General features: G+C 34.3%; 2 protein-coding genes across 3 annotated transcripts; both read right to left on the reverse strand.

Annotated features, from left to right (window-relative positions):
• Nucleotides 1-27760: 27760 nt before the first annotated feature.
• On the reverse strand, nt 27761-29709 carry LOC120083104 (uncharacterized). Its single transcript, XM_039038658.2, has 4 exons — nt 29446-29709; nt 29060-29271; nt 28714-28969; nt 27761-28051 (listed from the first exon to the last, which is right to left on the reverse strand). The coding sequence occupies exons 1-4, from the start codon at nt 29698-29700 to the stop codon at nt 27761-27763; spliced, it is 1014 nt and encodes a 337-aa protein (XP_038894586.1). The 5' UTR covers nt 29701-29709.
• A 12911-nt stretch (nt 29710-42620) lies between these two features.
• On the reverse strand, nt 42621-47193 carry LOC120083658 (uncharacterized). 2 transcript variants are annotated; one of them, XM_039039491.2, is made up of 5 exons: nt 46980-47193; nt 44570-44824; nt 43894-44105; nt 43543-43798; nt 42621-43118 (listed from the first exon to the last, which is right to left on the reverse strand). In XM_039039491.2, the coding sequence occupies exons 2-5, from the start codon at nt 44819-44821 to the stop codon at nt 42828-42830; spliced, it is 1011 nt and encodes a 336-aa protein (XP_038895419.1). In that variant the 5' UTR covers nt 44822-44824; nt 46980-47193; the 3' UTR covers nt 42621-42827. The 2 variants fall into 2 exon arrangements, with proteins under 2 accessions (XP_038895419.1, XP_090172677.1); XM_090316551.1 differs by lacking the exon at nt 46980-47193 and adding an exon at nt 45728-45827.
• Nucleotides 47194-72089: the final 24896 nt, after the last annotated feature.

Here is a 72089-nt window from a genome sequence, read left to right on the forward strand (position 1 = left end):
CCAATTTTAATTTTAGTAAAAGTAATAATGTACCTAAATTTCATTATTTATATGTAACGATACTTTAGTGAGTAAGAATAGATACTACCAAGGTGCAGTCAAATACTCTTTCACTGAAGTAAGACATTCTTGACTAAACACTAACTCCATAATAACTCTTATTCCTATAGTTATTTAGTTAATGTTTTTTTGTCAAGAACTTACTAACACTTAGTAAATCTTTGTAAGTGTAACCCTCCATTTTCAGACTTCAGAGGTCGGCCTCAGTGATGCTACCGAATTGAAGAGTCAAGGTTGGGAATGAACCTAAGAAATTCTATCCATTTCTAGAGTTTGAATTGTTCCAAATCTCATGTTACAACCCTCCAAGGGGATAGCCACCGTAAAATGACTAGCTTAGGTCGCATAAAAACAACAAGGAGGCACAACGTAGGAATCTCATGAACCAAACTAACGAAAGAGACCACAGGATATATTGACACACATCCTTCACCCACTTACTATGAACTACTTCCCCTATTCACCTTGCTATTGACCCATGCAAACACTTTCCGAATGAAGGTCACTCTCAGGGTGACACGAAGCCGAGCATGAACCTCACAGTGTGAGCTCTTAGGTATGGGAGAGCTAAGAACAATATATCGTATATATTATTAATCTCTCACTGAATTGTTCTATTTTATTTTTGGGTAAATATTTACTCAGGTTTATTCCCGCTAATAAAACCACCTAAGTCTAAGTGAACTTCCAAATATCACTTTTATATTTGGTTTTAACCTACAATGTCTAGGTTATAAATCAGCTTTAAAACCTCATATCGCTCACGCATGCTCATAAAATTGGGTGCTTATAAAACTAGGTTAACAACGCTCAATTATTTGGTTATAATCACCAGGTAGGAGGTATTCTATAAATTGTCAACTTAAATACCTCTAGCCTTAGACACGAGTGACCGGTTGAGTTTGTAACCAAAATTTTACAAGATAACGACCTATTTTAACTATTAACACAAGTTGTTTTTGTTAACCCTAGGTGAGTATGCATCTTATCTTTGTTATTGATTTTAAATGTCTAATCCGGTTTTTATAACAATCATAAAACAATAGACATGCTCATCCATAACATTCATCAAGCATTTCGAGATTTAGTATAACACTTTATGTTAAATACTTGTAAAGATTGAAGATTGAAGGTTTCTGATTTGACCAAGAAGAATTTGAGGCTCAAATTTTAAGGTCAGCAAGTTAAGACATTTACAAATATTTGTAGAAGGAAGTTTTGCAAAATAAAGTTGAAAAAAAGAGTTATTCGAGCTCAAAGTTGAATATGGAAATTTTGGTTGAATATGCAAGCAGTTGCATCAATTGAGTAAGCAGGTGGCTCGACCAGCCAGGTGGAAGCATTGGTGTCCGCATGCAAGGATGAGGTTGAGAGCCAGGAATTGTGCCAGGCGTGTGCGCAAGGGTTGCGCGAGGGTGTGAGTGCAAGGTGTGTGTGAGGAAGCACGCACAGTTGCATTAGGAAGGAAGCGTTGGCGCATAGGCAAGATGCACAGGGCATATGCTTGTGAGCGAGTTTTAGTGTAAAGGGTGAGCGCTTGCTGCCACATCACTTAGCCATTCGACCTAAGGTATTTCTTAAGTACGCCATGCATTGATAGCCATACGTTGAGGGAAAGATTAGCACTCACGGTTAAATGCTAAGCTCATTTTTATGTGTTAGGCTCATTGGGAAGCTATTAACATTGACCAAAAGTGTCTATCATTTTTACAGGACATATGCCAATAGGGAAAGCTTATCAATCATAAGGACGCCCAAGACAGACAAATCAAGTGTTTATCAACACATGTTTTATTTAATAGACTAATTTCATACTTGCTTTCATTTTTAAGTATGACTAAGATTATTTTCCAAGAAAACTAGCTTTAAAAAAGGTTCAACACATGCTTAGTTTAAAGGTGCTTATGAATACGTGATTTTAGTACTTCTATTCTTAATGTTCATGAGGCATGAATTAATAACATTTGTGTTATATGATGAATACGATTTAAGGAACATATGCTTTCAAAGTATGTTTATTTAAAAGAATGAGTTTTAAGATGATGATGATGAACCCGATACTGAAGGACTTTGAGAAGGTATCTGGACTTTAGTACCGAATACCACGTGCACGTAGGTAGAATTGATGTTGGTTGTGTTGAGATTACTCCACACCAACTGGATAGGAATAAACATGCATAAAACAAAAGCAAACAGAATCATTAAGCACTCTAATTACACTTAATTTGAGTTACAAGCATGCTTAAAACAGTTTTCATAAAAAAATGGAGGCTTTCATATGTTTATACCTTTGTAGAAACACTCTTGATTCTAGTTGAACTCCACAAAATTGATCTGCAAATTTCTAGTAGACCATCAAGAGGAACTTGTCTACTACTCTCAGCCTTGGATTAAATGGTGGAAACTCTAAAATTAAGAGGAATTAAGTTGGGTTTTTTAGAGCTAAAGAGTAAAAGATTTTTTTTAGAAATTTCATAAATTTCAAATTACATGAACTTCAAAATTATGAAAGATGAAGTATTTAACAAGTTGTAGCATGCAAGCACTCATACATTCAGCTAATTGACACCTTAATTAGCACTAAGTGGGTGGGTAAGGTGTCAAAATGTGGCATATAGATTTGTCCACTCAAAATTCCAATTTCTCCAATTGCTCAATTTTCAAATCGAAGGCGTAATGTTTTATGAGCTAGTTGAGGGATTTTATGGACCTACAGATCAAGAGCTCCAACGATTTGAGATTAATTGGCTAAACTCTTTAAACCAAATTAATCAATATTTATTGACCACCGATACATACTACTATAGCTCGATGGTTGCATTCTCCTCACTGTAGATATATTTCTGTCCACTTGATTTAATCATAATCACTAAGTCGATCCTTCATAGTTTGTTCGTATTTACAACTAGGTCAAAATTACCGTTTTGCCCCTGTAGATACATCTTTTTCTTAAGCTCCCACTTATCCTCTATTAAACAATTGGTTTATAGTCCAACTAATCAACCATGTCCCTCTCGGGCATGAGAGGGTGGGGTCCCTTTGTTTAAGACTAGGAATCAGTACTTAAGGGAACAACCTATCTGCTAACCTGAAAAACGGGTAGGAGTGAATTCCATCTGGCAGGACTATATCCTTAGCTATTTATCCGGTCTTATCCTTAAAATGGGAGGCTTATTGAGTAGTGCTGTTGAATTACTCTGATCTATGTAGATCAAAGGATAATCCTGAATAAACAGGAGTTCATAGTTAGCTCAGGATTAAGATCGAGTTACCCTAGGTCATCAAATTGAAATTTTAACAGTAAACGATCGTTATAAAGAAAAAGTGATTATTTTGTGGTCTGGTCTTATGTAAAACTCTTTTGCATAGGATGTCCCTACTCGCATGTCTCCATATGAACAATTTCGAGATCACGTTGTTTGTATCAGTATACAAAGTAGGTCGCATCCATAGTGTCCCCAGGATGAGATACCCAACCTCATTCATATACTTATAGACTTTTTTGGCATGTACTATGATTGGATCCTCTTTTATGTCTCCACATAAAGTTAATATATTCATACTATAGCCATGGATTCGTTTATTGGATTTTTATTATATAATGTAATTTCAATAACACTTTTGTTGAATAAATGTTTCAACAATAATTTTATTGATAAATAGATTATGTTTTCATGATTACAAACTGTGAGTTTTAGGACATTCCCAACACAACTAAGGTTTGATGTTGAGGGATTGAGCAAAAGGGTTCTCTCTCATCTAAGGATTATGTTAATTAATGCTTTCCAACAGTTCATGTTTAAAGGTTTTATGTATGAGTTTGCTTGGTAGTTTACAGTACATATGTTTTAATGGTCACTCACTAGGCTAGTACCTTATTCTTTCAAATATTTTTTTTCGCCCAGGTAGTGGTCATATCCCTAGAGATTAGCTACCGTGCTGCTCTGCCACTCAAAGACTCGAGTAAAAACTTAAAGACAGAAGTGAACTTTAAGTATTTATCTTAGTTTTGTCTATGCATATGTTTTGTTCATGTTAAAGACTTGTAAAGAGTTTATGGGATCTATTAGGTTTGGTATCTATAATTATGTTATGTGTATAGTGTGTATACCGAACCCTTGTCACTCAGGTTATTTTATTAAGTTATTTTCAGAGTTGTTCTGTGGTGTTATCTTGTATTTAGGGTTGTCAAAGGAAGTTAAGGAAGTCTAGATGGGTAGTAGCTTCCACAAAAGGATTGGTAACTGCTGCCATCACATTCTCTCCTTGTTTAAGAGGGTAATCTAGAAGGGGGTGTGACACCAAACATCCTCAATTCCTTGCCTGAAAATAGTGTAATCCAACTGGTAGTGTCCTCAAGTACTTGTTTTGCTATAATTGTGATCTCACGGTTCGAACTTTCTTGTTTGTGCGGAAAGTTGCTATTTGTGATTATTAGAGAGGAATTTCAAGAAGAATAATTCTTCAAGGGTAACTTTCTTCCTTTCCATTTTCCTCTCTAAAATTGCATGCTTATTGGTGAATATTTAACTTGTAGTTTCTTAGTTTAAGTTCTCCGTATTTTGTTATTTTCAAAATTGAAAATCAATTGCACAACATTCACACACTTCCGGGAGGAATTCGATTCCTTCTTGTAGATCTATTCATATCCCATGGGTTTTACCCCATCAAGAAAAACTAAAAATCCAAACTTGAGATGAAGTACATAGACTTTATCTCGAGTTCATGACTTTTTCCGAACAATCCTTGTCAACATCCCTCAACACAACTTTAAGGATAATAAGTGACAGTCACCTTTTTGGTGCCATTTAATTCTAAAAAAGGACTACTTACAAAAGAAAATTTGTAAATACCGAATTACTCCTATATCTACTAAAACATAGCAACAATGGTAAATCCGACTCGATCTGTAGGGAAGCGCGATTTGTTTCGTTAAAGCCAATTTTCTAACTAGAGTGATAAATGAGGGGTTTTGGTGTGGAAGAGAAAAACACGTGAAATTAAAATAAAAGGGTAAATGTAATCTATAATAGGGCCCTATCTAATTTCTAGAGTAAGATAGAGTATCCTATGCAATTTCTTTCATGGAAATCAATAGTTAAACGAATATTAAATTCTATGCATGCACGACTACTAAATCGATTCGAATTAATTAATCTCTACAAAAGGCCAACAATCAATTAAATCAAAATCAATCAAGCATCCTAAATATTAATTAAGGTTAGAAAGACCATACTCTAATTAAACTATATGCTCTTAATCCTACTGGTTTCTTAGCGATCATATATAATTAAAAACCATATGCATTAAGAATGAGGATTTAATCGTGTTGATTAAATGCCAGGAAAAGCCTTTTTCAATTAACCAATTCATTCTTCGAATCTAGATTAAACATGCAATACCAAAATTAAAGGTCAACCAATAAATCTAAGCATTCACATCTAATCTTTTACTATTGGAGTAAATTCAAGCATTGACAAACATAAGGAAACGTGTGAGCTCAAAATTAACTAGCGGAGACATGCAATTATGATAGGGTCGTCAGTCTAACACACAATTGCAAATCTAATTACACTAAGATTCAAAGAAAACATAGAATTGAAAAACATCAAATTTAATTATAGAATTCGCAAGGAGTTAGACATAGGGCTCTTACTCAAAGAAATTGGATAAAAATTATCTCTTAATTCATAGAAAAACATCCGATCCATTGATTACAACCCAAAATAAAAGGAAAAACTAACCTAAAGATACTAAAATTTGAAGAGAAAAGAAGAAGATTGAAGATTAACCTCGGCCTCCATCCAATTCGGCCCCAAAATTTAGCATTTTTTTGACCTAAAGACGAAGAGAGGTATTTGTAATATAAATCATAACGTTGCAATGCTAGGGATAGCGTTACAATGTTGGCTTGTGTTTGGGCCAAAGAAGACGCGCGTGCGGACAGTCATGGAAAGGTCTATTCCAATCAGAGCATTGCAACGTTATAGGCAGCATTGCAATACTAGCCTGCACACCAACGTCTTGTCTTCTAGTGTCAGGTGAGCGTTGGACTAAGGCATGGGTTGAGCATTGCGATGTTGAAGTAGGGGCATTTTGGTCTTTTTTCTTCTTTGAAGCTCGGATGCTCAAATCGACTCAAATTTACTTCAAATTAACCTCCTTCAGATCCAAATACTCGGTTTTACCTCTTGGTTTCTCGGTACCTGCAAAATAACACAATAAACACTTAAAATCCAATAACAAGCCCGAATTACGCTAGGAATAATAACTCTTTTTGAGAGCTATCAATAAGCCTTTAACTTGTCAACTAATATGATAACTTTGACTTTCATTAATTCATTGTAAAGGTTGAGTTATCTCATAACTCTGCTATTACGATAAAGGCTTATCCTATTTAATTAAAATTCATTTGACATTCAATTGTGATTAAATTGTTAATGACATTTATTAATTATTTAGTGGATTTACTTGGATCCAAAATGTCAACACTATTTAACCTTAGTAAAGGTTTGCAATCTTTTATTCATCATTCTTTATAAAATTAATATTTTTCATACAAATAAATTATTTTATTTAGGATTGCATAAAAGACCATTCCTTTCTCCTTGAGGACGACCTACATATAGGCATACCTTTGAACATATTTATTCCTTTTTTTTTTTCCAGGGTATGCATCTTAACATACCAAAATTCTAAAATGTTGTAAGCTAGTTTACTACACTTCAATAATGCAAAATTGTCTCCAAGATAGTTTTGGAGGTAATAATGTTCATATGTAATCTCTATTGCACGTCTTAATCAGAGTATGGCAAGAATGCATAACTTATAAATGATGTGACATGTATGTTGGGTACATACATCAAAATCAGGGAAAACTTAAGTCTAGGGTTGTGAAATGGATGTTTGTAGGGTTCATTAAAGGTGTAAAGGGCTTTATAATGTGGAATTATGTTGAGAAAAGGTTTGTGGTTAGTAGGGATGTCACTTTTAGAGGAAAGGAAATGTTCATGCAAAAGGAGAAGACTACAATTGAGATACCAAAGAGTCCTGCCACTAGAATTGAGGTGGAAGCACCTAAAGATAAGTTCACTAGTCATGATCCTCCTAATGATTCAGAAGAGGAAGAGGAAACTACAGGAGAGCTAATAGAACATACTAAAACTCAACTTGAATTGAGTCAATACTCATTAGCAAGGGACAGACAAAGAAGGGTGATTGTTCCTCTAGCTAGATATACTGAAACAAACTATATGAATCTAGTTTTAAATGCAACTATAGCTCCAAATGACCAAGAATCAGGTAACTTTTGAAGAGGCAGTAAGTTGCCCTGATGCTAGGAATTGGATTGAAGCTATGTGTGAAGAAATGCAATCACTAAGTGTTAATAACACTTGGACCCTAGCTCCTCTTCCTAATGGATGCAAGCCAATAGCATCTAAATAGATCTATAAACTAAAGGAAGACACTTCTAAAGAAGAAAAGCCTAGATATAAGGCAAGATCAGTGGCTAAGGGATTCACATAGAAGGAAGATATTGACTATTCTGAGATCTTTTTACCTGTAGTAAAGCAAACCTCAATCAGACTCTTGTTATCTATAGTTGTTTAATATAATCTTGAATTAGACCAACTAGATGTAAAGATAACCTACATGGCCACTTAGATGAGATTATTTACATGGCTCAGCCAAAGGGTTTTTAAAAAAAAGGGAAAGGAGGACCTCTACTGTCTTTTAAATAAGTCCATTTATGGACTTAAGCAATCTCCTAGATGCTGGTACAGAAGATTTAATGACTACATTGAGAGTATTGGGTTTCAGAAAAACACCTATGACATTTGTACCTATGAAACTCAACTACCTAAGAACAAGGTGTACTTACTCCTCTATGTAGATGATATGTTGCTAGCTGAGAGTTCTAAAGAAGATTTAAGTCTTGTAAAAAATATCCTAAAGAGAGAGTTTGACATGAAGGATATGAGTCAGTCTAAGAAGCTCTTTGGGATTGAAATTAATAGAGACAGGGGTTCCACTACACTTAGGATTAGTCAAACCAACTACTATGAAAAGATCATTAGAAGATTTAACATGACTAATCCTAAACCCGTAACTATACCTATTGCTCATTATTTTAAACTATCCTCAGCTAATTCACCTAAGGAAACTGACTTGGAACACTTAAATCAGATGCAACTAGTTCCCTATAGTCAGGTAGTAAACAACTTGATGTATCTTATGATCTCTACTAGGCCTGATCAATCATGTTGTGCAAGCCTAGTCAGTAGGTACATGTCAAATCCTAGAAGAAGACATTGGGAAGCTACCAAATGGATACTTAGGTATCTAATCTGGTCTAAATCGTCTAAGCTAATCTACCAAAGTGTTCAAGCGACAGAACTTGAGCTATATAGGTTTGTTGATTCAGACTTTGCAGGGGATCAAGACAAAAGAAGATCATTGACTGGTTATCTCTATCTATATGGACCTAATCTACTAAGCTGAAAGGCCAATTTACAATCAATTACAACGCTATCAACCACAGAAGCAGAGCACATGGCACTTTCAGAAGCTATAAAAGAAGCATTGTGGTTAAAAGGCTTGATGTAATACTTTGGCATCAAACAAACAGTAGTTGAGATCTACTGTGATAACCAAAGTTCTACCTATCTTTCCAAAAACTCACAATAACACTCAAGAACAAAACATATAGATTTAAAATTTCATTTTGTCAGAGACAAGATTGAACAAGGACAGATCAAAGTTCTAAAGGACCATACCTCGGAGAATGCAGCTGACATGCTTACCAAACCTATCTCAAAGCTCAAGCTCACTAAGTGTCTCGAACAGATCGGCTTCATGTTACCTAAAAAAAGGTAAGAATTAGTCAGATTTGAAAGGAAGAGGACTACTAAGTTGAGATTAATGTGGAGATTTGAAGATATAATCTCAATGGCTATTTTTTTTTCTCTTCATTCAGTCTGATTAACAAACTTGTAACAGAGTTGTAAACCTATATAAATGTGTTACATTTAAATTATTTTACATCTTTCACTTCATTTGTACAAGATCTATAAGAAGAAAAGAATACTTATCATTCTTGTAGTCTTCATTAAAGATTTAGCTCCCTTTCCGTCGATGTAGACACCTCTTTGCTGAACCACGTATATCACTATGTAGAGATCTTCTTCGTCTTTCTCTTTACTCCATTGCATGCTTGAATCTCTTCTTCATTATCTGCAAATCTTGCCAAGAACAGAGATGGGTTAGAAAGAGTTGAGAGGGTTTCTGAAACGTGAGTTAGAGAGAGAGAAAGATTTGTTTACCTGAAGAAATTTCCATCAGCTCATCACATTTCCATCATATCAGTGTTAGTGGTATTCACCACGTGTTGATCTCTAAGCTGAGGATTGTGGCTCTTTTTGACCTTTCCTTTCACCTAACAACGAATTGAATCAGCCTTCCTTCTCTACTTGGGCTTGAAAAACAATAAGTTAGCGCAACAACATGTCTTGATAGACTAGCCTAATTGATTTGAACTTTTGTCTAACTCCTTTGACCCCTTCAAAAAAAAAATACTTTAGCTGTACTAGATAAAGATACTCATACACTAAATATTCATTCAACATATAGATGACATATTTATGAGTTTGTTTGACTTTTATATTCACTAGACCCCTTGGGTCAAAACATGTAAGTCAAACACGTTTGGACTTTTGCCTTATCCAATAAGGTTCAATGACTATCTTGCATGAAAGACAAGATTTTTAAACAGGTAAAGTAATTTAATTTTAACTCTTAGGGAATTACCTTTACTAGTCATTGTATTAAAATAGATGATGATCAATTTTAATTGCCAAAGATAAGTATCTTTTAGGAGAAAATAATTTGTCTTTCTATTATGAATTCCATAATCTTGAATTTCCTGGTGAGTTTTATCTGTGTGTTAAATATTTTAACTCATATTAATTGTACTCATTTGAAGACTGAACATATTTTCAAACAACTTTTGAAAAATATATTTTATTACGTAAAAGTATTGATACTATATGCATTAATTAGTAATAAATACTTGAGAGATCGAATTTCTCTTATGGTGATAAAACTACCATGTTTAGCATAAGTAACAATTATTACATCTCATGTCTACCACTACACTAACTGAGATGGACTTCCTCGTGCCAACATGTAGAAACTATTATACATCATTAAGTATTCCAAGCTAATTGTAATGAAGAAAAATTTGATAGTGAATTCTCATTCAAGTATGTAGGTGTGAATCTTAATTCTCCACCAAGAATCCAGTAAATCATATTTACTTTTATTCTTATTTTTCATCCAATTTTGGTATTTCCAAAATTCATCGAAGAGTAACTCCTCAAACTAATTTATAAACAATTTCCTAATATAGATCTAGTCACAGGGTTTATTTTCTTGGGTTATAATAATTAATCGTGAGATCATTTAGACAATCATCTAAATTAAGCTTATATCGACTTCAACAACCCATATATTGTTGTCTTATCCTTCATCTTTCAAGTTAGACATTTAATATGTCAATAAGGAGATAAATATAAACTAGTTCTTCAACTGTGATTTATCGATCACATGGTTGATGAACATTTCATGAGTCGACAATAGGAATTTGAGAACATTTTTCAATTAAAGACAAATTTAAAAATTACAATGCCATTAAAATAGTGTCGATGGTACTTTTCCATATAATGTTTTTCTCAAATTTGGACCTATATCGGTAATTCAAAATTAAAATTATGAGAGAAGATGACATAACATTGAAATAGATAAAGTATATTAGTTAACAACATACAATGAAACATCCATTCCAATTTAGCATTAAATATCATAAACCCTATAAACCATGTCTAATGGAATGATACTCAAGTGATTTAGAAGAATTGCAGCCATAGGATAGGTCAAGTGCTCCTTCACTACATCAAGACATTCTCAACCAAATATTACACCAGAATAACTTTTATTTCTATAACGTTTAGTTACAATTTTTCTATTAGAACATAATTAACAACTTTAATCTATTCTCGTAAGTGTAACCCATCATTTTGGATTATGTAGTTTTTCCCCAACAAATGCACCATAGAGTAGGTAAAGTATAGGAAAAAAAACTACAATCCTATCATTTTCAAGAGTTATCCAAAATATTGATCCATGCAAACACCTTCCATAGGGGACGTTCCCAGGGCGGCACGAGGTCGAGCATTAATTTCACATTGTTAACCAATGATGGAGACTATAGGATATGTTGACACATGTCCTTCTCCAACTCACTATAATACTTTATCTAATTCACTTTGATGTTGACCCATGAAAATACCTCCCATAGGGGGACGCCCCTCGGGCGCAATGAGGCCAAGCATGAATCTCACAGTGTGTATTTTTTCAGAGAACGTAGGAGAGGCGACATATCATATACATCTATTCTCTTATTAAGTATTTTGAAATAGGGGTTTCATTAATTAGATAAACTTAGGCTAAATCATTTATCCAAGTTTTAATTCTGTTTGTCCAAACATAACTCTTATGTTTGAATAGTTGACATAATGTGAAAATATCCAAGTTTATCAAACTCTTTAATAAACTAATCGCATTATGTTATAATAAAAGTTTGACTAATTCAACTCCCATGTTAGTTCCCAGGTAGGGGTATTCCGTTATTGTCAACATAAATATCCAATCCTAAACAAAACCTTCCTTAGACAGAGTTCCTTGTAGGCGACCTTTTATTGTTGAAATCTTTTAATTTATCCATGTTAAACCATTTAAAACTAAAATTAAAAGATCTATATTTAATCTACTCTCATTAGATAAGCATGCAATTTACTTTTATTTTAATCTCATTAGAATTTTAATAAAGATCAATCAAAATTTTAAACTAAAAAATTTGAATATAATTTTATCTTTATCCAAGTAAGATCCTAACCTCATTAGGCAAACATGTAGTATTTCTAATGATATAAAGACAAACTAAAATTAATTTTATCTTTCACTAAGCAAGATCCTAATCCTATTAGGAAAACATGCAATATTTTCTAATTTCATAACAAAACTATAAAGATAAATTAAAATTAATTTTATCTTTATCTAAGAAAGATCCTAATCATATTAGGAAAGCATATAATCTTTTCTAATCTCATTAGAAAATCATAAAGATAATTTAAAATTTTAAACTATTTAAAATTAAACTAAAACTACCTTTATTTAGGCACACAATGTTACTTAATTCTTCATTTAATTATCTAATATAACAATTATATTTTAATTAAAGAAGAATCTCTGCATGAATGTTTATAACAATTTAAATATAACACTTATGTTTAAAGTTACAAAGAATCTCTACATGCATATAATTAAATATACCACTTATATTTAAATAAAAGAGAATCTCTACTTCTTGCAATTTCAAATTATAAATTATCCTAATAAATTAAATATATTACAGTTATATATAAACAAAATATATGATATGCTTAACCTATGCTGTTACTTTAAATGACATACTTTATGCAACATTCAAATTTAATTTAAATTATACATATCATGTATAATTAAATTAAAAAAAAGTTGATCGACTTTTGGCATCCCTAGAAAGTAAAAGAAAATCTAAAACCCTAGATTTTTTTAGAAAACCCAAAATCAATAAGGAAAAAAAAAACTAATGGCTTATGGAATCGCTGGAGCGTCGTGGCACCGCTGGGCAGCGCCGTGGCGCTATTCTTTGAGTTCTTCTGTTGTTTGTCTGGAATGCCACGATGCTTTAGGAAGCGTCGTAGTGCTGTGTGTCACGTCACGGTCATGCTTGTCCAGGGCCTGTTGCCCATGGCCGCATGCCCGATCCAACCCCCTTCTAGCATACTTTCATATCATGTATTGTATTAGCTTAGTTAGCTTGCTTTCTTTACATTTTCATTGTAAGTGACCACTCGCCCTTTTGCATATGCAAGGGTGCTAGTTGGCTTTTTGTTCAGAATGCACTATATGGGGATAAGACTAATCATCACTTCCCCATACCCGGAGTAGTACTCTATAAAGCTGTTGTTGTTGCTTATTGCTTTCTAGCCTACTACAATCTTTCTTTCTTTATTCACACTCACAAAAACTGCTTACGAAAACCTTTTCTCCAAACCCGTTTTCTAAAACCGTTTTCCCTAAAACGGGGGTGGAGGTTGCGAGAGGCACTCTATGTGCCATCGGCAGTCCGTATTCGAGTTGACTAACTTGTTCATGAGCGGGAACAAGTGCCGCACAATCGCTAAGAGATGCTTCCAAAAGAGCAATTGTGACACTGTGCAACCTGTTCGTCTCTGTGTGTAGGGAGTGTAGTGTGTTGTTCATAGAACTTGCATAAAGACCCTCTTCTGATTTTTTATCTTGCCTCTGATTTTGATCTTGCCTTTGATTTTCTAGGACTTCTTCACACTAACTCTTTGCCATGAACAGCATGGACTTACAGACTCGGTTTACAACCAAAAAAAAAAAAAATTACCTATAAAAGTTGAGTTTTACATTGATATCATCAATAAAACTGTAAATCTAAATGCCAAAAGCCTAAATGGCCAACCTGAAAGTCGCAATTAAAATTACATACATCTTATGCATTAAATTTAAAAGAAACACATCATTCTTAAATTTAATTCAAATCAAGAATCTAAGATTGACTTTGATAACAATTGAAGGGATTTAAATCTCAGCACAAGTGTATTATCACATTCTTTCCTTTCTTGAAGGAAATAAAATACGGATAATCAAGAAAAGGTTAAGCAACATACTTTGTCAATTCACAATTGCAACAAAATCTTCTTCTCGAACCGATAGTCTTCTCCTTGAAGTCTTCATTTTTCATAGATCTTCCATTGTTATTACTCTAGTAAGGATCCAACATATGGAACCGCTTCTGGGAAGAATAGAGGGAATATGGAAGAAGAATTGTCTTAGATATTTTCTAAGAAAATTAGGAGAACTTTTAGAGGGATAATTTTAGAATAATCATAGAGATTATTTCGTAGAGGGTGTATTTCTATGAGGGCTATCAAGGGCCCTATTTATAGAATTCTAAGGGTTACTCTTAATTCTATTGGGATAACCCTTCTACATAAATTTTAAATTAAATATTTAATAGTATCCAATATTAATAAATATCTATCCAAATTGTATCTCATATTAAATTATTACAAATATTTAAATCATTTTTAAGTATTCATTTTCTGCAGGATCTTTAATTTGAATCTCATCCAAATTAAATCGTTAATTATTTGAATCCATTTCCAATAAATTAATTCTCACATCATCTATTTAATTCGAATCCTATTCAAATTGAATAATTTACTTATTTATATGGTTCTCATTAAAATAAATAATCAATTATTTGAATCATATTTAAATAAATTAATTTTCCATATTATATAGTTATAATTTGAACTCATTCAAACAAACATTATAATAAATCATGTAATTAATTGATCCCAATACAATTAATATTTTCCCTCATAAAATCTGAACATTTCAAATTTTCAAGGGGCCTTATAGACCTACAGAATATTAGCGAAATTAATCTTCATTCATTAACTATAGGGTAAACCACTATAGACCATAGTTGAACAATGCATAGTTGAAATCTTATGTATTGTAGGACAAGTTGTGTCAATGGATATAATCAATATAAGCAAGCCGAGTCTTCACGAGTTATTCATCATTGCAGTTGGGTCTAATGTCCGTTTACCTCTGTAATTACATCTGTTCCTAGTACTACTGACTTCTCTAATGAACCGTTTGTTTATGGTCCAATCATAAATTAAGTCTCTCTCGGACCAATGAAAGGAGTGGGGTCCATTGTTCAAAACTCAAAATTAGCACTTGAAAGAACTACTCATCTACTTGCTCAAGTTAAATTCACAACTCCCCATTTAGTCAAATCCCCCAAGGTTAGGTTTATTGAGTCGGTAACTCGGGGTACTCTTACCCATGCAAATCAAAAGACTAACCTCACAGATAGGAGTTCATAAATTACTCAGAATTAAGATCGAGTCGCACACGATCATTGTATGAAATATTAATCTCATCTATTAACGGATTTATAAAGAGAGATTAAATATTTCACGGTCGGGTCTTAGAAAAACTCTTTGTATAGAATATCCCCACCCACATGTCTCCACGTGAATGGTTAGTGTGTCGTATAGTGTGATAGAACACTTAACCTTATCCATATAAATATGATTCACCCGTATATCAACTACATACATGTTCAAGACTTCATGTATTAGATTTTTTCGATTAACGGATAAATGAATATTGCATAATTAATAATTAAATTAATCCACCAATAAATTATAAGGATTCAAGGATCCCAACAAATAGCTGCATAATTCGTTTACCAAATTGAGCAGTCACAATAGATTCATACTCCTTGAAAGGTAATATCAGCAGGCTGATCTAGAACATTTCCACAACCCCTAAGATTCATTCTCTCTTTCCCTTCTTCCTAACTTCTTGTCCATTTGAATTCTCTCACTCCTCCTGATCCTCTTCTTCATCCTACTTTGGAACGGGTGTTTCTCTCTTCATAGCAGACTCTGTATCCTTACAAGATGAATTGGTTTAATTTTTTCAAAGACGCATATGAAGGCCCTTCCCGACGGAAGCGTGTGAACGCATTCCTTGATTTCTTTAAACGAATTAAAAATGTAAATAATCAAGAAAAGGTTAAACAATATACCTTTATCGATCTACAAATACAGCAAAAAAACATTTCCTCAAACCGATAGTCTTCTCTTTATAGTCTTTTTATTCCACAAAATCTTCCTTACTATGACTCTGGCAAGGATCCGACTTGTGGAAACCGCTTCTTGAAAGAATAGAGAGAATAGAAAAGAAGAATTTTCTTACAACTTTTCTAAGAAAAATTGGGAAAATTTCTAGAGGGAGAGTTTAAGAGTAGTCATGGAGATTAGAAGTCAATTTCATGAGGGCTTTCAAGGACCCTATTTATAGATCTTTGCAAGGTTACTCCTAATCCTATTAGCAAAATTCATGTGCAGATATTTTAAATTCATTATTCAATAATATCTAATAAAAAATAACTTTCCATTTAATATCTCATATTAAAAGTTTTAAAATATTTAAAATAATATTTAAATATTTATCTTCTAATTATTCTCTTTAATTTAAATCTCATTCAAATTAATTATCCCATTATCCATTTAATTTTAAATCTTATTCAAATTAATCATCTATTTATTTATATGGATCTCATCCAAATAAATAATTAATTATATGAATTATATTTAAATAAATTAATTCCCCACATAATAAAGTTATAATTTGAATCTCGTTCAAATAAGCTTTTTAATAAAGCATGTATTAGTTGTATCCAATACAATTAAAAATTTTCCTAAAAAATTTGAACACTTCATATTCATCTTTTAATCATATTTAATCATTGTTAGTCTGGGGTGAGCTAGTAAGATGACCTTATGAATGTACAAATTATAAGCTCTAATGATCCAAAATTAATTAATTAAACTCTTTAATTAAATTAACCTTTATTCATTAACTACAGGGTAAAATACTATACACCCATAATTGAACTCTTATGAACTATAAGATAAGTTGTATCCATGGATATAATCAGTATAAGTAAGTAGATCATTTGCGAGTTGTTTATAATTACAATTGGGTCAAAATGTCCACCCCTATAATTACATATTTTTCCTTATGTACCACTTATTTCTCTAATGAAGAATTTATTTATGATCAAACCATAAACTAAGTCCCTCTCGAGCCATTGAGATGGTGGGCCCCTTGTTCAAGACTCGAAATCAGCATTAAGGGAACTACTCATCTACTTACCCCATAAGGAAAAGAGTGAATTCCATCTTATGAAGTTATGTTCCTAGCTCCCCGTTTAGTCAAATCTGTAAGCTTATTGAGTCGGCGACTAGGGTCATTCTCGCTCGTGCAAATCAAAGGACTGACCTAACATATAGGTGTTTATAACTCATTCAAGATTAAGATTGAGTCACATATGATTATCCTATAAAATATTAGTCTCATCAATTAACAGATTTACAAAGAGAGATTAAATATTTCTCGGTTCGGTCTTATACAAACTCTCTGTATAGGATACATCCACTTACATGTCTCCACAAGAATGGTTTGGATCAAACTATTTGTAACTATTACAAAGTGGGTCGTATCCATAGTGTCACTAAGATAAAACACCCAACCTTATATATAAACTATAGACTTTTTAGGTTATGTCTTGAACATAATCCACCTTGTATGTGAACTATATATTGTTCAAGATTACATATAACAACTTTGAATTTTTCTAGTTAATGGATAAATTAATATTGCACAATTAATAATTAAATTAATCTACTAATAAATTACTTGGCATTCGTTCACCAATCCCGACACTTTTAATTAAAAAAAGACCATTGCCTTTTATCTGACGATTCAAAATATAGGAGCAATGTTTTAGGAAAAATATAATTTGTTCATATTCAGGAGATGAAAATATAATATATAGATATTGTTGAGGGCATTTTGGGATTTTCGAAAATCAGGAATGCCCACTTTGCTATAATTCTGAATAAATCTTGACTTTGCCAATTTTACAAATGGAAACTAAAATGTTGATGTACAGTCAAATTTCCAAAAAAAAGGAGGTCAGCTTTATAAACACACTGCCAGACTCTCCCTAGCATCACCTTCTTCTTCGTACACAACTAGCCGAAGCTCTCAACTGTTCATCCATTTTCTCTCGTTGTGTCTAGCTAGGCATTGCCACCGATTGTTCCGACCACCGATACCATTGACCTATATTCGATAAGAGAGTCATCATCACCTTTCTTTTCTTTTTTTTTTTTTGGGTTTTTCTCTCTGTCTGTCTGTCTCTACTATCGTTTAACTGTTCATACTTTCGACAACGGTTTAAAGCCACCATCTTATCTAAATTTTAGTGATGTTTAATACCCGACATCGTATGTAAGATTTTCGTAAAACTATGAAAACTTTCGTCAAACCCAATACAGTTTTTTCAAAATCGTCATTATAAGCCATCCATAGATTATTCACAAATTGCGAATTAACATCTAAAACCAAAATTGTTGTAGTACCCTTATCTTCTAGGTTTCTCATTCCTAGGATGGTATTTTAAGATAGACTTTATTAAAGAAGACAGATCAACAAGGCGTCCTCCTGTGTAGATGGAAAAAGCTATATTGGAAGGCCCCTGATCTTGATCAAATGTTGACACGGTCAATTAATTGATAAAATAATATTTATAATATCAATCAATACTTCTCAGTGGCCAGACGGGTTGATCCATGAAAAAGATTAGTTTCATAGAGCCCATGCTTAGTTAAAGTGGTAAAATTGGGGGGGCTATTTTGTTATGACCCTCATGGTCTGCGCGATAGCGCTGCGACACTACTTTACTATATCGTGTTGTTGTGCCCTGATTTTAATTTTTTCTTTTTTTAAAAAAATTAACATTGACCTAAGTTAATATAAATTAGCCCTAATCTAATCTAATAATAATGAACACTTTTTTCACATGGCTACCTCTAGGAAAGTAGAGGTATTTTGTTATGACCCTCACATGGTAGACTTGTTGATATAGCAAGTCTGCGCGATAGCGCCGCAACACTACTTTACAATATCGTGTTATTGTGCCCTGATTTTAATTTTTCTTTTTCTTAAAAATTAACATTGACCTAAGTTAATGTAAATTAGCCCTAATCTAATCTAATAATAATGAACACTTTTTTTCACATGGCTACTTCTAGGAAGGGCGAATTTTTCATATCGATTACTCAACATGATCCATCTAGTCAATGTACAAAGAAATTCTTGAATTTTTTAAGATCATTCTTACTTGAGTTCATAAAGCACTCCATGCTCACTAGGAACTCCGTCTTCTCAAGGAAGACAGATAGGTCGAATTTGAGTTTTTTCTTATACCTGAAAAATGGAAAAAAGAAAGAATCAAAAGACTCAAGGGGTTCAATCGAGTCCAAAAAATAAAAGATACAACAAAGCAGTGAGAATCAAAAGAAGAAAACTCAAAGATATACATAATACTAGAGGGTAAAACAAAGCGAGATTTTTGAACTTCTAACTCTATCATATGTGAATCGTCGGGTTTCAGCACACGTTCTTCTTTAATCTCAAAACAGATAAGCATGGCACGGGCTCCTCTTTGTCATCCTTAAAGTCGACATATATTACCTCATGACTTTGAGCCTCGAGCAAGTCTGAATAGTGGTGCGACAACAATGGCTCACCCTGCCTCCCTACTGATGCTCCAACCTAAGCAACTAAGTCACTCAAGCTTTAGAAATTAGTTATAGCCACTACTCTAGAACAAAGGCTGTTTTGCTGCAAGTGCAAGAATTTCCATTGCCTTCAAAGATTTTTATGCTCAAGCTCATATGTTCTGTTAGTAACTCCATAACAATCTCATTCATATAAATAATATTTGAATCTTATTCAAATATTTATCTCTCTCATATAATAAAGTATAATTTTGAATTTGATTCAAAATTCACTTTATACTACAATGTATCTACATACTTTATATTAATTGTATCTTATACAATTAATTCTCTTATTTAATTTGAACAATTCAAATTAATCCAAACAAGTTTATTCTTGTTTTACTCTTAGTGAGCTACACGTTTATATTAATTCTATTTATTCAATTTTTATTTTTATTTTTGTTTTGTTTGAGTCTTTTCTTGGTTGCTTCATCGTGGTGGTCGCACGATTAATAATGTCCTATTATAATATTGAGAGGCCTTATGAGTTTTACTAACCTAATTTAGGTGCAATACCACCACCACCATCAATGCTTTTCAATCCATATCCTTTTCCTGCCAGTTATCCTTCCCATGATCATAGGAATTTTTATGTTTATCTAACCCCAGTAGAGGAGAAACCTTCTCTAGAGGACCAGTTAAAAGAGTTTATATTAGAGTCCAAGCTTAGGATGTTTTGTGTGTCTGAGATTGAGAGGTTGGATAGAATAGAAGTTGTTGGGTTATTCAATCTTCTTTAGGCCCAATTACTCAAGATCAACAATGAGATGATGATGAAATGGTTGAGAAAGGTTCTGTCAAATTCTCGACGCTAGATACTCGATACTCGATAAGTTTCTACTCGATACTCGATGCGAGTCTCCTTCTATCCTTGATAAGTTTCTGTTTTTTGCTCGATGGAACTCGAGTAGTGCTGATCGATTCTCGACTCTACTCTATGAGTGTTGATCTTTACTCGAAGCAACTCAAAGACGAAAATGACTGACTCGATGGAGGAAATCGATGCGCGACCAACTCGATACTCCAAAATCGATACGTTTTGATAAAAAGATTATGTTTATGCGATTTGCAGAATGATTGATGTCAATCGAATGAAGAAGATAAAGGGAAGAAGAAGAAACATGCAGGATTATGTGGTTTAGCCAAGATGCCTACGTCCACAGGAAGATTCAAGTTCTTTTTTACTGGAAGATTGCGTACAACTTTGTTTTGTTTACAGAAAAGTAGAAAATTATGAACTACTCTACTATGTTTTCTGATCAATGATATTTATAACATATACCAACAGACCGTTACAAGATAAAGTTAGTTATAAACTAAACCAGCCGAGGTATTTGAGTCATGATTTCTTCCAATTCTCCACCTTGACTCTAATGCCTTGCAATCTTCTGAGCTTCTTGATTATGATCATTCTATCTACCCTATGTTTGGAAGTTCGAAACCAATCTGTTCTAGACGTTTGACCAATTTAAGCTTTGCAATTGGTTTTGTCAACATGTCAGCTGCATTCTCTGATGCGTGAACCTTTAAGATTTCTATTTCCCCTATCTCTACTCTTTCTCTGATGAAATGATACTTTATATCAATGTATTTAGTTCTAGTGTGGTATTGTGGATTTTGGAATAAATGGGTAGCACTTTGGTTGTCACAGTAGAGTTTACCACTATTTGATCTATTCCAAAGTCTTTCAGTGATCCCTTAAGCCACAATGCCTCTTAATTGCTTCTGTTAAAGCCATATAATCAACTTCTGTTGTAGATAAAGCTACTATAGGTTGTAGTGTTGCTTTTAAGCTGATAAGATTAGGACCATAAAGCAACAGGTAACCTGTTAGGGACCTCCTTTTGTCCAAATCACTAGCATAGTCAGCATCCACTTATCCAGATAGTTCTAAGTTTGGTTAAGGTGATTTTTGGTAGACTAGTCTTGAGTTTTTAGACCAAACTAAGTATCTTAGGATCTATTTAGTAGCTTCCCAGTGTCTCTTACCTGGGTTAGACATATATCTACTTATAAGGCTAGTTGAATAAGAGAGATCAGGTCTGGTAGAAATCATTAAATACATTAGGCTTCTGACCGCCTAACTGTAGGGTATGACTGATATCTATTTTGATGTTCTTGGTCAGAATCTTTAGGAGAGTTAGCTGAGGATAGCTTGAAGTGTTGAGCAATAGGTATGTTTATAGGTTTAGCATCACTCATATTGAACCTTTTTTAGGTTCTTCTCACAATAGTTAAACTAATTGATGCTTAAAACAGACTCCTCCCTGTTCCTTAGGATTTCAATTCCTAGGATCTTGCTTGCTTCCCCCAAGTCCTTCATATCAAACTCCCTTTTTAAGAGGTTTTTAACACGGGTTAAATCTTCCTTGAACCTACCTATCAGTAACATATCATCCACATGTATGAGTAGGTAAACCTTATCCTTATAAGAACCCGTATTTACATAAATACATATGTTAAATGAACTTTTATTGAATCCAATGCTAGATATATAGTTATTAAACCTTTTATACCAGCACCCTGGTGATTGTTTTAACCCATAGATTGACTTGTTGAGTAAGCAATAGAGATTTTTTTCTTTAACTTCAAATCCCTTAGGTTGCGTCATATAGATTGTCTCTTCTAGATATCCATGAAGGAAGGCAGTTTTCACGTCTAGTTGATGTAAGTCTAAGTTATTTTGAGCAACCAAGCATAAGAAAAGTCTTATGGAGATTTGTTTGACAACTAGAGAGAAGATCCCTGAGTAGTCTATTACTTCTCTTTGTGTAAATCCCTTTGCAACCAACCTTGCCTTATACCTAGGTTTCTAATCACAGGATGCACCTTCCTTCAGTTTGAAAAATCATTTAGAGGAAACTGGTTTATAACCTTTAGGCAGAGGAACTAAAGACCAAGTATCATTCACATTTAGTGAATGCATTTCCTGATTCATAGCCTCTATCAAATCCCTTGCATTAGACAACTTGTTGCTTCTTAAAAGGTTATTGGTTCTTGGTTAGTAGGAGCCACAACAACATTTAGAACCAAATTCATATAGTTCATTTCAGTATATCTAGCTGGAGGGGTAATGGTTCTCCTCTGTCTATCCCTAGCTAAGATATACTGACTCAAATCAAGTTGCTCATTAAGAGTCTCATCTTGTTCCCCTGCATCTTCCTTAACTTCTCTTATGTCACTAGGTAGGTTAGATTCAGTTGGTTGCTCATTAGATAACTCGATCTCAAATCCTGTGATAGATGACTTATCTTCATCCTCAAGTCTTTTTTTCTTTTGCATAAACATGTCCTTTAAAGGTGAAGTCTCTACTAATTAAGAACTTTCTCTCTACTGGATGCCACACTTTATATCCTTTGACATCCTCTATAAAGCCTACAAACATGCACTTAACTGCTATAGCTTTCAACTTTCCCTTATTTTGGTGAACAAACCCTACACATCCAAAAACCTTAAGGTTCTCTAGATTAGAAGGATGATTAGTCCATTTCTACGTAGAGGTAAGCAACTCTAGAGATGTGTGAGGGTACCTATTCAAGGTATATAGTGTGTAAACTATAACTTCTGCCTAAAAGTTTTCACTTAGGATAGCATCAGAAAGCAAAATCTAACCTTTTCCATTATAGTTCTGTTTTACCTTTCAACAACCCCATTCTATTGAGGTGTACACCTCACAGTTCTATGCCTAGTTATACCATTCTCACTATAGTATTTGTCAAAGTATTCATTGCAAAACTCAAACCCATTGCCAGTTCTAAAGTATTTTAACCTTTTAGATGTTTGGGTTTCTATTATAGCTTTCCATTCGTTAAACTTTCCAAAAACTTGGTCCTTAGTTTTAAGAAAGTATATCCAGCTCTTCCTAGAAAAGTCATCTATAAAGGTTAGAAAATACCTTGAGCCACTAATGCATGGTGTAGAAGATGGTCCCCATAAGTCAGAATGAACATAGTCCAAAGTTCCTTTGGTGGTATGCTGAGATTTTGTGAAACTTTGTCTGGTTGTTTTCCCTAGAATATAGTGTTCATAGAAGGAAAGGTGCTCACTGATCCCTTTAGGCAGTATATCTTGTTTAGACAATGCTTGCATCCTTTTTACACTGATATGGGATAGTCTTTTGTGCCACAAGTCTGCCTTGGTCAAGCTTGCTATTAAAACAGTGTAGGCACTAGTCATCATCTCTACTTCTCTTACAATATAGAGGTCATTGACCTTTTTATCAACCAACACTATCTTAAAATCCTTAATCACCTCTAGGATTCCATCTTTTCCTCTACTCTCACACCCAATGGAGTAAAGAACACTCAGAGATATAAAATTTCTCTTGAGTAAAGGTACATGTCTCACATTTCTGAGAAGCTTGATTGATCTATCCTTTAGCTTTGAGGATACTAAACTAACCCCTTTGATTTTGCAGGCTTCATTGTTCCCTATGTACACAGATTCTCCATCCACATCCTTATAGGTATTGAACCAAGGTCGGAAGGATGTCATATGATAGGTACAGCTAGAGTCAAATACCCAGTCATGCTTCCCAAGAGGAATTATTTGGTTGGTTTTGTTTCTAGTTGAGGCTAAGGCATTAGAATAGAAGTAGGACCCTTCAACCATTGAAGCTTCTGACTGTTTTCCTTTCTGATCCTTCTTCTTTTCCTGATTTTTCCATTTTAAGTTGTAGCTATCCCTAATCAAGTGTCCTTTCTTCTTATAGTAGTTACATCTCAGTTTTGTTTTGGGTTTATGCACTTCACCAGACTGATTTCTAGTCCATTTAGACTAATTCTGCTTGTTCTTACCCTTGACAACTTCTGACCAGGCTGTTTCTTTTTGATTGACTGAAGCTCCAACTCTCTAGTTCTTAATGCTGAAATAATGGCATTAGTGGTAACTGACTCTCTGCTATATTTCAAGGCATTCTTTACCTCACTATAGGCCTCAAGTAGAGAGTTCAACAAGACAAAGGCTTCATTCTCATTGCCAATCTTTTTGCCAAGGCTCTGTAACTCAGAAACTATCATTTTAAACTCATCCAGTTTGTCTAATAGTGGTTTAGCAGAATCCATCTTAAAAGTGAAGAACTTTTCCCTTAGGTACATCTTGTTAGGGAGATCCTTGGTTGCAAAGAGACCTTCCAGCTTGACCCACATCTTGTAGGCCATGACTTGATTGATCACTTGTCTCAAAATGCTATCACTAAGATTAAGAACTAAAGTCCCATAGGCTATAAGTTTCATGTCTTCCCTTTCTTGAGCTGTTAATGTAGGTGGCAGAGTCGACGGGCTAAAAGGACTTTATGAGCTCTCTATTGTCCAAGAATAGCTTTAAGAATAGCTTTGGTTTTGGCCTTCCACAGACAAAAATCACAATTTCCATCGAACTTCTCTATTTCAAATCTAGCAACAACCATCACTGACCTGAACGGGTATTGAGAATGGTTTTGTTGAGATCTTGATGCTCCAAGAATGCTGACCTTAATGATCTTCAAATGCTCTGATAACACAAATTGTTGGGTTATTCAATCTTCTCTATGCCCAATTACTCAAGATCAACACTGAGATGATGAAGAAATAGTTGAGAAAGGTTCTGTCAAATCCTCGAAGCTAAATACTCGATACTCGATAAGCTTCTACTCGATACTCGATGTGAATATCCTTCTATCCTCGACGAGTTTCTATTTTTTGCCCGATGGAACTCGAGTAGTGCAAATCGATACTCGACTCTACTTGATGAGTCATGATCTTTACTCGAAGCAACTCGAAGACGAAAATGACTAACTCGATGCTATTCGATGGAGGAAATCGATGCGCGATTCAACTCGATACTCTAAAATCGATACGTTTTGATAACAAGATTGTGTTTATGCGATTTGTAGAATGATTGATGTCGATCGAACAAAGAAGATAAAGGGAAGAAGAAGAAACACACAGGATTATGTGGTTCGGCCAAGATGCCTACGTCCACTGGAAGATTCGAGTTTTTTTTTTTTTAATTGAAAGATTGTGTACAACTTTGTTTTGTTTACAGAAAAATAGAAAATTATGAACTACTCTGTTTTGTTTTCTGATCAGTGGTATTTATAACATATACCAATAGACTGTTACAAGATAAAGTTAGTTATAAGCTAAACCAGTTGAGGTATTTGAGTCATGATTTCTTCAGAAGATCAAGTGGTAGAGAATAAGACAACCCTTAGACGTATAGGAGATCAACTTAGTATGATGGTTGATGCATTTAGAGCCTTGCATAAGGAGAATTTTGCCAATGCCATTAATGTAGGAAGGTCTATTATTTTAGACTCTGATGGTGAAGATGAGTTGGAAGCAGTAGAGTCAATCCAAGAGCAGGTTTGTTAGATTGAGAGAGAATTTTTTTTTTCTTAATTTGGATGAGAAAGCTCAAGTGATTAAGGCTAAGGTTGAATAGCTTTGTTTTCCATCTTTTCAGAGCCCTCCCATTCTTGATTTTTCTCTTTCTTATGAGCCTTATGAATATGAGTCTACATTTAACTTTTCGTCTTTTAATTTTTCGTATATTAATATACCAAAAATAATTTTATGCTTTCAGGTGCCTAGGAAAATATGGTGAGCCTATAAGATATTGTAGGTTACATTGATTCAAGCAAGAAGTGGCCTAAAAAATGGAAGAATTTTTACGTACCTTGACGTATAATCTTCCATGTCGTCTAGCTCAGGACATTAAACCCAATGCTTCTTGGGAGGCAACCCAAGTTTTATTTGCTTTTAGTTGTTTTAAGTTATCTTTTTTAATTTTAATTCAACTCTCATTGTGTGTAATATTATTTTTTTTTCTAGTCTATGTCTTACAGGAGCCCTCAACAAAGCAGTAGTTTGTAACCCTAACACATGTGGATCACTTCACTAATCAGGCCAGTTTCTCTCACTCCATATGCTTATTTCTTTTTTATTGCATTGAGGACAACAAATGTTTATAATTTTGGGGTGGGGGAAGTACAGCGCATTTTTGCTTGTCTTGTTGCTTTTATCTTGTTATGCATGCATGTTAATTAGGAAAATTAATTTATGCATGTTAATTGAATGAATATTTTTGAGTGGCTAAATTTTGGAGAAATTTTTTTGATTTTGAGTGAGAAAATATGAGTTGTGGTTTAATTGTGAAATTTGATGAGCATGTGATGATTATAGTTGCCTAGCAGTTGTTCCAAATATGTGTATTAGATGATTTGCTGTGGAAATAAGATACCATACTCCTGAAATAAGTTTTCTTTAAGTCCCTCTTTGATTCCCTTGCATATTCAAGCACATAGCCATGTTTGTTTAAGTTTCTAATGGTGAAACATGAGTTTACTTGAACTAATCAGGTGTCATCCCGAAAGGTCCTGAAATGAGTTAGGGAGTTCTATATGTGTTGTGTAGTTTTGTTACTAGATTGAATGGAAAAGAAAAATATGTTGGGAAAAAGGAAAAAGAAAAGAAAGAAGAAGAAAAGCAAAAGAAAATTGTTTTTGAAGAAAATTGTTTTTAGTCTATCGAATAATATTTATAATATCGATCAATACTAGCAATACTACTAAATAGTAAGAGTGGGCAAGATCAGATCAATCTATAGGGATACGTGAAGATTAGTTTCATAAAGCTCATTCTTAGTAAAAGCGGTAAATGATGGGGGATTTGGGTAGTGAATTGGAAAGCGAGAAAGATAAACAAGCTAAAGAAAGACAGTTTCTCCTTAAAAATGTAAATGGACAAGATATATTTAGTTAGTGAAAGTGGATTTCCCCAAATTATACATATGCTCCTATAATATAACTTAGTTACCTCAAACACGTCTTACTTAATCGGTAATACTAATAGTAAGTCATTAGTTATCAATTAAGACTCAATTCCTAATTAAACTATATTCTAATTAACCAAGAATGAAACACAACGTGGAATTAATCTAAGTATATGTATTAAGAATTAATTCAAAGTAGATGGCTAGGTTCGGTTACTAACAACAAAGTTTGATAATTTGAATATGCTCGACGATAAACCTAGGGTAGAATTCAATGTTCGATTACCATTTTTCATATGATAACTTGACATGTGCGCTTGCACGTAACAACACTCTTCCTCTAAACTCTAGGGCCAAACTCAATAATAACATAAAAATTTATACAACTTAATTAGGTGACATATTCAACTTAGGTGAGACCCGTGCTTGATTATTCGAAACACTAAAGAACAGATTCAATCAAGGCATTCAAACACTAAGCATGGTCTCTCACATTTATTACAAAGCGTTGGTTAACATAGTTTAGCAACACACAAGACCAAAAACAGCCCAAATACTTACAATTAAGTTAACATGTGAATAAAGAAAATTAAATAAAGTTATCCAGCTAGAAGTGCCCTTAGTATGGCTTCAAAGCTTTCATCGTCATGAACTAATAAATGGCCAGCATTGGGAATCTCATGATATTGAATCCATGGAAGTTTCTTTGCTATAAAATGATTAAGTTCAACTGGGACTACACGATCTGCACTGCCTTGCCACATATGAACACAGCCCTTATTGTGAGTGAATGGATTGGTCAATTCAATTGGATCAAAATCCCATTTTCCAAAAGCAACCAATATGTCTCGGTGAAGACATTCATATTCACCTTGTTTTCTTCTTTTTTCCTAACAAATAATATCACAACATAGAAATGCTACACCTTTAGCATACGAATTAACTAAATTATATGAAAATATGTGTGTCATGTGAAAGTATGTTTTAACAAAACAATAAAGAGTGAACTTTTTCAAACAATGTAAGAATATCTATCTTTGTTGCAGTGGCATTTTCAGTTGAAACTAGTAAGGTCGCGATAGAACTTTATGCTAAAGTGAACAATATCATAATATTATATCATTGTGAAAAATGTGGAGAGATACTACCATGATCTTTTTGGAATAATTGCAAATTTAGCAATCAGAACCAAAGTATTAGCAGATATAGCACAATATAAGAGAATTTGCAAATATAGCAAGATTTAGATCCAGCTTTGGAAGTCGATCAGTGATAGACTATATTGCTGGTAATCTATCAACAATACAGTCCTGATAGATTTTGCTATATTTGTAATTCATTAGAAATTTTCCTATATCCTAAAAGTGCTACATATTGAAATTATCCTATCTTTTTCCTGTGAAATAATTCTAATTTTATGATATGCTACATTTTGTTTTCCTTATTTGAAATCTTAACATTTGGACATACGTTGACAATTAAAGTTCTATATGCTTATAATTAGTTTTGAAAAGTGCGATCAAAGTCCCACATTATTTAGACAAAATAGTACCGGATGATTATTTGGGCAGTCCATTACTCCCATGAATAATTCTAGATCAGAATCAGTGAACATTCCTTCATCCACCATTGATGGGAACCATTTTTGTTTAGTCCACCAAAAATATAACCATGGTGTGTAATGTGCAATTCCAAATGCAAGTTGGAAAGATTTAGGAAGCTGCTTAAATGACTTTGTTAATAAAGCTGATGGAGTTGCATGCCACCAATAATTCACAAAAGGAACTACCAAGGAAGCTCCTATGAGTCTGCAAAATTAATTAAATGATGAAGAATTAATTAACATTTAATCAAAGTGGAAAAGAACAACTAATTAAGATTTAATCAAAGTTAAATGCCTGTGTGGGATGTATTTAAGACAACTCCAAATAGGATAGGCTCCCAATGAACATCCAATTACATAAAATTTGGTACCAAGCTCCAATTTATCTGCCAATTCTTGAATGTCAAATGCTTCAGATTTAGCTGTACGTGATGGATATGGATCACTGTCTCCATATCCAGCTCTATCATATAATATAATGCACGCATTAAGTTCCTCCATGAGTTCCTGATCAAATTTATAATCCAAACATTAAGTTTTTATGAACTTTCAATTACATGTCTATTAGATTCTTGAATTTTGATTAACATTTAAGAAGTCTTCAAACTTTCAAACTCTCGTCAGAAGACAACATTAACGAGTAGTACTTTTGAAGAAAGAATATAAAAATGCATGTCATACTTGAGAAAGAGCTATGTGCATATGTTTGGAAGTATCATAGCCATGTGACAAAATGATTTTGTGTTGAGCCATTTCCTTAGGAACTCCAAATTCTTTGTAGGCCAAATGTCTGCCATCATTGAGCTTAACCCTAGGTGAAGTTATTGGAGGCCCTTTTGGTGTTCCACATATCTTTGATGCTGGAGGTTTCAATGCTACATAAACCCATCCAACAATTCCTACTAGAAATGCTACTCCAATAATTATAATAATCATTACCTGAAAAAATAACAAAAATTATTTTTAGATCTCGTTTGATAACTATTTAATTTTTTATCTGTTTGTATAAATTTCATGTTTTTTTCACAACTCTTTAAAATGGTTTTTATCAAATCCAAAGCTTTGAATAAGTTCACTTCATTTTGAATAGGGAAAACACAACTCATGCAACAAAAGGAAGATTATAATAATTTTCTTAAACCAACTTGGAACAATAGTTGTATACAAAGAAAAAATTGCAGCATTATAAATATAAATAAAGATAAGAAAACAAATAAATATATGGGATATATAAATGAATATATCCTTCAAAGAGGCAGAGACAATAATGAATATATGAAGAAGTAGAAGGAATGAAAGAGTACACAATAACAACAAAACCAAAATAAATAAATAAATAAAGAAATAAATAAAAATATTAACCTTATGAAGAGTAAAAAGGAGATTATAAGAGAATTGGTAGGGGATGGAGGATGTGAACAACCTAAGTTCCAAAACTATCTATAAATATTAATATGAAAAGGAAGGGAGGGGTGGTAATCCTAATTATAGGACAAACCAAAAAAATTTGTTGGCAGTTGTTGCTGCCCAATTTGTTTCACTGTTTATTCAGTTTGTTCTTAAAGGCTTCCTTTGCTTTCATAATTATTTAAAGAAGTTCCGTTTGGTAACCGTAAAAGTTGTTTTTGTTTTGAAAAATTAGCTTAGAATTCAAATGATTTTATAGCGAATTTAAAAACTGAATAAGAAATGATGAGTTGAAAAAATTAAAAATTAATAACAAAAGTAATGGTTACTAGATGAGACCTTAGTTTTTTGTTTTTGGTTTTTGAAAATTAAGCTTATAAATATTAATACTTATACCCATTTTTTTTTTTTTTTTTTTTTTTTTTTTTTTTTTTTTTTACTTAAAAAAAATACTTGTTTTTTTATTCTAGAATTTGGCTATAAAAAATTAGGGGTTATTTTTCTACAAAATTGAAAATAATAAATTTGGAAAGATACCAGCATAATTTTTTTAAAAAAATAATAAAATAAAATAAAGATGAAATTTTGGCTAAATGACTACTAAGGCCCGTTTGCTAACCTATTTTTTTCTTATTTGTACAATGATTTGCATCTTCCTTGAGTACAATGGATGAAGTTTTAGTCAAATTCAAAAAATAAAAACAAGTTTTAAAAACTACTTATTTTAGTTTTCAAATTTTGGTTTGGTTGTTTGAATCATTGGTCAAATATAGATAACAAAATTTTGGAGGTGGAAGTAGTATCAATACGCTTCATTTTCAAAAACAAAAATCTAAAAACCAAATGATGCCTAAATTTTTCCAATCAAATACGTTTGTTTCATTGTGTATTAAGTTGGTTACTAAAAGTTCAAGCTTTTATGAAAAACAAAATTGGAAAAATTGGTACTCATGAAGATGCCGTCCGAAATAACCACAAAAAAAAAAAAAAAAAAAAAAAAAAAAAAAAAAAAAAAAGAAAAGGAGTGTTGGAACTAAAAATTAGGTGTGATTTCTACCTATATTCATCAAAGGACACTTTAGGCATTTTATGGAAAGATCAAAGATAGTGAAAATCACCCAAAAAGTGCTTTAAGCTCTGTTCGAGATTGTTGTACCTTTTAAGCTAACTGTTGGCAACTGTACTTTTTGAAAAATCGACTACCAAAAGAAGTAAAATAATGTTCGATGAATTCCAGCTTAAATTTGAAAATGGTAGATTTTAGTGTTTGGTAAATAAATATAAAAACATCTTATTTTAGATATAATAACTAAAATAGGCCTATAATCAACTTTTCTTTTTCTTGTAAATTAAAGTTTCAAATAATTGTTTAGAATGATAAATTTTGTTTGATATAGATTCATTTAAATATTAAGGGAAATAGCTTTAGTTTTTTTTTAAAGAAATCAATATAGTATACTTGTTCAAAAAATTGATGCATTCAACTCATGAAAATAGAAAATAAATAGAGAAATAGATCAATTATAAAATAAATCTTATTTTAAATTATAAATTTGAAAACTAAATATTATAAAAAACTCTACCTAATTTTAGGAGAATCTAAAAACTCACAGGATACTACTTTTAAAGGAGGCGTGAAATTAATATGTTTTTAAGAGTGATTTAAACAAATTTAATTTAAATCTATTTTACCAAATGCAAAATACGATTAAGATTTGTCTATAATCGATCCTATCTCTCCCAAAAGAAATTCCAAATGCACATTTAATAAGGTTCAAATTGAGGATAACTTATAAGTGTGATTTTATGTTGTATGCTAGTGGTTTTCAGAAATCAAGCAAAGGAGCAAGATGTGAAGCTTCAAGATAAAAAATGGAAAAAACGAGTCTAGGGTGAGTTACTCGATTACTCGATGACTCGACAGCCTTACTCAATTATACTAGATAGTATTATGGTAAATACTTGATGCTCGACTGCTCGATGGTTGATTATACTCGATGGCATTCACTGGCATTTACTCTTTACTTGATTGCTTGATTACTCGATAGCATTCACTGACATTTACTCGATGCATTACTCGATTTACTCAATGATACTTAATGATACTCGATGAAATTTTTTAATTACTCGGTTCTCTTCAATTTGTTGATTTTCTTGGTCATATTTTATCCTTTTGGCACAATTTTCTCTTACTGACTCCTAAACGCTTTGGGGACCATTTTACCTACAAAATTAGCATTTAAAGCAAATAATCAACACAATTTTGGGGAATTAACATAGAAAATATATATTCTTTAAAAACCTAACACTCAATCTGTGAGAATATAGCAGGTACACTCAAATTCAAGACAACTTATAAGTGTGATTTTATGTTGTATGCTAGTGGTTTTCAGAAATCAAGCAAAGGAGCAAGATGTGAAGCTTCGAGATGAAAAATGGCAAAAATGAGCCTAGGGTGAGTTCTAGGGCCATTTGAATGAAAAAAAAAGAAAAAAAGAAAAAAAAGAGGAAAAGAGGTCAAAAGCTAAAGTAGAGGATGTTGATGTTGTTAGATTTAGTGTCCTAAATCTTGTATATCTTACAGTTTGTACTTCGAAATAACAAATTATTTATTTAATACGATAAAAGGTATTTTATTTGAAATTTAGATTGCATTATTTCAATCCAATAAACTAAGATCCAAGGTTATGTGTTGTCACTTGAATAGTATGTGGTAGACATACAAGTGGTTCATGTTCAAGTGATAACCTAAATAGTCTATAGCAAATGGATAAAGTTGGGTGCCTTATCCTAGTAACACTGTGGATATAACCTACTTTGTAATTGTTATATGAGTTGTAAATGTTACAGACAATATGAGTCATATTGTTCATGTGGAGACATATGAATGTGAGAACTCATGTGCAATACTCAACATGAGTTCTCTTCTTCTATAACCCCTCAATAGAACGGTGTTGTTGAAAGGAAGAATAGTACCTTTCAGGAAATGGCAAGGACTATGTTGCATGCAAAACGTGTGCCTCTACACTTTTAGGCTGAAGCCTTGAATATAGCTTGTCATATTCACAACCGAATCTCTATTTGTCCTGAGACTATAAGCACAAACTATGAAATTTGGAAAGGCTGCAAGCCAAATGTTGAGTATTTTCATGTGCTTGAGAGTACCTGCTATATTCTCACAGATTGAGTGTTAGGTTTTTAAAGGATCTATATTTTCTATGTTAATTTCCCAAAAATTGTATTGATTATTTGCTTTAAATACTAATTTTGTAGGTAAAACGGTCCTCGAGGCGTTTAGGAGTCATTAAGAGAAAATTGTGCCGAAAGGATAAAAAATGCCCAAGAAAATCAACAAATTGAAGAGAACTGAGTAATTACCAAAATTCCATTGAGTATCATTGAGTAAAAGGCTATCAAGTAATGCATCGATTAAATGCCAGTGAATGCTATCGAGTAATCAAGCAATCGAGTAATCGAGTAAATGCTAGTGAATGTCTTTGAGCATAATCAACCATCGAGTATTTACCAGAATATTATCCAATATAATCGAGTAAAGCTGTCAAGTCATCGAGTAATTACTAAAAAGGTCATTGAGTAAATGCTATCGAGTAATCGAGCATCGTGTATTGAGTAAAGGACCATCGTGCATCGAGTATCGAGTTAAAGACAAAACGCTCGCTTTTTGCTGCAAAAACTCGATGCGTTGTAACGCTCCTCATAGCGTTGCCACGCTCTGGATTTTGATGCGATTCATCCTCCGCGCCTTGTGCAGCCAAGCGTCAGCGTAATGTTGCAACGTTAGCCCAACGCTTCTTGGCTTTTCTACGATTTAACATTGCAACGTTTGCCTTGGCATCACGACACTATCCTTGCAACAATAAATAGTTTTCTTTCACTTTTGCTAAAAGGAGGAAACACAATTTCGATGGAGGCTAGAATTTCTCTCTATATCAATTAGTCTATGTGGTAATTTTGTTTCCTACCTAGGTTAGATTTTGATTTCTTTTTTATTTGTAATCAATAACATGTAATTCTTCATGAATTTGTCCATGGATTTATGAAGTAATTGAATCTTGTTTCTATTTCAAGAGTTCTTGCAAATTTTTTGAGTTTTCTACTTTTCTTTATCATTAGCAATCTGAATTTGAGCATTCTCGAATGTTTTTTTTTTTTTTTTTAATTCTTGAAGCATGTTGAGTGGTCTATATCTTGAGCATGTTTAGCCTAGATGCTTGGTTTAGTCATATTCACTCATGATTGAATACATTGCTTTTAATGTGTTCGATGGAATGTCTAGCCAAGATCTCCAAGAGGCAATAGTAATTGTGTGTTGAATGGTTGACTAACCTAGGATACACTAATTACTAGATTTGGAGAAAATTTGGTTAATTGAGTAAGCTATCTTAACAATTAATCGAAGCAATTAAATCCTAGAACTTAATGAACATGTTTTCTTTTCTATATGACCACTAAGGAACCCAATAGTGGTAGAAGCATGTAGATAGATTAGGGTTAGGGCTATCCTACCTTAATCGTTGAGGATGCTTTCTTAATTAGGTTATGCTAGTTGTTCGCCTTTGTAGAGACTAATTTAATTTAGATTAAGTAAGTAGTTGCATGCTTAATCCGATTGTGAATTAAATTTGTAGAATTCAATGATAAGAATTGCAATGAATATCTAACTTGGATTAGAAGTAAGATTGTTTTAAATTTGGTTACAACTATCCTTTATCTTTTGATTTTTAGCATGTTTCTTGTCTTAATAAAAAACACTCGTTTTGTAGCTTTCATAATTAAGCTTGGTTAAAGTTATTAAATAACATTTCCCTGTGGATCGACTTCTTACTTCCACTTTAATTACAAGTTAGTTAGGTTGTTGTTCAAGCTTTATAAATATTGTTTGTTTCGGGTTAGGTAGAATTAACAACACCTACATAGCGCTCGGACATTGAGATTTTAGAAAGAAATGGGATACCAAAGCTAATGAAGGTATCTTTCTAGGGTACTCGTCTAATAAACATGTTTATCGTGTCTTTAACAAGCGCACTTGAAATGTTACAAAATCCATCAATATCATGTTGATGACTTGTAGAATGCTGAGCATCCCTATAAAGATTATGAAGATCATACGATACTTCTTATGTTGCTTCGGATGCTAGTGACATCAGTTCTCCCATTCCATTGTGCAACAATGTGTGAAAAATTGATAATTATAAACCGGTTGGTATTGAGAACGAGATGTTTCCTATATTCAGTCGTGCTTTAAAGAATCATCCTCTTAGTTACATAATTGGTAAGTTAAATACAGGTGTCTGTAATCGCAAAAAGGAGAAATTGATCTATCTTAACTAATTGAAAATGTTTGTTTCACCTCTTCTATCGAGTGAAAGAATACCAATGAGGCTCTAAAAGATGAAGTCTGGACGAATGCCATGCACGAAGAGTTAAGTCAGTTTCAACAAAATGAGGTATGAGAATTAGTCTCTCATTCAGAGAATGCAAATATTATTAAAACAAAATGGATATTCAAAAATAAATCCGACGAAATGGAACTGTTGCTTGCAATAAGGCTCGGCTTGGGATACACTGAGGTGGAAGGTGTTGACTTTGATGGGACGTTTTCCCCTGTGGCTCGGTTGGAGGCTATTTGTCTACTTCTTGGGGTATCTTTCCTGCTCAAATTCAAATTGTATCAAATGGATGTTAAACAAACCTTTCTGAATGATGTGCTAAATGAAGACGTTCATGTTGAACAACCGAAGGGGTTTACTGACCCATCTTGCCTTCAATATATGTACAGACTTTGGAAAGCTTCGTATGGTTTAAAGCAAGCCCCAAGGGTCTAGTATGAGAGATTAATAGAATTCTTGCTACATAATGGATATTCCAGAGGCAATTATAATAAAACCTTGTTTATAAAGAGAACAAGAGAAGATTTTATAATTGCCCAGATATATGTTGTCGATATTGTATTTGGTGGATCACCACAGTCTCTTGTAAATCAATTTTTTTATCAGATGAAAGTTGAATTCGAAATGATCATGGTGGGAGAGCTAATATATTTTCTTGGTCTTCAAGTTAAACAATTCCCTAATAGGATATTTATATCCCAACGTAAGTAACCCAGAAATATGCTTCAAAAGTTTGGCCTCGAAAAAGCTAGTCCCAAACGCACTCCAGCCCCAACTCATGCGAGACTTACCAAAGACCCCGATGCTACAAATGTTGATGAAGGCTTATATAGAAGCTATTGGGATTGATGCCCTAAATCTCATAGGGTTCTATAGTTTGTAAATATTGTAGGAACAAACATTTTTGTGATTAATAATATTTGATATTTTATTCACTCTGTCTATGAAATATATGATATTTTAGTTGCATTAACCATAAGCCAATAAACTAACATCCAAGGTTATCGTTGTAACTTAAACATGTATGTGGAGACATACAAGTGGATCATGTTTAAGTGATAACCTAAATGGTTTGTAGTATATAGATAAGGCTAGATACCTTATCCTGTTGACATTACGAGTATGGTCCGCTTTGTAGATATTACAAATTTTGTAAAGTACTACAAATGATATAATCTTGATCATTCATGTATTGAACATACGAGTGGGGATATTCTATACAAAGGAGTTTGTATAAGACCGAACCACGAAATGTTTAGTCTCGTTATATAACGCCGTTCATAATAGAGACTTCCATTTCACTAGGATGACCATAGGTAACATGACCTTAATCCTGAGTGAGTTGTGAACTCCTGCCTGTGAGGGCGGTCTTTTGATTTGTATGGGTGGGAGTGGCCAGATTATCGACTCAACAAACCTATCATTTTGGGGATTCGTCTGATTGGGAAGCTGGGAACTCAGCTACACAAGATGGAATTCTCTCCTTCCTCAAAGCAGGGATAAGTAGATGAATTGCTCCCTTAAGGGTTGATTCCGGATCTTGAACAATGTGACGTCACACCATCTCTTAGCTCGAGAGGGATTTAGTCATAGTAGAACTATGATCTATTGTTCATTAGAGGGATCAGTGGTACTTAAGGAGTTAGATGTAATTATAGGGGCAAAACGGTAATTTGGCCCAGTTGTACTTACGATCAATTTATGAAAGGTCATCGTACTGTCGATTGGTTATATTCAATGGACATAGAAATATATCTGTAGTGCAAAGAGTGCAGTTGTCAGTCTTTAGTGGAGTGCCCGACAGTCAACGGATGGTGGATAAAGTAATTAAAGAGTTTAATTATTTATTCATGTACCGTTGGAGCTTCAAGCTACATGTCCATAAGGTCCCCGTGGTAGCTCAAAGGATTTAGTTGAGAATCAGTTTCTAGATTTATTTGAAATGTTCAAATTAATAAGAAGGAATTTAATTATATATGATATAATTGACATAATGTATTTGATACATTAATTGGAGGAACAAATATTTGAAGATTATTTAAATATATTTTCTTTGAATAAGATTCATAGTTGTTAAATTTAATATAATATGATTTATATTAAATGCCATAAAATAGAGAAAAAGAACTATGGTTTATATATTGTATATGATGCAATATTAAAACTATATGTTATAAATATAATATGATAAGTTGGTTATCATATTTATTTATAATTATTAATTATTTGATAATTAAACCTTTTTCCTCTCCAACCACCCTTAGTGGGAAGTTAATCAGTTTTTATGCCTTTTGGGATAAATGAAATATGATTTTATTATTCCAAAAAGAAGAGTTACACGACTTGTGAAGTCTACTACAGGATTTGCTTCAGAGTCTACACGATAGACACTTCACCTCCACGATTGAGAAAACTCTATGCGATAGATAAGTTCTTCCTTGATCCTTTTCCTCCTCCAACTCCAAAACACCCTCCTAACTAAAATAGCCAGAGCCCACCATTGGGTTCTCACACCGAGAATACCAAGGTTTGGTTCAACTTCTTGTTGCTGTTTGGAGTGTTCGTGCTTGATCGATGCGTTCGTGAAGGTTCGCGGGATTAACGCGAAGAAGAGTTCTTCAAAGGTATAATCTCTTAAATCTTGTTTCTTATTTAGAAAGCATGTTGTAATTTATGTTTTGATGCATCATCTGTATTATTAACTATAAATGTTTGCGTTCAATCGAAATGAGATTTGGATGATCTACTTCCGTTCATAGGTTCTCTGTAAAACGAGTTCCTTCAGAAGCATGATTGGTAGTCTTCTTTATTTATAGCCAATCATCCAGACATCGCTTATGCTGTGACAATTTATGCTAGATATCAGTCTAACTGAAAGAAAAGTCATATGATAAGTGTTAAATGGATTCTCAAATACATCAGTGGGATAGTGGACTATGGCCTTCTTTATTCCTCTAATTCTAATGGACTTCTCGTGGGATATTGTGATGCTAACTTGGCTGAAAATTCAGAAGATAGAAAAAGCACATCCAAAGGATATTTATTCTTAGGAAACAATCTCATATCTTGGTTTAGCAAGAAGTGGGAATTATGTTTCCTTGTCAGCTGCTGAAGCTGAATAATAGCTGTTGGTAGTAGTTGCACCCAACTCATGTGGATGAATAGATGCTTTAGGAGTATGATGTTACCTAAGATGTCATGACCTTGTTTTGTGACAATATGAGTGCTATCAACATTTCCAAAAATCCTTTCATCATAGCAGAACTAAGCACATTGATATCAGACACCACTTCATCAAAGAATTTATCGAGTCTAAGGCTACATCGGTTGAACATGTCAATACTGACAAACAAATTGTGGACATCTTCACAAAATAGTTGAATACTTCTCACTTTGAATCCCTTTGTGCTACTCTTGGGGTGTGCCGAATTGATTTATAGCAATTAATTTCTATTTTGCGATTCAATCCTCAAACGGTTTTGGTGTTAGTTTTTTCCCTATTTCTCCGATCATGTTGAGTTCAATTATCTCCCTATATTTCTTCCTCAAGTGTTGTTATTCCTCATGGTCAACATTTGGAGTGGTACTCATACTTCTGACAAGAGAATGGTGAGATTGAAGCAAAAAAATAATAAAAAAAGGCATGTCAGTCCAGATATTTCGTCGGCTAGGGCAGACATTCCCAATGCTTCCATTGAAGAATCCTCTTCTAAGCGATCTCACACGGACTCTCTTTCTTTGATATCCCTTCCCAGAGATTCAGGGAGTCTGCTAAAGATGTTTCTGTTGTCCAAGCCTTCTTGCATGTTGGCAATTCCAGTCAGTCGAAGCCTCTTGTCATTCACCCTCTTTCTATGGTTCTGTAAGATGGCTCTATTGTGAAGAATGTCGACGATGATGAGACTAAGCCTCCCATAAGTTCTACTGATGTTCAGAATCTGTTGAGTACCTTTACTACTGAAGAGGGTGCAACGGTTCCCTCAATTCCTCACTCTTTTGATTTTGAATTTGATGTTCCTTTTTCATGTACTGTTGTGCCTGAATTGTTGCGGATTCTGTTGTTGCTCGCGATGCGACTAGCCTTGCTGATGTTGCTTCTGATACTGGTAATGTTATTTTTGGTTTTGCTCATGTGGTCTCTTCGACTAATGCAGAGAAGGTATTTAATGGTATCCCAAATGTTACTAACATTCTTCTTAACATGAGAGATTCTGTTGTTCATTCTGAGCAAAGTCATGTGAGGTTTTCTCTAATTGCTTCTTCTTCTTGCCTAGGTGATCATGTTATGGCTTCCTCCCTTTCTATTGATTCTAATGGTGGGCTTTCTATTTCTTACTCGAATTCTACCGAGGGGATTGTGTCAATTTCCTCTGATGACAATATTTCTATTGCCGCACTTGGGCAAGCCAAAGAAGGGGGCCTCTATGACTATGGCTGTTGATTGTGGTCCTTCTTCTCGCACTTGCTAAAACAGAACACCCCATAAGAAGAAAAGCCCTGACTTCTAATCTGACCCTTGTGTGCAAATTTCTTTCTCTAGTAGTGAAGAAGACATACCTTTGTCAATGACAAACTCGTTCAGGAGTTGATCGTCGCAAAATTCCTTATAAAGTCCCTTCTTTGCCTATTGATGGAATATCCATTCATAGCGAGGACAATGTTCTACAGTGAAAGTATGTGATGCAGCGATGTATTGCTAATGAGAAGGTTTCGTCTGACAAGACCAAGTCTTGTTTGGAAATTATGGACATTCAACGTGTTGAACTTCTCAAAACTATTGTCAACCTTGGTCCCTTTTATCCTCAGTTGATGAGGGAGTTCATCGTCAATCTTTCAATCTTTCTTCCAAGTTCAACGACACCAGTTCTCCTAATTATCAGAAGGTCCATATTAGAGGCACTTGTTTCACCATTTCTCCTACTATTATTAATGATTATCTAAAGTGTGCTGATTCTCATTCACTTGGTGAGCATCATCCCTCCCCTGAGGATCTTGTTGCTGAGCTTACAAGTGGTACTCGGTATGTGTGGCCTTCATTTGGTCAATGGTCTACCTCCATACTCAGTGTGAAGTATGCTATTTTGTTCGAATTGACATTGCTAATTGGTGTCCTTTGACTAATGTGTCCAATCTTTCTTCTTCTTTAGCCAGTTTTTTTATATCAGATTGGAACTTTGTCTACTTTTGATTTTAGGGTGTTTGCATATAATCAACTTGTTCGTCAAGTTGACTCATTTGTGATCAAGTTGCCTATCTGTTTACTACGCTTATTCTCTGGTATCTTCCTGTCTTAATGCCCTGTCATTCTTGGTTCAAATTATGCTTCAGACCCTACTCCTAAGGTTCTTAATCTCAGTTATTAGATTTTTCAGGGTTCTCATGTCCCTGACATTGTGCATAACATCCGTCCTCCTAAGAGTTCTGACAGTCCTTTCTCTGAGGATTTGCAGGTTTAGAAAGGTGGGTTATTGATTCCTACTGAGCATGGGACTCACATCTTTCGCATTATGACTTCTGAGTCTCATACATTGAACACTGTTATCTGTGATCTGACTGATTGTCAGTCTAAAATTGATGTGCTCGTCCATCTTTTAAGTGTGTCGCTTCTGCGATCTAATGATGCTTCATCTTTTCAGCCCCCATCGTTTGATTGATTTTCTTCTTTGTAAAAAGGGGAGATTCTTGATTGTTCGTTGTTCTGGTATTTATTTTGGTTTCGTGTTGTTATTATTCTCTTCTCTTTTTTGTTGTTGTTGCTTTTAGGGCTGTTTCTCGAAATATTTTTTCATTAATTTAAAATGGTGTGTTTTTATTTTTCTCGTTCCCGTGTGTTCAATTGGTTTGCCAATAAAAGAAAATGTTGTGCCAAATGGGGAGCTTGTTACGGTGTTGGTTGGATGTTTTGTCTATGACTTGGTGTCGGTATTCTTTCCTTACTGGTGCCAGATTTATTGGAATGATCTTTTCCTAGTTTGGTTTATTGCTGTTGGTGGCTTTCTTACCTTATGAGGCTTGCTTTTATTTGTGTCTTATGTGTGGTTTTAGGGTAAGTCATATTCTTGCTAGTGTGGACTTATTAATTGAAATTTAGAAGAATTCCATATGTTCGATGCTACTACTTAATTAGGGTAAGAAGCAGAACGGTTCTTTGAAGCTTAAACTGACCAAGTAGTTTTGCTATGGTAGAGTGTTGGTTGAGCATTCCTTCAACTAGCAGGTGAAAAGGGGGTGAAGTCATTGTTGTGGCATTAGACTTAGAGGGAGCCTAAATCTGCAGACTCAACATATGCAGTATCAATGTTAGAAGGAGCCTAACTTGCTTGTTAGTATTCATTTAAACTGACATTATGTAATCCTAGTTGACGTTTATATTGTAAAAACTAAGTTACGTTCTAGTGGATTTCTTTTCACTTAGGTGGATAGCCTTCGAGACGTAGGCGTGATTTTATCGAATTTGGTTAACAAGTCTCTATGTGCATCTCCCTTACTATTTACTTCTGTTTATTTGCCTTTACTTTTGTCATTACTTTTTTACTAGCTTGTGGTATTATTGTGATTCACTCTCTTTCAGTATGAAATCTAGTGCTAAACCAAAAAAAAGAAAAAAAAAAAGAAAAAATTGACCGTCGATAGTGACTGTAATTTTAGTGAATATTTTTCTTTAGTTTTAAGTTTCTCTTTTGTGGCTAATCTCAAGATATCGAATCGTGGTATTAAAATTGAAATAGTTCATGTTGGGCTATTTAGGAAACATTTATAGCTCGAGTTTAAGGGTCTTTTGTAATCTCCATGATCGTAGAACCTGTAGTTGCAGAAGATTGGATGTAGTCCCAAGTTTGGGGTGAAGAAGTATATTTTCAATGTCGTTCTCTTTTTACATTCGCTTTACTACTTGTTATTGTATGATTGATTACATATGTGGATCTAACTTGTGATGTGAGATTTAAGATATTATTTAGTTTATTCCGCAATTATTCGTATCTCGTATAAATTTCGAACCGTTCCTAAGATAGAGCCTAAACTATATACAGAGAGAAATTTAAACTAAAAGCTTTCTTAACATACATGCTAATTATGATTTCTCACCATAACAAAGCTTTCTTAACATAGTCCAACAACAAAAAAAAAAAAAAAACAAAAACAAAAACAAACAACAACACAAAGAAGTACAATTCAGTTCATTTTACATGGACATCACACACTTGTTCAACACAACAGTAAATGATAGCAGAAGAACGAATTTAATTATCCAGCAAGAAGTGCCCTTATTATGGCTTTAAAGCTTTCAGTTTCATGAACTACTAAATGGCCAGCATTGGGAACCTCATGATACTGAATCCATGGAAGTTTCTGTGCTATAAAATGACTAAACTCGATCGGGACGAGACGGTCGGCGCCACCTTGCCACATATGAACAGACCCCTTATTCTCAGTGAATGGATTTGTCAATTCAAGAGGATCAAACTCCCATTTCCCAAAAGCAACAAGCATGTCTCGATGAAGGCATTCGTATTCACCTTGCTGTCTTATTTTTTCCTGAACTTGTTTGCAGCAAAAATATCAGAAGAGATAGAAATTAAATGTTCGTTCTTTGAAACAGGATTATTATTTCGTTAATGTTATGGGATGTTTGGCAATGATGAGAAAGTGATTTATGTGATTTCTAATCAATTACTTGAAATGTGAATTCTAAATGATTTTTGTCTTGTGATTGTGAGTGATTTTCTTTTTAAAAGGATTATTATTTCATATTAAAATAAATCTACCTATTTCACTATCCTAAAATTATTAAGAAAAAATTGTATTATTCTTTTCAAATTTTGCTATATTTTGTAAATATTTTTCTATATTTAAATATATATATAGTAACAGTCTTAAATGGAAACAGAATAAATACGTTTCCTAAAATTGCAAAGATAAAAAGAAAAGTTGTAAGATTTATATGAAAAAAGAAAAGTACCAGAGAAATAGTTGGACAATCCAAGACCTCCTTTAATAACTTTAAATCAGAATCAGTGAACAAAACTTCAACGGCCAGTGATCGGAACCATTTTTGTTTGGTCCACCAATAGTACAACCAAGGTGTGTAATGTGCAATTCCAAATGTATATTGGAATACTTTAGGAAGCTCTTTAAAAGATTGTGTTGACAAAGCTGATGGAATCGAAGGCCACCAATAATTCACAAAAGGAACTACCAACGAAGCTCCTAACAGTCTGCAAATTAATAATTAGCTCCATTAATTAATATTTAATCAAAGAGAAAAACTAAAATTTGTTAACAATGTTGAAGAGAAATTCAATTCTAATACCTGTGTGGAATGTATTTTAGACAACTCCAAATAGGGTATGCTCCTAATGAACATCCAATTACATAAAATTTGCTTCCAAGCTCCAATTTGTCTGCTAATTCTTGAATGTCAAATGCTTCTGTTTTTACTGACCGTGATGGATACGGGTCACTGTCTCCATAACCAGCTCTGTCATATAACACTATATATGCTTTAACCTCCTCCATAAATTCCTGGAATCATTTATAACTCAATGGTTATGAAATCGACAAACGAAGAAAACAAACAACATAAAGAGTAGGGAAATTGACGGAGAGATTTACGTAGTTCACTAACAATATATTAGCTACGTTCACGGACAGAAGGAGAAAGTATGTAGAGTTAGACAGTTTATATAACGACGCACTTTTCTAAACCCTAAGGTCAAAATCGTAAATAACATCAATACATATACAACTTAAATTTCAGGGACCCAGATAACAGATTTAAGATATTTTAAGGTATAGTATTATTTAATACATTTCTTTCCTTAGTTAAGTCAAATTTAATGAAAAGTTATGATTTATTATTTGTATTAAACGACAAGGTTTCAAAACTTTCGAGTGATGTCTAATAACTTTTTGAACTTTCAACTTTATGTCGACTAGATTCCTAGAAAAAGACATTCATAAGTAAGAGAAGAAGAATAATGTCATACTTGTGAAACAGCTAAATGCATATGTTTGGAAGCATTGTAGCCATGTGTCAAAATGATTTTGTGTTGAGCCATTTCCTTAGGAACTCCAAATTCTTTGTAGGCCAAATGTCTGCCATCATTGAGCTTAACCCTAGGTGAAGTTATTGGAGGCCCTTTTGGTGTTCCACATATCTTTGGACTTGGAGGTTTTAGCGCTTGATAAATCCATGCAACAACCACCACAGTAAATGCTATCCCTATTGCTACTATCATTGCCTGAGAAAAAAAAAATATATTACTCAACTCTTGTTTAATAACTATTTAATTTTTATGGATTTTAAAAGGACATTTTTAAATATATAAAAATAAATCAAAATATTTATCAGATATAATAAAATTGTATAACTATCAATGATAAACGCTGATATCTATCATTGATAGTTTTAAAATTTTATTATATCTTGTAAATATTTTCAACAATCTTGCCATTTGAAATAATTTCTGTAAATTGTACTCGCTTAATTTTAGTCGTGTCAAAACATTTTTATTCCCTTGTACCCTTTTAACTTGTAATGAATTACAAATATACCCTCTATTTAATATCTACCTTACCAATTAAGTTGGCCAATTCCATGGATTCCTCAAATAATAACCCGAAATACTTTTAATGCAAATTTTTCATAGAGTTAAATACATAATCGATGTAATTACTATTATACTAAAAAAATATATTCATTAAAATTCCATGTTTGATTTTCTTAAATAATCAATTGACCATAAAATTTGCTCCAGACCATCTGTTTTAATACTTTCTTAAATTCCTGGTTGACACAAAAGTGAGCGAAAGAAAATTTAATATTAAATCATTTAACAGATTTATAGATACGAAAGATTGTAATTGAACTCATCAAATCGAACTTTGAACAAATGAAATAAGTTATTGCAAAGAGCGAGATTAGAGAGGGATGATCTCGAAAAACCTAACGAATATAAAGTTGTTGATGAATAAATATAGCACTCAAAAAGGATTAAAGCTAGAGAAAGAGAATGGGTATAACATATGAACAAGAACCACAAAAAATAGTAAAAGAACACAAACATTATACACAACCAAAAAAATAGAAGAATGAAAGAGAGAGGAAGATTAAAAGGAAAAACAAGAAGAAGATTGAAACGCACCAAGAGGGAGTGAGGAGCGGCTAAGGGCAGAGTTGTTCTTTGTGTTGTGTTGAGTGAGAAGGATTGGTTGGGTTCATATATGGTATTGCATGGCATAACGTATATCATATTCACCATTAAATTTCATCATCAAATGAAACGTAAATTCTTCCATCCCCTCGGAAAATTGAACAAGAAATTTCTTTTTTACAAAATCATAAAATTGTTTTTTTTTTTCAAAAATTATTTGGTAAAAAAACTGCTCAACTTTTAGCAAAAGTCGTCCTTCGATCTAGTTTTTCGTCTTTAAAGCAAAATATATATGTTCTAGCTTCGATTTGGTGTAACCTTGATTAATCAAGTCAATTACTCATTTGAATTTGAAATTTTTTTATCTCATTCATATTTTGTAATTAACTTTTGTTAAGTACTTCCCCTACTAATTTAAGGAAAGAGGATATTAATAATTACAAACAAGGATCTCATTTACCACTCTTGGTGAGGAAATTAGTGATAGATCTTTTGCTAATTGAGATTAATCACAATCATAAGCATATTATATTAATTTAGATTTATCAAATGATAGGCGTCTATCATTAATTGATTACAGTGGTCGGAGGTTAGTTAGTGACAATTGCTAGAGATGGTGGGTGGAGCTGGCCGACGATAGTTGCCATAGTATCTCATACAAATAAGGGAGAGGTTAACCATTAAACACGCACAAAAATCATTTTTCTAAAAGTTAATTGGTTTCACGTGTTTATCCTAAACAAACTTATTGTATAAACTTTTTTTTTTCAAAACTTATTTTGGGTGGTTGCCAAAGGCATGATTTTTTTCAAAATAACTTATTTTTAATTTAATCACTTAGAAATGTATTCCAAACACACCTTATATACCAAACATTCATGATATCTATTACAAACTTTAAATAAAGACAAATATCTTTTAAAAGAAAAACATTAAGAATCCACAAAGTTACCAATCCTAAAAGAAATATTTATACATTTTGATTAATATATATGTAATTCGGGTTGAGTTGAGACAATCCGAATAAAATTTATTCAACCCGAGACCCAACTCAATCTAACAAAAATATAAAATATTTAACTCAACCCAAAAACAAAATTAACCCAACCCAATCTTGACAATTTAAATTGGATAATCCGGATTGTTCAGGTTGTCGAGTCATTTGAATATTCCTAGATATTTGGTCTAAAAATTGATTTTAAGATGAAATTTCATATATATCGTAAAAGGATGAAGAAATTACCGAGATGGACGAGATTGTTTCCTTAGCTAAGAAGTTGATGAGGGTGGTGTTCTTCTGCAAGATCCCTAGATTCAAGCAACACCAAAGCTCACAATCTATTCTTGTGTTTCTTCTTCACCTTTGATGGATGGATTTGGGTTTTGAGGGAAAAATACTTCTTTTTATTGCATAATGAGGGACTCGAGACGTTTGTGAGGGAATTTGTTATTCCCTTTATGTGGAGCTTACTTGTTTAAATAATGAGGCTTCATTCTATACCTAACACTGTTTTGGTGTTTATTGTTTAATTTGTTGTTTCAAAATAATTAAAACAAAAAACATGTAACCATAGAAATAAGCTAGTTTTATGTTCTACTTCATAATATTTTATACTTTTTTTTTTTAAAAAATAATAATATCTATTGTTTAGAAATTTCCATTTTATTTCACGAAATTTTCACGGATAGGATGAAAAAAAGCCAAAACTATTTACAGAAATAGCAAAAAAAAAAAAAAAAAAAAAAATACTGATAGATACTGACAGACTTTTATTAGCGTCTATCAGTGATAGGCTTCTATCGATTTCTATCATTGATAGACACCGATAAACTTCTATCAGCCTCTATCAAAGAAAATTAAAATTTTGCTATTTTGTATAAATAGTTTCCCTTATTTTTCTATTTTTGAAAATCTCCTAGTTATTTCTTATTATTTAAAAATTTTCAATTTAATCTCCTTAGTGAGTTGGAATAAATTTTGAAATATGCTCCAATGATATACTTAGCGAGCTGGAATAAATTTTGAAAGAAAATGAAGTTATGGAATTCATCTGTCTAAGGAACAATGTTTTAAGACACCTCAAGTCTATTCCAATTTATAATACAATTCATAATACTTTGGCAAAACTAATTATAGCTAAATAATTTAGCTTAAAGAAATTATTCTAAAAGTCTATTCCAAACATGCCCTTAAGTCATTAAAAATCATTTTTGATTATACAAATCATTTTTAAAAGTATAGAGTCAAACATTAAAATGATTGCATGAAAATAACTTTTAACATATGACTTTTTAATAAGAGTTATTTTCAAATATAGCAAAATGTCACTGTCTATTAGTATCTATCACTAATACTGATAAACAATTACATTTGACTATATTTAAAGGGAAATTATTTCAAATGGTAAAACTGTTGAAAATATTTACAAGATATAGTAAAATTTTAGAACTATTAATGATAGACATTGATAGACACTGATAGACTTCTATCAGTGTGTATCAATATCATTGATATTAGCGTCTATCATTGATAGTTCTAAAATTTTGCTATATTTTGTAAATACTTTAGTTTACTTTTCTATATTTAAAATCAACTCATATTTAAAAGTATTTCTAGTAGTTTTTCAATTTAAAAGAATCACCCATAGATATATGAGAAATTATTTCAAATGGTAAAACTGTTAAAAATATTTACAAGATATAGCAAAATTTTAGAGTTATCAATGATAGATCACTGATGGACACTGATAAAAGTCTATTAGTGTCTATCAGGATTTATCATTGATAGTTTTAAAATTTTGTTATATTTTATAAATATTTTGATTCATTTTTCTATATTTGAATATATATATATAGTAACACTCTTAAATGGAAACAGAATAAATACGTTTCCTAAAATTGCAAAGATAAAAAGAAAAGTTGTAAGATTTATATGGAAAAAGAAAAGTACCAGAGAAATAGTTGGACAATCCAAGACCTCCTTTAATAACTTTGAATCAGAATCAGTGAACAAAACTTCAACGGCCAGTGATCGGAACCATTTTTGTTTGGTCCACCAATAGTACAACCAAGGTGTGTAATGTGCAATTCCAAATGTATATTGGAATACTTTAGGAAGCTCTTTAAAAGATTGTGTTGATAAAGCTAATGGAATCGAAGGCCACCAATAATTCACAAAAGGAACTACCAACGAAGCTCCTAACAGTCTGCAAATTAATAATTAGCTTCATTAATTAACATTTAATCAAAGAGAGAACTAAAATTTGTTAACAATGTTGAAGAGAAATTTAATTCTAATACCTGTGTGGAACGTATTTTAGATAACTCCAAATAGGGTGTGCTCCTAATGAACATCCAAGTACGTAAAATTTGCTTCCAAGCTCCAGTTTGTCTCCTAATTCTTGAATGTAAAATGATTCTATTTTTACTAACCGTGATGGATACGGGTCACTGTCTCCATAACCAACTATGTCGTATAATATTATATATGCTTTAACCTCCTCTATAAATTCCTGAAATTGTTCATAACTTAGTGGTTATGAAATCGAAAAACGATGAAAACAAACAACGTAAAGAGTAGGAAAATTGATGGAGAGATTTACGTAGTACACTAACAATATATTAGCTACGTTCACGGACAGAAGGAGAAAGTATGTAGAGTTAGACATTTTATATAACGACGCACTTCTCTAAACCCTAAGATCAAAATCATAAATAACATCAATACATATACAACTTAGATTTTAGGGATTCAGATAACAGATTCAAGATATTTAAAGGTCTAATATTATTCAATACATTTTGTTTCTTAGTTAATGAGATGGTTAAGTCAACTTTAGTGAAAACTTATGATTTATTATTTTTATTGAACGACAAGGTTTCAAAACTTCCAAGTGATATCTAACAGTTTTTTGAACTATCATTGCCTGAGAAAAAAATATATATTACCCAACTCTCGTTTAACAACTATTTAGTTTTTAGGGTTTGTAAAGAACTGTTTTTAAATATATAAAAATAAATCAAAATATTTATAATATATGATAAAATTTTAGAACTACCAATATTGAAGATACTGATAGAAGTCTATCAGTATCAATCAGCGTCTATCATTGATAATTCAAAAAATTTGTTGTATATTGTAAATATTTTCAACAATTTTACCATTAGAAATAATTTCTAGTTTTTAAATTGTACTTGCTTAATTTTAGCAATATCAAAACATTTTTATTCCCTTGTACCCTTTCAACTCGTAGTAAATTATAAATATACCCTCTTTTTAATATCTACCTTACAAATTAAGTCAGCCAATTCCATGGATTCCTCAAACAATAACCCGAAATATTTTTAATGCAAATTTGTCATGGAGTTAAATACATAATCAATGTAATTACTATTATACTAAAAAAAATATCTTTTAAAATTCCATGTTTGATTTTCTTAAATAATCAATTGACCAAAAAGTTTGCTCTGAACCATCTATTTTAATACCTTTTGTGAGGGAAAGAAAATTTAATATTAAATCATCTAACAGATTTATAGATACAAAATATTGCAATCGAACTCGTCAAATCCAACTTTGGACAAATGAAATAAGTTGTTGCAAAGAGCGAGATTAGCGAAAAACAATATAAAGTTGTTGATGAATAAATATAGCACTCAAAAAGGATTAAAGCTAAAGAAATTAGAGAATGAGTATACATATGAACAACAACCACAAAAAATAGTAAAAGAACACAAACATTATACACAACCAAAAATATAGAAGAATGAAAGAGAGAGGAAGATTAAAAGGAAAATCAAGAAGAAGATTGAAACGCACCAAAAGGGAGTGAGGAGCGGCTAAGGGCAGAGTGTTCTTTGTGTTGTGTTGAGTGAGAAGGATTAGTTGGGTTCATATATGGTATTGCATGGCATAACGTATATCATATTCAGCATTAAATTTCATCATCAAATGAAACGTAAATTCTTCTATCCCACCGAGAGAATGAAGAAGAAGAAGAACATGCAATCTTGTAATGAGAAAGAAGAGGAAGAGATCTAAACGATGATATATGTGGTTCGGCAAAATGGTGCCTACATCCACGGGAAGGAGAAGAATTTTATTCAAGAGCTAAGTCACACTTTTCTTTACAAATCTTGTAGCTTTCTTGTAAGCTTCTGTAAGATTATTTCTACAAATTGTAAATGATGCATATTTATACATTTTGTCTGGTACAAGTAGTTACAAAACAAACTGTAAAGAAAAATGTAAAAGGCTGTTGAATATTCGATTGAATGCTTGAGCTTATTTTACTTCACACACACGACAGTAATATATCAATTGAGGTGCCTGAAATACACGTGTGATCCCTGAACTTGCATTTCTTTTACCTAGGAACACTAGCTTCACACTTCCACTGTAAGGAACTGTACCCACTCTTTTCTCATGAGTGTCCTAGTTAATCACAGTAGAAGGCAACTCTTTTTTCCCTAGTCATGCACACACATTACAAGTTTATTTTCTTTTCTTCTTTCTTATTATACCTTTTTTCTGCACATACTTTGTTTTACTTTTTTATCAGCTGACTCTTTCCATTTTCTTTTTAGCAGGAATATAAATCACATATTTTCTCCCTCAATACACTTTACCACCTATCTTGCAAGAGGCCCTCTAATTAATGTGGTCTTTTGGAGTTACAACAAACCTATGACCTCATAATGCAATTCTAAGCGAGCAAGAGTTAAGATAGATAGACAAAGAACCCAAAGATGCATGAGAGAAATGAACCAAAATTTTCAAAAATGGCCTAAAAATTATATATGCCTTATTCCTACCTAATTCCATGCCAACATGATTCAAAATAGTGCATCATCGACTAGTCCTCGTGAAGAGAAAAGTAACAAAGCAAGTAACATGCACGCTGTTGGGTTTTATGTCCTAAAACTCGTGGTATATAAATAATGGAACTTATTCCGATATTCAATAAAGGTGTTATTGAATAGATCTATTACTTGAATAGAAATCCAATAAACCTAAAAGTCCCTTGGCTATTGGATGAGTACTTGAACTTTATGTGGAGATATAAAGGTGGATCAGGTTCGAGTAAATAGTCAAAATGATCTATAGTACATGGATAAGGTTGGGTACCTTATTCTGGTAACACTATTGGATACGGCCTGCTCTGTAGTTGTTACAAGGAGTTGTAAAGTGCTACAAACAAAGTGATCCTAATTCGTTCATGTTGGACATGAGAAGTGGGGACGTCCTTGTGCAAAAGAGTTTGTACAAGATCGAACCACGAAATGAGTCACTCTTACTTTATAACGCTGTTTACTGTTTAAGACTAACTATTTCAAAGCGATGACCTAGGTAACTTGACCTTAATCCTGAGCTAACTATGAACTCCTGTTTATCTGGGATTGCCCTTAGATTTTCATAGGTGAGGGTTGGCTCAACATCACTGGCCCAATATGACTATCATTTCAGGGGTAAGATTGGATAGATAGCTAGAGACATAGGGTACAAGAGGAAATTCACTCCTACCCGCTTTAGGGATAGTAGAGAGGTTGTTCCCCTAAGTGCTGATTCTGGGGCTTGAACAAGGGATCCCGCCCTCTCATTTGGCATGAGAGGGACATGGTTTTGTGATTGGATCACAAAAAAATTGTTCATTAGGGGATCAGTGGGGACTTAAGGAACAAGAGGTAATTTCGGGGGTAAAATAGAGATTTGACCCAGCCGTTATTGCGAACAACCTGTGAAGGGTTAACTTACTAATCATGGTTATATCGAGTGGACATAATATATCTACAGTGAGGGGAGTTCAACTATGGGCTTTAGTGGAGTGACTCATTAGTTAACAAATAGGGGTTAGATCGATCTAATGAGTTTAGTCGATTAATCTCAGATCATTGGAGCCCATGATCTATAGGTCAATGAGATCTCCCTACTAGCTCGGAAATTTATAGCTTTAAAGTAGCATGATAAGTTTATTTGAAATGTTCAAATTAGAATCAAACGGAATTGGAGAAAATATATTTAAATATATGAAGATAAATTTGTGTAAAAATTAATTTAATATTGGATTTTAAATTAATTAGAATTATTTAAATTGTTTAAATAATTATTTATTAATTTTATTAGAAAATTAAATTTTGAAATTAATTTATAAAATTAATAAATTTTGATTTTAGAAATAAAATATTATTTTAAAATCAATTTTGGATTTTTGAAAAATGGAAAAATTACACAAAACTTGAAAAATGGGTTTTTCGTTTCATCTTCAACTAGCTTACTTGGAACCCACCACCTACTCCTTTGCTTTACTCAAAGCATGAGCTACATCTCATGCAACACATCTCTTTGCATGATAATCTGCAATATATTGAAGATTGGAGTGAAGAGGGAGAAGAGAACCGATTGAATTTTTGCTAAAAAATTCGGATGAAGAAGGTGTTCTTCAATGGGTTCTGTCCAGTGAGTTTTCTCCATATTCCCTTTGATTCCAGCTTATTTTGAGTCCCACAACTCAATCTAGAGTACCAAGAGGATAGTATGGAAGATCTTGTGGTAGTCTACACAAGGATTCAGAGGATTTTGCAGCTGGAAATGGAGATTTCGTTGGATCGGCTAAGGAATGTTCATGAAACCCATTATACTCTGTTTTTAGCATATTTCTTTTCAACCAAAATTAATGAATTAGAGTGCTTATATATCCTGATTTATTTCTTCTGCTGCGTGATGATGTCCATCTAACACACGCAATAAACATTGTCCAAGCACAATGCTCTAGGACCCTAAATTATATGATCACGAAAAAGATAAGCCAAATATGAATACCACACCATCAACATTTAGAACACACATTTGTTCTCAATGTGATAAAAGTGAAAGCAAGAGGGAACATAAAACATCCCTGAAGCATAGGATGAAGGAAGGATTTGGTTCCCTCGATTCAAGCTCTTCTCCACCAACAAACTTAACAAGACAAGGTCAACTAGAAAAATTAGCTCAAAGATAAAGGAAAAACTTTATAAAAGAAATATAATCTAGGAAAATGAATAAATTCTTGACACCAGGCTGCCTCCAAGAAACACAAATTTTTAAGCTCGCTTGCTCAACCGTTTTAGGCTTAATCATCCGTGATCAGTTTTGATCGTTATCACTCCATTTGTCACCCCTAATTTTTTGGTTGCCCAATATTCTGAAAAAGGGAAGCACTAGAAGAAGCAAGATAAGTGATAATAGGTGTTTCAAATATTCCAAATTTTTCAAACCACCACTGATGCATAATCGAAAGGGACCCTTTGTCTACTGATAACGGGCAGAAATGCACGTTATCATAGTGCTAAGTTCTTAAACAATGTTAGAATACGTTGATAAAACATGTCAAATTGCGTCCATCGAGCATCAATTTTATAATATTGCGATCGCATGCGTTCAACGCATAGAAACAGTTGATTTTTGTGTTTTTATGCAGATTATGCGTGAACGCAAGGCAGAAATTGCGATCATAGGAAATCATCGGTCGAGCGAAACTTCACCGCAAGACTTTGCGATGATTGCGCTCCCAAAAATTTTCTTGAGAAGGATTGCCGCAACTTGGTCAGCACAACATGGTGGGCACATCTGGATGAAAGGCTAATTAATTGCGATGGGACAAAAAGCTGATGACAGTCGAATCCGAATTAAGTTGATAGCCGATAACGATCACATGTACATTCAGCATTTCGGTGAAAATATTCGGCACATCAGTCAGGAATTAAAGCCGTCTCATCTGTACAATCATGAGAGAGAAGTTGCCTCTCACCCTAGATGTTCTATAAATACCAAGGGCAACCTTCAGAAAAGGGGTTGATCGGTTAATCAGTTCACGATTTTACGAATTAAGAGCTCAGCTCGTCTTTGTGCATAGATTTCTTTTCGTTTTAAGGAGAATCAAGAGAAGAGTGGTGATGCTGGAGATCGCTCAGGGAAACTCGAGAGAGAACCTTAAGGCGTAGAAGTAGAGAGTGGAACAACTCTCATGAGAGCGAGATTATCTTTTGACACGAGTAGAAAAACAATGTAAGCGCCTGGGCAGCAAGAGATTGCTACCAGACCCTTTATTCTATACTTGCATTGTTATTTTGTACTTCATCTTTATATTTATACAATGGAAGTTCTATTTCTACATCTGTTCACTCTCTTAGCATGCATGAGTAGTTAAACTAGTCGAATGGATTGAGAAGAACTAAGTTAACAGGACATAGGAAGTTCATTACTTGCGATTGTCTTGTTTTATGCTGTGCAAAATACCCTTTAGAGTTACTCGAGAGAGAGTCTAAAGAAAGAACCTAATGTCTCGAGAGAGCTAGGTTAGAATCTAGACTCGAGAGTGCAAGATTAGAACTGCATAAACAAGAGATAGGGTCTTAGGGATAATCTCTGTTTGTCAAACTGCATCGCATGCATCCTAGAGATGGGAATGATATTATATGGTTGCCTTATTTGTGTGTGTGTCATTTTGTCATCGCATAAATAAGAATAGAGGCTTATGTGTAGGTCCTATAGACTTAGTGCATATATCGAATGCGTTCTAGCCTTAGAAGCCGTGGCATTCGCACCGAGAGGTGGTTTACTGTTGTATGCATGTTGCATGATCGCATAGCATGAATGCATCCTAGGAAGTGTTAGCTGAAACTTTTCTCAACCTGATCACCGCATACTCATCACATTTTTCGTTTATCAACTTTTTTCAAACTCCATCGCATTTGTTTATTTTTCATTAACGGAAACAGCAATCCAAACAATTTATTTATGTATCCGGTTACCGCAAAGTTTTCATAAAAATTACCAACGCAACCTGTTTTCATAAGTCCCTACGTTCGACCTTGGACTTACCAGGAAACTCAGTGGAATTTACACTTGGATTCTGCTGAGGAAACTTGAGTGCACAACGTAATTTCACCATCGCATATCATCCATAATTCACTTCATAAAAATCAAGCATCAAGTTTTTGGCACCGTTGCCGGGGACTTCGGCAAAATAGAGTGCTAACAGTAATTTTTTGATTTCTTTGCAGACTCTCAATCTCTGGCGAATTATGACCCGGAGATTAGAGGACGTTTAAACGAAGATTGAGAGACCACCAACACCAACAGCAACCACAGTCAAATAAAGAAGAAATGGCAGAGCAGCCTGGAAACGGAGCACCAAATGATAACAATGTCATGGCGAATCCAATCATGCTGGCAAACGATTGCAATAGACTCATCAGGGACTATGCATCGCCAAACCTCTATGATTTCTCTCCAGGAATCATAAGGCCTGCCCTCGATGGAAGCATATTCGAAATGAAGCCGGTGATGTTGCAGATGATCCAGACTGCAGGACAATTCGGAGGAAGACGTGGCGAGGACTCGCACTCCCACCTCCGAAGCTTTTTGAAATCTGCAATACTTTTTTGTTCTCGAACATCTCTTCCGAAGAAGTTCGACTAACTTTGTTTCCATTTTCTCTCTATGATCAGGCTAGGAAATGGGCATATTCTCTCGAACTGGGAGAGATCATTTCTTGGGAACAGGTCATGGAGAAGTTTATGAAGAAATACTTTCCACCTACTGAGAACACCAGACGAAGGAAACTAATTACAAAATTTGAACAAGACATGGACATATCGCTCAGCGATGCCTAGGCGAGGTTAAAGAGGTTGGTCTGGGATTGTCCACACAATGGGTTGCCAGACTGCCACCAAATGAAGGTTTTTTATTATGGTTTGAATCCCGCTTCGCAGACCGCTGCCAATGCGGCAGCCGCTGGTGGTCTACTTGATAAAACGTATGACGAGGCGAAGAATATCTTGATCACATCTCTAAGAATCATGAAGAATTGAGAGAGAGTGACCAGAGATTGAGACTCAAAGACAATGATGCAAATAATGGTGCTATTGCTTCACTAGAAAACCAGATGACCGCAATGATGAACTTAATTCAGGGAATTGTGATCAGCGGCCCAACACCGCAAAACGGGCAAATCAACACAATCAGTCAAAATACTGCAAGGTATGCGACTTGCAATGATGGGCATGCGATGGAAGATTGCCCGCAAAATCCACAATCTATTTACTTTGTAAAAAATAATCCCTTTTCGAATACCACAACCCTGGGTGGAGAAACCACCCCAATTTTGCTTGGAAGAATCAATAACAGAATTTCCAACCCGTGGCATAAAAAGAAGGGCCACCGGGATTCTTCCCACGTAACAACGGTCAAACGAGCAATCAAGCAAGTAGCTCACAACCACCGCAATTCTCTTCCTTGGATAGCCTATTGAAGCAATACATAGAGAAAAACGAAACTGTGCTTCAAAGTCAGGCTACATCGATCCACAATCTAGAATTACAGATGGGCCAGATTGCGAGTGAGTTGAAGAGTAGATCGCAAGGGGCTCTGCTGAGTTCAACAGAACTCCCACGCAACTCGGGGGGATCAGGTAAAGAACAATGTCAGGTTGTGACATTGCGAAGTAGGAAGACTGTGGAGGGAGAAAAGAAGGACCTTAGTCAGACAACTTCCATTGCAGTTGAACCTGAGATTACGATGACGTAAGAAGAAGAAAGAGAAAAAGAAGCAGTAGAACCAGAGGTTGCGTCGATCTCAAAGTCAACTGAGACGGGAACCGTGAAAGTGCAGTTACCCCCTTTCCCACAGAGACTAATGAAGAAAAAGAACGAAGAGGTACAGTACCAACGTTTCCTGTCTATGTTAAAACAATTACATATTAATATTCCTTTCAGTGAAGCGATTGAGGAGATTCCTGCCTATGCAAAGTTTATGAAGGATATGGTAACTAAGAAAAGGGGAGCTGGTAAGTTTTCCACGGTGGCCTAACTCAAAATCAATCATTTCACCAAATATAAGTGATCCTGGGAGCTTTACTATTCCTTGCTCCATAGGAGGACTGTACACGGACAAGCCCTGTGTGACCTTGGAGCCAGGTCAATTTTTAGGCAACTGAATGTTGGGCAACTTGTGCCCATAATGGTGACTCTCCAACTGGCCGATAGATCTATGGTTCATCCAGAGAGAAAGGTGTAGGACATGCTGATAACCATTGAAAAATTTATCCTACCTGCTGACTTCATCATTTTGGACTACGAGGCCGACAAAGATGTTCCCATCATTATGGGACAACCTTTTCTATCAACAGGTCGTGCTCAGATTGATGTGCATAAAGGAGAGATCACTTTGAGCATCAACGGGCAGAAGCTCAAGTTTAACATAATTCGTGCCATGAAGTTTTTGGAAGAAGAGGACCTGCATGACTCAGATGATGACAAGAATTCGATTGAAGAAGAAAAATTGGATGAAGAGAATGAAGTAGAGGATGCCAGCACATCCGTTGCTGCCTGTAATGCGATCATGACAAAAAACAAGCAAGGAAGAGGAGATGATCGTAAACTTAGAAGAAGAGCCAACAGAAAAAGAAGAATGAAAAACAACGCAACCTTCCCTAGTGGAACCACATATACTGGAATTAAAGACCCTACCGACCCATTTGAAGTACACATTTTTGGGAAAGAATGAGAAGTTGCCTATTATTATTTCCTCTGAGCTCAAAAAGATCAGAAGAATGTATTGATGAGCATTTTAAGGAAACATGTGTGAGCAATTGGTTGGACGCTCGCCGACATTAGAGGAATTAGCCCTGCATATTGTATGCACTGCATTCGTCTTGAAGAGGACCACAAAGCAACGATTGAACATCAATGCAGACTCAACCCTGCAATGAAAGAGGTTTTCAAGAAGGAGATCATTAAATGTTTAGATGCAAACATTATCTATCCTATAGTAGATAGCACGTGGGTCAGCTCCGTGCAGTGTGTGTCGAAAAAGGGCGGCATGATGGTAGTCCTGAATGAAAACAATGAATTAATACCGCAAAGAACCGTCACTGGATGGTGCATTTGCATAGATTACTGCAAGTTGAACGAGGCCACAAAGAAAGATCATTTCCCTCCACCATTCATCGACTAAATGCTAGCTGGAAATGACTTTTATTGCTTTCTGGATGGTTATGTCGGGTACAACCACATTATGATAGCTCCAGAAGACCAAGATAAGACCACATTCACCTGCCCATATGGGACATTTGCTTTTCGCCGCATGCCGTTTGGTCTCTGCAATGTGCCAAGCACGTTCCAAAGGTGCATGATGGCCATCTTTTCAGACTATCTCGAGGACTCTATTGAAATCTTTATGGACGATTTCTCTGTTTATGGGAACACCTATGAAGTTTGTCTAGCCAACTTGGAGAAGATACTGAAGAGATGCGAAGAGACGAATCTGGTGCTTAACTGGAAAAAATGCCATTTCATGGTGAAGGAGGGCATAGTGTTGGGGCACAAGGTTTCCCGGGATGGGTTGGAGGTGGACAAAGCAAAAATCGAAGCAATTGAAAAACTTCCACCTCCAACAAGCGTAAAGGTTGTGTGAAGCTTCTTGGGGCACGCTGGAATCTACAGACGCTTTGTCAAAGATTTTTAAAAAATAGCACGACCATTGAGTGCGTTATTAGAGGCTGACAGAAAATTTGATTTTGATAACAACTACCTCAACGCACTTCGAGTTTTGAAGAATGCGCTGATTACTGCACCTGTGTTGATTGCACCTGATTGGACACTTCCTTTTGAAATTATGTGTGATGCAAGCGGGTATGCAATGAGAGCAGCTTTGGCATGAAAGAGAAAAACAATCTTGCACCCCATCATATATGCGAGTAAAACATTAAATCCTGCTCAGACAAATTATACCACCACAGAGAAAGAGCTTCTGGCGGTAATTTTTGCATTGGAAAAATTTCGAGCATATCTACTGGGGACAAAGGTACTCATCCATACTGACCATTCGACAATAAAGTACTTAATGACAAAGAAGGACGCAAAGCCGAGGTTGATCAGATGGGTTCTCCTCCTTCAAGAATTTGACATAGAAATAATTGATCGGAAGGGGACAGAGAATCAAGTTGCAGATCACTTGTCTAGACTGAAAAATCTTGAGGTTGACCGCAATGAGTCTAAGATGAGTGCGGTGTTCCTAAATGAGCAGCTACTCATCCATACTGACCATTCGACAATAAAGTACTTAATGACAAAGAAGGACGCAAAGCCGAGGTTGATCAGATGGGTTCTCCTCCTTCAAGAATTTGACATAGAAATAATTGATCGGAAGGGGACAGAGAATCAAGTTGCAGATCACTTGTCTAGACTGAAAAATCTTGAGGTTGACCGCAATGAGTCTAAGATGAGTGCGGTGTTCCTAAATGAGCAGCTATTCCATATTGAAGAATTGCCCTGGTATGCAGACATAGTCAATTATCTGGTTTGCGAGCAATTTCCTGAAGATTACACCTACCACCAACAGAAGAAGCTCAAACATGAATGCAGACATTATTATTGGGATGAGCCAAATCTGTATAAAAGAGGGGCATACCAGATTTTTTGATTATGCGTACCAAATGTTGCTCAACAACACATTATCGCAATGTCACGACTCACCATATGGTGGGCACTTTGGAAGGCAGTGCACCACAGCTAAAGTCTTACAGAGTGGATTCTTTTAGCCTACATTATTCAAGGATGCAGCTGACTACGCAATGAAGTGTGATCGGTGCCAACGCATAGGTAACATTTCATGGAAATATGCAATGCCAATGAACACCATCTTGGAGCTTGAATTGTTCGACGTATGGGGGATTGATTTCATGGGACCATTCCCTCCCTCGAATGGTAAACATTATATTTTATTGGCCGTCGATTATGTATCTAAGTGGGTAGAGGTAATAGTATGCGATGCAAGCGATACGGCGATCGTCTTCCAATTCTTGAAGAAACATATTTTCACTCGTTTTGGCACTCCCCGTGCCATCATAAGTGATGAAGGGTCCCACTTTGTCAACCATAATATCAAGGAGCTGCTGCGCAAATACACCATCCTCCACAAAGTGGCCACCGCATACCACCCACAAACGAATGGTCAGGCCGAGGTGTCCAATCGGGAAATTAAGCTGATACTTGAGAAGGTAGTAAGGCCTTCGTGAAAAGATTGGGCAACAAAGCTTGATGATGTGTTGTGGGCATACTGAACTGCATTTAAAACACCAATAGGTATGTCCCGTATGCGTTGGTATTTGGTAAGGTGTGTCATTACATATGGAGCTGGAATATAAGGCACTGTGGGCGGTAAAGAAGCTGAACTTTGATTTGAGGAAGGCAGGAGAAGCGCGAAAAAATGCAACTAGTCGAACTAGAAGAATGAAGGATTAATGCATATGAAAACGTAAAGATTTATAAAGAGCGCATCAAGCGCTGGCATGACAAACACATATGCGGCAAAATCCTCCAAGTCGGGCAGAGGGTCTTACTCTTCAACTCACGTCTACGGATCTTCCCGGGAGAACTAAAGTCACGTTGGTCTGGACCATTCATAGTTAGACAAATATTTCCGCATGGCACGATTGAATTATCAAATGATGATAGAACCAACATATTCAAAGTTAATGGGCAGCAAGTAAAGGCATATCATGGAGAAGGCTGGCATTGCCAAGTCGACTCTGTGGAACTAAAGAACTTTGAATAAAGAAGAAAGTAGGTGGTCCCTGCGTTATCAAACGATCGCAATCCATCAGGGACGCAAGTTTTGGGAAGCATCAATTCTTCAATTATTCTCTACTATTCAGAATTCTCACTATATCTTTGCAGTCCTTAACTGTCCTTATTCTATTTCAAAAAAGAAAAAATGGAGATTGCGATAACAAATTTCGTTTTGTTTAAAATACTTTGACCCTCTCTCTGTTTTTCTTGCAACGATCGAGGCGTTGGATTTTGGAGATGTTACGTGAAGAAGCCACTTATCTTACACCATCACCATAATCCAAAGAAGATAGATTGCCGCAAAGATGGATGCGTCAATACACATTGCGGGCGATAGCGCAAATTTGGGGGTGTATTCTTCGTTATCTCTATTTCAAATTTTGCGCTATCGCATCGCATGTTTTGTTTTAAAAGTTTATCACCGTATTCTCTTTGATTATCGCAATCATTTGACATAGATAAATTTAGTAAATCGCTGCATGCCATTTCTTTGTTAAGTATGATTTCAATGATGAAAAATATGCTTCTATTTCTTTCATATATACTAAAGTCAACTTAACTTTAAGATAGTCACCTCATGAAATATTTCTAGAAGTTAGAGGTTTGCTAGCTTTCTTTCAAACTCTCTTTACGAAGCTTTCTACGAACATCGCATGACTCATTTCAATCTTTTGGCAATGAGGACATTGCTGCATTTTAAATTTGGGGGTGAGGTATTTATTTGCGACCTTGCTATTTTTGACCTTTCTATTTCTACAAAAAAAAAAAAAAAAAAAAAGAGAAAAATTTTGAGAATAACAACTCCACTGTCAACGCAATGGGAAACCCATGTTGATAAGAGTTAAGTTGTGAAAGGCACTTACCCATAGTTGGATGTCTGCATGATACACATGGAGGCAAGTCAAAACGAAAGTAAGTCACAAGGATCAACGCATAAATAAATGACTGCAACTCCACCGCCAAGTAGGTATGAGTTAATCTGAGAAAGAGTGCATTGCTCGTAGTTGGATGTCCGCATGACACACGTGGGGGCAAGCCAAAACAAAGGCAAAGCACTCGGATCAGCGCAAGGTCAGAAAAAAATAACAATGACAAGAAATATGCAAGGATAAAACACCCCAGTGAAAATATTTTTTTGCTTTTAAATAAATCATGCGATGTTCCGGAAGCTAGTAAAGTCTTTTTGAAGGTTAAGCTTGCGTTTCTTAGGTCTTAGAAATATTTTGAGAGGAGGCTTGAACGAGACTTAAGGAAACTTTGGTATATAGGAATTGAATGAAGTATCCTTGAGAAATCTAGGAAAAGAACATTGCGGTCGATTTGCTAAAAGAAATCATTAGCTTAAGCTTGAGGACAAGCATTGTTTAAATTTGGGGGTGTGATAACGGACAGAAATGCATGTTATCATAGTGCTAAGTTCTTAAACAATGTTAGAATGCGTTGATAAAACATGTCAAATTGCGTCCATCAAGCATCAATTTCATAATATTGCGATCGCATGCGTTCAACGCATAGGAACAATTGATTTTTGTGTTTTTATGCAGAGTATGCGTGAATGCAAGGCGAAAATTGCGATCTTAGGAAATCATCGGTCGAGCGCAACTTCACCACAAGGCTTTGCGATGATTGCGCTCGCAAACATTTGCTCGAGAAGGATTACCACAACTTGGTCAGCGCAACATGGTGGGTGCATCTGGGTAAAAGACTAATTAATCGCGATGGGACAAAAAGCTGATGATAGTCGAATCCGAATTAAGTTGACAGCCGATAATGATCACAAGTGCATTCAGCTTTTCGATGACAAATATTCAGTGCATCAGTCAGGAATTAAAGTCATCCCATCTGTACAATCATGAGAGAGAAGTCGCCTCTCACCCTGGATGTTCTATAAATACCAAGGGCAACCTTCATAAAAGAGGTTGATCAATTAATTAGTTCACGAGTTTACGAATTAAGAGCTCAGTTCGTCTTTGTGGATAGTTTTCTTTTCGTTTTAAGGTGGAGCAAGAGAAGAGTGGTGATGCTGGAGATCGCTCAGGGCAACTCAAGAGAGAACCTTGAGGCGTAGAAGCAGAGAGCGGGCCGACTCTCGCGAGAACGAGATTATCTTTTGAACACGAGTAGAAAAATAGTGTAAACGCTTGGGTAGCAAGAGATTGCTACCAGGCCCTTTATTCTATACTTGCATTGTTATTTTGTACTTCATCTTTATATTTATACAATGGAAGTTCTATTTCTACATCTGTTCACTCTCTTAGCATGCATGAGTAGCTAAACTAGTCGAATGGGTTGAGAAGAACTAAGTTAACATGACCTAGGAAGTTCATTGCTTGCGGTTGTCTTGTTTTATGCTGTGCAAAATACCCTTTAGAGTTACTCGAGAGAGAGTCTAAAGAAAGAACCTAATGTCTCGAGAGAGCTAGGTTAGAATCTGGACTCAAGAGAATAAGATTAGAACTGCATAAACAAGAGATAAGAACTTAGGGATAAGCTCTGTTTGTCAACCTGCATCGCATGCATCCTAGAGATTGGAATGATATTATGTGGTCACCTTATTTGTGTGTGTGTCATTCTGTCATCGCATAAATAAGAATAGAGGCTTATGTGTAGGTTCTATAGACTTAGCGCATATATCGCATGCATTCTAGCCTTAGAAGCCGTGGCATTCGCACCGAGGGGTGGTTTACTGTTGTATGCATGTTGCATGATCGCATAGCATGAACACATCCTAGGAAGTGTTGCGGAAACTTTTCTCAACCCGTTCACCGCATACACATCGCATTTCCCATTTATCAACTATTTCCAAACTCCGACGCATTTGTTTATTTTTCATTAACGCAAACAAAAATCCAAACAATTTATTTATTTATCCGGTTACCGCAAAGTTTTCATAAAAATTACCAACGCAACCTGCTTTTACAAGTCTCTGAGTTCGACCCTGGACTTACCAGGAAACTCAGTGAAATTTACACTTGGATTCTACTGAGGAAACTTGAGTGCACAACGTAATTTCACCATCGCATATCATCCATAATTAACTTCATAAAAATCAAGCATCATCTACATCAATTGAAGTTTTAGCGGTCTTTAAAAAGGGTCGACCTACCAAGATGGAAAAATTATTGGGGGAGTTTTTTCCATGCATATCAATAATGTAAAAGTTTGAAAGGAAGACCAAGACATCTTTAATCATTCTAAGAGGTTTAACTAAAGAGCAATCTAGTAATTAAACTGAAATACCAGCAGGATGCAGGACATGTGACTGAAGCTTAGAGTACAAAAATGCACGCATGATATTAATAGCTAATCCTAAATCTAGCATCACATTCTCAAATTTCATCTTACCTATCAGACAAGGTAAGAAAAATGTACCTAGATTGTCACATTTAGCTGGCAAGTTACCTGAGCAAACGATTGGGCTTTCTTCATTCTAAGGCTTGTCTTTAATCTTAATCCATGACCTCTCGTCCTTACCTATAGGACTTTCATTGCTCTTCGAAGACTCGACCACTTGCCCCTCATTCTTCGATGAAACTTCCTTAGCTAGCCTGCTAGGGAATGTGGCAATAGGAATTTAAGCATTAAGATTCAATGAAGGATCAACATGTACCCCTCGTTCAGTGGTCAGTCTGGAAACTATTTCTTCATTTTCTTCCTCTTTCTCAAGCTCTTCTAACCCATTCACTGGTTCAGAGATACGAGTATAAAAGACTTCGTTGAAGCTCATCGACCTAATTATGCTGACATTGCACACATTGAGTTTGGGTCAGGAAGGAATCTTTCCAAACTACCCATCCAACTTGCTCACAGATGTGGCAAGATGAGAGACCCAAGTCCCCACGATGTCAAAACCGTTTTTGGTTTCCCATTGAAATTTTAAAGAGTTACCAGCTAAACACTTTTCAATATCTTCTGTCGACATACTTGAACTCGATGAAGCCACTTTGTTCAATTGAACTTGCTCGTTTTGTCCGCCCCACTTCATGTTTGGGTCATCACGCCACCCTAGATTGTATGTTTGACTGTAGGGCTCTCTCTTCCTATTTTAGAATCCTCCAATAACATTCACTTCATGGACTGTCTCTTGCTGGACATGTGGGCACGTCTAATTTATGGTCAGTCATGGAGCACCCTTGGCATATCGGAGTGTGTTTGTTATTATCCCTGACTATCTGTTTCACAATATCAACCAGATCAAATATTTGACTCTTAAGTTTGCTTACCTCAGATGCATACTTCACATTCATAGACCTGTGTGTTCCAAATTTTTGTGAGTTAGCTGCCATAGTGCTGTGAGCTTCATTGCTTTAGCAGGAGTTTTGTTAACCAAGGCTCCTCCTGTTGGGGCATCTACGTTGCTCTTGTCATTATGCAATAATCCCTCGTAGATGTATTGTACCAACAACTGGTCTGGGATATGTTGATGGGGGAATTTAGCACATATTCTCTTGAAGTGCTCCCAATACTCGTGTAGTGTCTCCCCATCGAATTGCAGGATTCTATAGATCTCTTTTTGAATGTTCGTAGCAAAAAAGGCTAGAAACAACTTCATCAGAAATAGCTGCTACATCTTTTTCCAAGATAAGATACTCCCAAGCGGCAGAATGTACAGCCAATCCTTGGCATCTCCCTTCAATGAAAAGGGCAATGTCCTCATGTTCAATTGCTCTTAGGTCACTCAATTTGGCCTCATCTTGTCACACACAAGTTGGAACTCCTTAAGATTTTTATGTGTGTCCTCACTTGCAAGGTCAGAGAAAGAAGAAAGTAAGTGAACCAACCCAGATTTTACTTCAAACTTACCTGTCGCTTTGGGGTACGTGATGCATAATGGTCACTGCGTAGTTTGGGGAGCAACATGCTCTTTAAGCATCTTCTCCCGTTCAACCATTGGTGTTTCTTCTTCTTCAGACTTTTTTTCTTCAAACTCTTCTTCTGGTGTGTCATCTATACAAATATGATTACCTTGCATGACTTGTTGTCTTATTTTTCTTCTAATTCTCCTCTCACCTCGATATATCTTTGCAAAATGTAGCAATCTTGATCCCTCAGTAGAGTCGTTCATGCACCAAAAGAGGAAAAAAGATTAGCAAGCAAGAAAAATATAAGCCTTTTAATAAAGAAATCAATTGGTTTCCCAACAACGATGTCACTTTGACCATTGCCAAAAGGGTGTCGTAAATCTTTCCAACCCGAAATAAATAATTTTTCGTGCCTTACTCTAAAAGAAAGTAGTAAAGTGAAAGTACGGAGTCAAACCACAGAGGGCCATGAAGATCTCTTAATTTGAAATCTTATAGTATAGTAACCGAAGGAGGGTTCTTCGATCCCTAATTAACCGTCCTAATTACCTAATTAATCAAAATGTAAAGAAAAGAATCCGCTCTAAACAAATTGACCAATCGCATTAAGCTTTAAGAAAATTGCTAGGATGAACAAATTAATTTCCATCATCTAATTAACCAATTCAATATGAATTCTACCTTAAGATCGATTAAACCAATCCTTAGAGTGGTCGACTTCACAATTAAGCAAGTTAATCTAATCTTTTGCTTCCTATGATTTGTTACCTTGATCAAGGATAAATCTAAACATGTAATAACATCAACAAACATTGGTTGTCAATCAATACATGAAAATATCATTCATAATCAGAAGATTCAGAGTAGAAGTCCTTAAATAAGAGAGTTTGAACAATGGAAATGAGGAACAAGTCTCACAAATAACTTAAGAAAGGGAAAAACTATCATTTGTTATTGGGAAAAGGGACCTAGCATCATTCTCAAACTAGAAAAGTTACCCTAGCCTCTAATCATCTTTAAAATATAAGAATCAAGCTCCAAGATGACTAAAATGGCTAAAACCCAACGTTTATAGTGGAGAGGAGAAGAAAATAGGTATGGAAGAGGAAAAATGGCATGATCCCCCATCAAATTGGACAAAATTTTCATATATAGTAGGCGCGAAATGCTACGCTCTTGCCGCACAGCACAAAGGGGTGGGTCATCACAGGCGTCAAAATGCTCTGCACTATGCGCATGGACAAATTTGTAGTGTTGCGACGCCACAGGACAGTGTTACGACGGTACCCAACTATCACAAATTTGCTACCATTAAGCGGAGCACGCTATGCTCTGGAGCATAGTGCTACGCTCCCTCCAGGGGCATATTTGTAATTCTCCAACATTCTTTCTCACTTGATGCATTTGAGTTCCAATTTCAACCATTTTCGCACCTTTTTCCACCAAACGCCTCGTTCTTCCTCTTGGACACCTAAAATCTATAAAATCATCAATTAAGCTCATGAAAAAGACCAACGGTCCCGAATTAAGAAGAGAAAGATAACATATTTTTGGTGTTGTCAAGCATGTATCATTTCACTTTATTTTGTCTTCCAAAATGATCTAAAAAGTTCTTTTTTTTTTCCCTTACCATTCTTGCCCTCTTTTTTCTCTATCTAAAATGTCTATAATTCTATTTCAAACTTTATTCTCTAGAAAATATATATTTTTCTTTTTTTTTTTTCTACAATATTTTTAAATCTCTAAAATTTTGTTATTCTCTAGTCATCTTTTTCCTCACTATACACTTTTTATCTCTCTCGAATTCTTTTCTCTTTAATTTTTCACATATTTTCCTTAGTCTTTTTCTTTCGTGATGTTTCGTCCTTCCCTCTAACTTCCTTTTTTCCTTAGTTTTTCTTTCAAACATTTTTATCTCTCTCTAAGTTATTTCTATTTCTTTTAAATTTTCCCCCTCAATTAATTTTTTTTTTTCTATTTTTTTCATCTTTCTATAACTTTCGTTTATCACCTCTATTTTTTCTCTCAAATGTAAAGTTGTACACTCGTCGCTAACTATATGAAGTAAATTATATTTGGTCGGTCAACTCATGTTGACTACAGTTTCTTAGTTTGCCTAATTGTCTGTCTCAAATTTTGGATCTAAAATTCAGTTTCTTTTTTCCCCCTCTATTTCTTCAAAACTCGAATGATGATCCTTTTGAAATATTTTGGAGTGACATGATTGGTAAACACACCTTTTTTTCCCATACGTTTGTATTTTTCAGGAGAAAGACAAAAGCCTAGAAGTTTGACAATTGCCTCGTTTTGAAAATCAAAGTCATTAATGCGTTTGGTATTCCCCCATGACATATCCCTTTTGTTTAACTTTTGTGTTTGACTATTGGTTAATGTAATTTTTCTTCTTGTATAGCTTAATTTAGTTACCAACTCAAATATGATAGAATTATTTGTGTTGTTTTCAAATATAGAAAAATTAATCAAAATATTTACAAATATAGTAAAATTGCAGTATTTATCTTTGTTAGACTGAGATAAACCATGATAAACTACTATCTGTGTCTACCTATGTCGTGGTAGACTCAGATAGTAACCTATTGTAGTCTATTGCAGATGGATTGTGATATTTAAACTTAATGAGTGGTGAAATCAGTATTATTTGAAAAATAAAACGTCAAATTTTAATGGTGAACCAATTGCATAGGTAAATTCCAACGAACAAAATAACTAAAATAAATTCTCAAAATTCAACTCTGAACAACATAATCCTAGTACCCAAAAGGACCAAGAAAGCTTGTATGATATTAAACTTTAAATAGGTTGCCACTATGGATTGAATCCATTCTAAATTGGTCCTTTATCAAACTCTTGCCTCTTTTGACCACTAGATCAAGTCATAATAGTTAGAAACATACATTGTTTTTCAGAGTATTGACATTTGAATGTGAATCTTTCCTTGTTGGATTGACAGTTTTCTCCATGATACTCTTAACCTCTCGATTAGAAATTCCTGCTTGGCCATTCGTTTGAGGATGATACGAAGTGGCAACCCAATGGTGAACTCCATACTTCCTCATGAGCACCTCGATGGTTCGATTGTACAAGTGTGTACCTTGATCACTAATTATGGCTCGAGGTATGCCAACCTTGGAAATGATGTTAGCTCTTAAGAATCCTGAAATAACGACAACATTGTTAGTCCTAGTGGGGATAGTCTCAACCCACTTTGACACATAATTCACTGCTAAAAGAATATACAAGTAACCATATGAAAAAGGAAATGATCCCATGAAATCCATGCCCCAAACATAAAAAATCTCACATACAAGGATAGAATTAAGTGGCATCTCGTTTCTCCTAGACAAAGAACCTAACCTCTGACATTTCTCACAGGATTTACAAAATTCAAAACAGTCAGAAAACAGAGAATTCCAGATCAATCCACTATTCAAAACTTTCCTAGTAGTCCTTATAGGGCTAAAATGCCCTCCACAGGTCATCTCATGATAGAATGAAAGTACAGACTCAAACTCCTCATCTGAGACACAACACCTAACGATTTGGTCATAACAAATCTTCCTAAGGTATGGTGGGTCTCAAAACAAAATATTTTGAATCAATCCTCAGTTTGGCCTTCCTCATTAGAAGAAATTCGGGCTTTAATATCAATTTTAAACCAACATTAAAGGGCTTTAATGTCGTTTGGCAACCGACATTAAAGATAGTGTTATTAAAGCCCTTTAATGTCGGTTGTCTTTAATGCCGATTTTAAACCGACATTAAAGGGCTTCAATAACACCAATAACACAACCTTTAATGTCGGTTGCAACCGACATTAAAGATCTTCAATGTCGATTGCAACCGATATTAAAGGTCTTTAGTGACTAAAGCCTGTCGGTTGCAACCGACATTAAAGCCTGTTTTTTTTTTTAATTCTTAATCGACATTGAAGCCCAAATCTGTCCATTTTTTTTTTTAATTCCATTGTCGAATCCATTTTTTTGGTCAAATAAGTTAAAACCGACATTATATGTCTCGTGTTGGGTCAGGAAATGTCCTTCATTGTTTTATATTAAAAAGTATAAAAAAATTTGCATGGCGAGCCCATCAATATTTGTCTTCCACCTATGAATTTATTCACAAACAAGAATCAATATTTCCAATCCATTACATATACTCATCACTATTTGTCTTCCACCTATGAATTTATCCACCAAAATTTGCAAAACAATATCAGAACCAGACTTTCATAGAATATAGATTCCACCAAAGCCATCATTTCTCTCATTCACAAATATCAATTAGTACTAATTCCATGAATAAATAGAATCACAATACTAGAATCACAATACCAGAACCAGACTTTCATAGAATACAGCTTACACCAAAGCCATCATTTCTCTCATTCACAAATATCAATTAGTACTAATTCCATGAATAAACAAGAATCACAATACTAGAATCACAATACCATGAATACAGCTTCCAATAATAAACAGATCATGTCTTCCAACTATGAATTTATCCACAAACAAGAATCACAATACCAGAACCAGACTTTCATAGAATATTTACACCAAACCATCATTTCTCTCATTCACAAATATCATATTAGTACTAATTCTAAGTTTCCGTAAACATTGTCCAAAAATGATTTAACTAATAAACTACTTGTGATGTATTAATTCATCACAAGTAGTTGGCAAATATGAAAAAATATGTAATCAAACCAACCAAAATATATTAGGATAAATTAGTTGAGAGAATATGATTTAATTCAGGGAAATAAAGAAGTGAAAAGATTCACTGGGTAATGTAAAAGAAGTTGAATCAGGAAATGCTGACAAGATGTTGGAAGTTTTGGAGGAATCAGTAGGTACAAACAAAGGAATAATAGAAGAAGGATGATGATGATGATGGGGTTGTTCAACAAAAAACATAGAAATCATAGCAGAATGTTGTTGTTCCTCTAACTCCCTCTGTTTTCTATATTTTATATTTGCCAAATAGATTCACGGACACGAGCGTGAAGGAGATCGACGGACGAGCAAAGAAGGGTGAAGGACGGGCAAGCGAGATAGGGCTTGGGTAAGAGAGAAGGAGGCGGCGCACGAAGGGTTGTCAAAAATCGGATATAGGGTTTATTTTTTAATAAAATAAGAAAAAAAATTAAAAATTACACCTTTAATGTCGGTTTTAAACGAACATAGAAATATATCTGTAGTGCGAAGAGTGCAACTGTCGGTCTTTAGTGAAGTGACCAACAATTAACAGATGGTGGATCTCGTGATTAGAAAGTTTAGTCAGATATTCACGTACTGTTAGAACTTCAAGCTACAGGTCCATAAGGTCCCTTTGGTAGCTCAATGGGTTCAAGTATAAAATTAGATTTGAGTTAGTTTGAAGTGTTCAAATTAACAAGAGGAAATTTGATTACATGTGATATAATTAAATTGATTCAATTATATGTGATATAATTGATTTGATGTATTAGATACATTAATTGGAAGAATTAATATAAATATGATTTATATTAAATATCATAAAAATAGAAAAAAAAACTATAGTTTATATGTTTCATATAATGAAATATCAAAACTATAGATTATAAATATATTATGATAAGTTGGTTATTTATAATATATTAATTAATATTTTTCTTTAATAACTGACTTGAGTGGGAGGTTATTGGCAGTTTTATGGTAACTGTAAGATAAAAAGAAAATTGTTTTCCAAGCCGAAGGGTTGATTCATTGTATCATTTCACAAAAGAAAAGACTCTTGAGTAAAATAGTTTTACTAAATGATAGTATCTCACAGCCTAAACGATCAAGTATCGAGTTTACTAAACGATAATTACTCGTTACTACACGATCGAGTAGCAAATTTATATGATAGACTTCTTCCTTCTCTCACTTACTCGATCGTCTATCTTCTTC

Source organism: Benincasa hispida, chromosome 8 (assembly GCF_027475165.1).
Source record: "Benincasa hispida cultivar pf3 chromosome 8, pf3_genome.v1.1, whole genome shotgun sequence".
In the NCBI taxonomy this organism is placed as follows: domain Eukaryota; kingdom Viridiplantae; phylum Streptophyta; class Magnoliopsida; order Cucurbitales; family Cucurbitaceae; genus Benincasa; species Benincasa hispida.

Excerpts from the sequence above, each read along its gene's own strand:
- LOC120083104 (XM_039038658.2), bottom strand. The coding sequence starts at position 29,700 with ATGATTATTATAATTATTGGAGTAGCATTTCTAGTAGGAATTGTTGGA. Across the intron at positions 28,970-29,059 it reads CTTAAATACATCCCACACAG|ACTCATAGGAGCTTCCTTGG; the intron begins GCATTTAACTTT and ends TTAATTTTGCAG. Across the intron at positions 28,052-28,713 it reads ACTGCCCAAATAATCATCCG|GAAAAAAGAAGAAAACAAGG; the intron begins GTACTATTTTGT and ends ATTATTTGTTAG.
- LOC120083658 (XM_090316551.1), bottom strand. The coding sequence starts at position 45,823 with ATGCCATGCAATACCATATATGAACCCAACCAATCCTTCTCACTCAAC. Across the intron at positions 44,825-45,727 it reads CCGCTCCTCACTCCCTCTTG|GCAATGATAGTAGCAATAGG; the intron begins GTGCGTTTCAAT and ends TTTTTTTCTCAG. Across the intron at positions 44,106-44,569 it reads TGCATTTAGCTGTTTCACAA|GAATTTATGGAGGAGGTTAA; the intron begins GTATGACATTAT and ends AAATGATTCCAG.